The sequence below is a fragment of the Saccopteryx bilineata genome, chromosome 2 (assembly GCF_036850765.1).
Source record: "Saccopteryx bilineata isolate mSacBil1 chromosome 2, mSacBil1_pri_phased_curated, whole genome shotgun sequence".
Classification (NCBI taxonomy): Eukaryota; Metazoa; Chordata; class Mammalia; order Chiroptera; family Emballonuridae; genus Saccopteryx; species Saccopteryx bilineata.
The window spans coordinates 179,389,132-179,461,220 of NC_089491.1; the positions used below are offsets into that span (position 1 = coordinate 179,389,132).

The 72,089-nt window shown below is 36.1% G+C and overlaps 2 pseudogenes; one reads left to right on the top strand and one right to left on the bottom strand.

Annotated features, from left to right (window-relative positions):
• The first annotated feature begins 6,346 nt into the window (after window positions 1-6,346).
• LOC136322387 (small ribosomal subunit protein mS31 pseudogene) lies at window positions 6,347-10,316 on the top strand (annotated as a pseudogene).
• Window positions 10,317-14,021: 3,705 nt separating this feature from the next.
• On the bottom strand, window positions 14,022-39,369 carry LOC136322388 (programmed cell death protein 2-like; annotated as a pseudogene).
• Between the last annotated feature and the right edge of the window lie 32,720 nt (window positions 39,370-72,089).

A 72,089-nucleotide genomic window follows, 5' to 3' on the forward strand; every position in this document is an offset into this window, starting at 1 on the left:
AATAGATGAGAACTTCCCAAGCCTGTGGACAGAACTAAAGCCTCAAGTTCAAGAAGCAAACAGAACTCTGAGTTTTCTTAACCCCAACAAACCTACTCCAAGGCATATCATAATGAAATTGACACAAACCAACAGCAAAGAAAAAATTCTCAAGGCAGCCAGGGAAAAGAAGAATACAACATATAAAGGAAGGCCCATTAGATTAATATCAGATTTCTCAGCAGAAACTCTACAAGCTAGAAGAGAGTGGACCCCAATATTTAAAGTCCTGAAAGAGAGGAACTTTCAGCCATGAATACTATACCCATCAAAGCTATCCTTCAAATATGAAGAAGAAATAACAACATTCACAGATACAGAAAAGATGAGGGAATTTATCATCAGAAAACCCACACTCCAGGAATTACTAAAGGGGGTTCTCGAATCAGATACAAAGAATAAAAAAAAAACAGAGCCACAAGAAAAAGCTCCAAGAAGAACACAATAAAACCAAATTTAAACTGTGACAACAACAAAAAGAAAGGGGGGGAGAAGATGGAGATTAACAGTAGCAAAGGATGATGGAGTGCAAAAGTACTCACAAAATAGTTTGCTACAATGAACAGGGTAGGAACCCTTTTCATTACTCAAAGGTAACCACCATTGAAAAAACCACCACAGAAGCACATGATTTAAAAAAGATAGCAACAGAGGAAAGATGTATGGAATACAACCAAATAAAAACAAAAGATAGAAAAACGAAAGAGAAAGATCAAACAAGACACAAAACTAACAGAAAGCAAGATATAAAATGGCAATAGGGAACTCACAAGTATCAATAATTACACTAAATGTAAACGAATTAAACTCACCAATAAAAAGGCACAGAGTAGCAGAATAGATTAAAAAAGAAAATCCAACTGTATGCTGCCTATAGGAAACTCATCTAAGTAACAAGGATAAAAACAAATTCAAAGTGAAAGGCTGGAAAACAATACTCCAAGCAAATAACATCCAAAAAAAAGCAGGCGTAGCAATACTCATATCTGATAATGCTGACTACAAGAAAACAAAAGTACTCAGAGACAAAAATGGCCATTGCATAATGACTAAGGGGACACTGAATCAAGAAGATAACAATTCTTAATATATATGCACCAAACCAAGGAGCACCAAAATATATAAGACAGTTACTTATTGACCTTAAAACAAAAACTGACAAAAATACAATCATATTTGGAGACCTCAATACACCGCTGACGGCTCTAGATCAGTCATCCAAACAGAGAATCAACAAAGACATAGTGGCCTTAAACAAAACACTAGAGCACCTGGATATGATAGACATCTACAGGACATTTTATCCCAAAGTGACTGAGTATACATTTTTCTCCAGTGTACATGAATCATTCTCAAGAATTGACCATATGTTGGGCCACAAAAACAACATCAGCAAATTCAGAAAAATCAAAATTGTACCAAGCATATTTTCTGATCATAAAGCCTTGAAACTAGAATTCAACTGCAAAAAAGAGGGAAAAAAATCCCACAAAAATGTGAAAACTAAACAACATACTTTTAAAAAATGAATGAGTCAAAGAAGAAATAAGTGCAGAGATCAAAAGATATATACAGACTAATGAAAATGACAATACGACATATCAGAATCTATGGGATGCAGCAAAAGCAGTGATAAGAGGGAAGTTCATATCACTTCAGGCCTATATGAACAAACAATAGAGAGCCCAAGTGAACCACTTAACTTCACACCTTAAGGAACTAGAAAAAGAAAAAATATAAAACCCAAAACCAGCCGAAGAAAGGAGATAATAAAAATCAGAGCAGAAATAAATGAATTAGAGAACAGAAAAACTATAGAAAAAATTAATAGAACAAGGAGCTGGTTCTTTGAAAAGATCAACAAAATTGACAAACCCTTGGCAAGACTTACCAAGGAAAAAAGAGAAAGAACTCATATAAACAAAATCCAAAATGAAAGAGGAGAAATCACCACAGACACTGTAGATATACAAAGAATTATTGTAGAATACTATGAAAAACTTTATGCCACTAAATTCAACAACCTAGAAGAAATGGATAAATTCCTAGAACAATACAAACTTCCTAGACTGAGTCAAGAAGAAGCAGAAAACCTAAACAGGCCTATTACTAGAGAAGAAATAGAAAAACCATTAAAAACCTCCCCAAAAATAAAAGTCCAGGCCCTGACGGCTATACCAGCGAATTTTATCAAACCTTCAAAGAAGACTTGGTTCCTATTCTACTCAAAGTCTTCCAAAAAATTCAAGAAGAAGCAATACTTCCAAACACATTTGATGAGGCCAACATAACCCTCATACCAAAACCAGGCAAGGATGGCACAAAAAAAGAAAACTACACACCAATATCTCTAATGAATACAGATGCTAAAATACTAAACAAAATACTAGCAAATCGAATACAACAGCATATTAAAAAAATAATACATCATGATCAAGTGGGATTCATCCCAGAATCTCAAGGATGGTTCAACATACGTAAAACGGTTAACATAATACACCATATCAACAAAACAAAGAACAAAAACCACATGATCTTATCAATAGATGCAGAAAAGGCTTTCGATAAAATACAACACAATTTTATGTTTAAGACTCTCAACAAAATGGGTATAGAAGGAAAATATCTCAACATGATAAAGGCCATATATGACAAACCATCAGCTAACATCATATTAAATGGCACTAAACTGAAGGCTTTCCCCCTTAAATCAGGAACAAGACAGGGTTGTCCACTCTCTCCACTCTTATTTAATGTGGTACTAGAGGTTCTAGCCAGAGCAATCAGACAAGACAAAGAAATAAAAGGCATCCATATCGGAAAAGAAGAAGTAAAGGTATCACTTTTTGCAGATGATATGATCCTATACATCGAAAACCCCAAAGAATCCACAAAAAGACTACTAGAAACAATAAGCCAATACAGTAAGGTCGCAGGATACAAAATTAACATACAGAAGTCAATAGCCTTTCTATATGCCAACAATGAAACAATTGAGAATGAACTCAAAAGAATAATGCCCTTCACAATTGCAACAACAACAATAAAAATACTTAGGAATAAACATAACAAAGAATGTAAAGGACTTATATAATGAAAACTGTAAACCATTGTTAAGGGAAATCAAAAAAGATATAATGAGATGGAAGAATATACCCTGTTCTTGGCTAGGAAGAATAAAAATAATCAACATGGCTATATTACCCAAAGCAATATACAAATTTAATGCAATTGCCATCAAACTTCTAATGACATTTTTTAAAGAAATAGAGCAAAAAATCATCAGATTTATATGGAACTATAAAAAACTCCGAATAGCCAAAGCAATCCTAAAGAAAAAGAATGAAGCTGGGGGCATTACAATACCTGACTTCAAACTCTATTATAGGGCCACGACAATCAAAACAGCATGGTGTTGGCAGAAAAATAGACACTCAGACCAATGGAACAGAATAGAAAGTCCAGAAATAAAACCACATATATATAGTCAAATAATTTTTGATAAAGGGGCCAACAACACACAATGGAGAAAAGAAAGCCTCTTCAATAAATAGTGCTGGGAAAGCTGGAAAGCCACATGCAAAAGAATGCAACTGGACTACAGTTTGTTCCCCTGTACTAAAATTAACTCAAAATGGATCAAAGATCTAAACATAAGACCTGAAACAATAAAGTACATAGAAGAAGACATAGGTACTCAACTCATGGACCTGTGTTTTAAAGAGCATTTTATGAATTTGACTCCACAGGCAAGAGAAGTGAAGGCAAAAATTAATGAATGGGACTACATCAGACTAAGAAGTTTTTGCACAGCAAGAGAAACTGATAACAAAATAAACAGACAGCCAACTAAATGGGAAATGATATTTTCAAACAACAGCTCAGATAAGGGCCTAATATCCAAAATATACAAAGAACTCATAAAACTCAACAACAAACAAACAAACAATCCAATAAAAAAATGGGAAGAGGATATGAACAGACACTTCTCCCAGGAAGAAATACTAATGGCCAACAGATATATGAAAAGATGCTCATCTTCTTTAGCTATTAGAGAAATGCAAATCAAAATGGCAATGAGATACCACCTCACACCTGTTCGATTAGCTATTATTAGCAAGACAGGTAATAGCAAATGTTGGAGAGGCTGTGGAGAAAAAGGAACCCTCATCCACTGTTGGTGGGAATGTAAAGTAGTACAACTATTATGGAAGAAAGTATGGTTGTTCCTCAAAAAACTAAAAATAGAACTACCTTATGACCCAGCAATCCCTCTACTGGGTATATACCCCAAAAACTCAGAAACATTGATACGTAAAGACACATGCAGCCCCATGTTCATTGCAGCATTGTTCACAGTGGCCAGGACATGGAAACAATCAAAAAGCTCATCAATAGATGACTGGATAAAGAAGATGTGTCACATATACACTATGGAATACTACTCAGCCATAAGAAATGATGACATCGGAACATTTATAGCAAAATGGTGGGATCTTGATAACATGATACGAAGCGAAATAAGTAAATCAGAAAAAACCAGGAACTGCATTATTCCATACGTAGGTGGAACATAAAAGTGAAATTAAGAGACATTGATAAGAGTGTGGTGGTTACGGAGGGGGGAGGGGGGAAAGGGAGAGGGAAAAGGGGAGGGGGACAGGCACAAAGAAAACTAGATAGAAGGTGACAGAGATCAATCTGACTTTGGGTGATGGGTATGCAACATAATTGAACGACAAGATAACCTGGACTTGTTATCTTTGAATATATGTATCCTGATTTATTGATGTCACCCCATTAAAAAAATAAAATTATTTTAAAAAAATAGAAGACTGGATAAAGAAGATGTGGCACATATACACTATGGAATACTACTCAGCCATAAGAAATGATGACATTGGATCATTTACAACAAAATAGTGGGATCTTGATAATATTATATGAAGTGAAATAAGTAAATCAGAAAAAACCAAGAACTGCATTATTCCATACGTAGATGGGACATAAAAATGAGACTAAGAGACATTGATAAGAGTGTGGTGGTTACGGAAGGGGGGGGAGGGAAGAGGAAAAGGGGGAGGGGAGGGGAGGGACACAAAAAAAACTAGATAGAAGGTGATGGAGGACAATCTGACTTTGGGTGATGGGTATGCAACATAGTTGATTGACAAGATATCCTGGACATGTTTTCTTTGAATATATGTACCCTGATTTATTGATGTCACCCTAGTAAAATTAATAAAAAAATTAAAAAAAGAAAAAGAATTTGACAATATTTAATATTAAGTACAACATCCAAGTGACATAATTTTATATTTAGTGGTATTTCAATTAGGCATCAATCTGCATATAACAAAGTTGGAAAGACCACTGTGTTAATTGTAGTTGCCTGTACTTAATTAGAATTAAACATATTTTATTTCTTTATACCTCTGTCAATGATCAAAATTTCTAAAATTAATTTGTATTTTCTCATAATTTCAAAAGTAAACATTACTAAAATTTAAATATCACAATTATAATAATAATAAAATTTGCTCTGATTAAGTTACTTAGACCAATCCCATCTCTAAATCCTCTAATACTAGGATGAGAGATTGGCTTTTTTAGGGCCCTGTCTGAATTTTGATGATATGACATTGGAAAAACTAGAGAGAACAGGAAGCTCAGTCACCATTAGATTTGGCATATTCTGTTCTTCAGAGATTTGTGTTCTAGTTTAGGGCTTGACAAACTCTTCTGTAAAGGTCTGGATGGTAAATATTTGAAGATTGACAGTTCTCTGTCACATATCTGTCTTTGTTTCTATGACACTCAAAGTGTAAAAGCCATCCTTAGCTCATGGGCAACACAAAAACAGGTCACAGACAGGATTTGGCTTGAGGATCATGGTTTGCTGATTTTATTGTAGATCACATATATAGTGAACAGCAAAGGAAAACATCTAAGTGACGTTCTTCTTAAGAGTTCATATTCCAGGACAGCTAACTAAACTCTCTGTAGTCTATATATCTTCTGTGCCTTGATGACCATAAGAAAGAGGGATAGAAATTGCTAAGTAGTTATTACTCACCTCCCAACCCTTCCGTCCCAGAATATCTGCAAAACAAACAGCTGAAAACTCAGCGGCTTATAACAATAATTACTTATTTTCACAGACCTAAGTTGATCAATTGCTGACCTAGGCCATGCTGAGCTTAGCAACTTTACTGACTTATACATGTGAGGGATAACTGGGAACAACAGAGCTAGGCTGGCCTCAGCTAGGGTAGTCGGCTCCGCTCTCATCCTCCTCTTTGGACCCATGGGCTTGCCTGAGCTTGTTTATCAGCAGCAACATAAAGATACAAGAGAGAATGCCAAAATATGCAAGTGCTTTTCAAACTTTCGGTCAAGGGTTTGTTTAATCACAGCAGAATCTGAAGTGGAACAAATAGCTGAAGGTCCAGGAAGCAGGTAGGGTTAAAGGAAGATGCAATGCAAGATATTTTCAATACCATTAATAGCTTGAATTCATTCAGATCCACTGTTACCCTCTTTTATATCTAGTATCCATTCTACAATGTTGGGCCCATAATTTTTGTCATAACAAGATGTCCTCACCCCTTTCTCATTTTAAGATGTGGCTGGTCATAATCTCCTGGAGATTTAAGAAGATTAGTGGTAAAATAAACTAAAATTTATACTGTTGTAGCTAGCTTTATCGAAGTTAAGTGTCCTTTGGACCAATTAATGTGGCTAGCGGTTTAGGTACTATAATTAGCAGCCCTCCTATTTGAACTAAGTTTTAGAGTACCCTTTGCAGAAGGTAGGGGTATTGTTTAACAATAGGAAAATATATTCAATAAAAAAATAGCTACATGAGTTGATTATGTATATACCAGAAGCTGTTTAGTGACCTATATGCACATGAGACCATTCCACATCAGTCATCCAATAAAGTAGCTATTACTGATTTCTGCTTAACATATAAAGAAACTAAAGTATATGAGGTAATTTGCATGCCCAAGTATGTGGCAGTGTGTGGCAGAATCATAATTCAAACTTGGAGCTCTCTAATTTCAAAAAATAGGCTCTTAACTATAATAGCTATACTGCCTCCTGTCCTTGAAGTCATATTTGTTTTCCTTTATTTTTACCTCTGCATTTTCTTAGAAATTATCTTGCTTTATCCTCAGTTTCTTTATATATATGTTTTTAATGCCTGCCCATCTACCTGCTCCCCTCCAGTGTCTAGGAATCTACTAGTGTTTTAGCTTTTTGTGACAGCTGGATTTATTTTTTAGCATATATTTACTCCCCAATGATATTGGGTTTGACTGTCTGATGTGCTTTGGCTGGCAGAATATTGGTGGACATGTTAGTGGACACAAACAGTACCTCCATATTTAACTAGACTTTAGTGCTGTAAACTTAACATTTTATCCTTTGTCCTATAATCAGATGCATGAAACATGTCTACATGGGAGCAAAGAAACCCAGCTGACTTCAACCTGGATTAGAAGAACCACAGTTAACCTGAAGATTTATGAGAATAAATGCTGTTTTAAGTCATTGAGTTTCAAAGTGGTTTATTATGTGGCTCAGACCTTTGGCTTCTTAGTTGATTTAAGGCTTCTAATAAGCTAGAGCTGTTCCATAAACAGCAAAGTATTATTACAAGATAAAAAAAAAAAAGGTGTGAAAGTTCTCTGAATGGTGGCTAGCATGGTGGTCTCAATAAATATTTACTTTGCCTTTTTTGGGTAGTAACAACTTTGTCATTATTGTAGGAAACTGCAGAATGGTAAGCAACCATTATCAGAGAGTAAACTGTTGATAACACTTACTTTAATTGTGGGTAGGATTAAGGAAGGAGCAGAAGAAGGCACCCCAATTGGGGTAAAAAATACAGGGATAAAGATTGTGGAAGGGTGGGGATAGCAGTCAGTTGTGATTACAGTATGCCTGGAATAGGTTTGTTTAGGAGTTGGTAATAAATGTTAGAAATGTACAGTGAGAAAATATTGTCAAAGGCATTGAAAGAATGACAGAGAAGTTTACACCACATGGGACAGTGGAAAGCTTTTACAGAATCATTTTGAAAATAATGATCTGTCTTATGATGAGATGGTTAAAATCTTTAGTTTGAAAACATGTTTTAACTGGCTACCCTATGATGGTTGTGTATCAAATAGTGCTTGTTAATTCTATTCATATAAATGGAGAATTAGGCATTGTGAGGGTTAAAAAAATGGAATACGACATTGTCCCTTCTATAATACGAGTTATACATTTATTTCAGCTGTAATACGAGTTATACATTAATAACATAATAAATGTAAAAGAACTAAGAGAATCTAGGTGATGGAGATGACATGCAATTCTGGTTCGAATTTCAGTTTGTTTCTGGGTAATGTTTCCAGGAGTCTTGGCAATTGCTGGGAAAACAGCTGAGTTAGGCTTGCTCGTTTGTACTTTGCTTGATTAGTGCATGAGCACTGGAAAGTGCTACATGTGTAGTGTATAGTCTATGTAAGGCTACAGGTGCTGGTCCTCAGGGTTAATGGCGGATTGCCTGCTCACCACTGTGAGGGGCCATTTGCTGTTCACTTGCCTCGAGAAGCGGTTCCCCCTGCCTGTTTGCTTGTCCACTGTTATAAGCCTCTATTAAATGGGAACAGCCCAAGGCTTTCTGGCTCTGCGGTTTCTTTACTGTCTGCCTGAATCCCATGTGAACCTGCCTGGCCTCGGCCAGTGGCATTATAGTGATTCTGCCTTCTCTCCTCGTACTTCGTTTGTGCCCAGGAGGCCCAGAGGCAGAGGCAGCTGCAATTGTGCTCCTCCTCGGTGCTATGCAGGAAGGTCAGGACAAAAATAACATCCAAAGATATTTTGGCACTAACAACATGTAGCAAGAAAGATGGGCAGTTCATTCCAACCCATGAGATTTCCAAGGAGACAGAAAGCGAGACAGAGCAAAGAATACAAGAAAAGACTTGCTAAATATCATTGAGAATAGAAGTTGAATTAAGCACAGTAAATGTACCTACCAACCACAAACAGAAGACCACTGCCCAACAGAAGACCACTTAAAAGTTTGGAGGCTACAAATGGCAGGCTGCAAAAAGTCACAGGAAGTGCCCCAAAGAAGGGAAGTGAGTTACTGAGTCCTGAGTTGGTGGCTGCGGCATCTGCTATCGCAGATTCCCTGCCTTTTCACAAGCTAGCAGACAGCTGCCAGGCAGCTGCAGCAGTGTGAGGAAGACTCAAGACACAGGAAGATGGAGAAGGACCTAAGTCATATCAGATATAAAAACGGCCAGATGTACCACAGCTGGAGTTAGTACAAGACCAGGTCATCAGCTTCAGTTTGATGGAGGCTCTGACAGGATGTCCGCCAGGTGAAGACTGTTGATCTTAGAAAAAGTTTTAGGAAAAATATATCCAAGGGGAAGAAACTTAATATATATATTTTTTATATTAAGGCAGCTACTGAAAAGGTACCTGACATAGAAACAGCACCTTCACTTTGAGGTGTGGAATTTGCTAAGCAGTTAGCTGCAGTAAATGAACAGCCTTTCAGAAGGGTTTTGGAGAGATGATCCAGTGAATGACAGAGAGGAAACTATGGGAGTTCCCAGGTAACAACGAAGCAGGTTTTGATAATGTGCTTTAGAATTTCATGAACATATACTTCTGGATAAATCTCTGGAGGATTTTCTAAAACAAGGACTGTGGGGAAAAGGGCTGTTAGGCTTGCTCAGTGGTTCAGGGCTGCAGGCACTTGGCCTGAGTGGCACGTGGGCGAGCGGCAGCGCCCCTGTGTGTGTAGTCTATGAAAGGCTGCGTGCTTTCCTTCTAGCAGCGATTCTCCCAGATCGCTCTCCTGCCACCCTGAGATGTGGTGTTCTCTGCTCCCTTACCTTTCACTGCAAAAAGCAGATTTTCTTCTGTTTATTGACTCTTTCCCTTTTGTTGTTTATTCTCTCTCCTGTCTTTGCGAGCCTCCAATAAACGGGTATGGCCCGATGCTTTCCAGCTCCGCATTTCCTCTACCAGCTGCCTGAATTCAGTGAGAACCTACCTGTCTGGCCTCGGCCACTAGTATTAGAAGGACGGACCAGTTTGCTACTTTATGGCAAAAACCCATATCTGAGTGTTAAAAAGTGGAACACAATGAGTGGTTTAAAAATTATTTTAATGACAAAAAGGACATTCTAAAAAACGTGACATACAGTTCAATTGAAGTACATGGGAATTTTTATTTCAAGCTGTTGGAGATTGTATTATAACTAAATAAAATAAATTTATTATGAACAAAAGAATATAGGTGATTCAGAGAGTAATTACTATTAGGAGGATGGAGGCAGTTTTATATGAGGTTGCAAATGGACTTACTAGTAACTTGCTCATAATGGGAGAATAGAGGGCAGAATTTAAAAATGATGTCAAAGCTTTTAGTCTAGGATACTGAAATAATGGTGTCAGCACTGACAGAAATAAAAATCTGGAAATTATGGTAATATTAACTTTGCATCAATTTCATAATTGAAATAGGTTTTGATAAGCCAACCAAATATTTTTGATTCAGTTCTAAATTCTGTAACATACTTTACAACATAACACATTTGTTTTTTAAGAGTTAACCTCATTGAACTCAGGATGTTTAACTCAAATGGTGTTTAAATGAGTAATGAATGAGGAAATATATCCCCATTTGTTTCTTCTTGCATGTAAATGTTCTGGAAAATATGAACAAGCACTTACCTTTGCTAAAAATGTATTATCTTACAAGCCATCTGTGGTACCTTACCTTTTGGAAAGTTTTGAAGGTGGTGTCGAAATAAAAATTTAATGTCACTTTGAAAAATTTAACTATAACTTGAAAAGTTTGATAATAATCGCAACATATATAAAAACATAGACATATGAGAAGTGAAATTTTTATTGTACTGCAACAGAACTTTAGCAAACACAAGGTTTGGTCTAAGGAAAGAAAAACCCAAGCCAATTCCATGAAGTCTTGGAAAATATGTACAAAGACATTGCCAGTAACATTACATTCCAATCAGTAACACATGCTTTTCTTGAGGTTAAAATTACTATTTTAAATAAGTCAGCAAAGACAGTAAAATTTCAGCAGATGCTATTATTTTTTAAGTTTTTTATAAATGCTGTAAGTCAAACTACCTCCACTCCCCGCCCCATGATTGTCTCTGGCCTAGAAGCTCTAAAATGCTATTTTTGTAGACAGGATAAGGCACTTTCATCTCTCAGGACCTGTTTTCTCCTCTGAGCAATGAGAGGTTAAAACCTGACTTCCTCTCTCTCTCCTTCTTCCCAACCTCTCTTTCTCTTTCCCTCTTTTCTTCCTTCCTTGAACTTTTATTGACAGCCTTCTTTGCATACTAAATTAGACTCATATGTTTTACCCAGAATACTATAATTCTTAACATATTTCTCTACCTCCAGTATTATTGTCCCCAAAGTCATTCTCAAAAAAAAAAAGTATGAGTAATAAATCTAAAATTCCAATGTGACTGTGTCCTTTCTTGGTCAACTACAGATCGTTCTACCTGATATTCCTTCCACTGACCTTTCCATAGCTTCATTTCAGGCCTCATCTCTGTAGTCTCTGAATTCAGCATTCTCTGCATGTAGTGAGAGTTCTCTCTGATTTTGTGTATAAGCAAGCTCCTATTCATTCTTCAAACTCTTATCAAATGTCTTTCTTCTGAACTACCTTCAGAAAGAGTAATTCTTGTCTCTAGTCACTATGCTTGGCATTTGCCACTATGAAGTACTTATTCCATTGTATCACACTTATTTTTATCATGTTGTCTCTTACAGTCCTGAGCACAGTGCCTTGCATATAATGGGTGGTCAATAAATATGTGTTGAGTTGTGAGTATTTTAGTAATTTTTATTTGGAATTGAAGTACATGAGTGCCCTCAATTCTTAATATCTTTTAGATAAATCCAGTAATCACTGAAAGTTAGAGGAGCAGGAAAATGTGATTTTAATATTTCTTAATCTAAAAAATTTATATCTGAGATATTAACAACTCAATAAAGACATAAAATTTGTGATCACTTTAAGGTATGGAGAAATGCCTGAACTTCTTCTAGGTGTTAAGAAGGCATTGAACAATTGTTCCTACTATGGATTCCTAAGCTATTTCTGTTGCCCAAAATCAACACATCTGTTTCCTGCCCTGGAGAAAAATTCTTTGCTCACCTGTAGCTTAACTTTATGTTATGTCTTCTGACATGTACTTGGAACGCCTGTGTGACACATTTTCCTATAAATCTTGCTACAGTGTTCTTTGAGCCAACTTGACCACTTTGCCTTATAAAAACACTATAAATTCCAGGATCTAATTGGCACAAGGATTACTTTTCCAGAGATGAAGCCAGATGTAGAGCAGGTCCCCTGTTATGTTCTCATAGCTAGACTTCTTCTTCTTTATTTTCTAACAGAGTCTCTTTAAACAATATTAGGAAATTGAGTGAAAAAATATTTTCAAAGGGTAGTTGAGCTAAAATTTTAATAAATACATAGAAAATGTCATCTTTACTCTTTTACAACCTCTGACTAGTTTTTTTCAGCACCTACAAAAATTTTACAAAAAGTTGACTTTTAAAATGTAGATTAATGCCTTTGCTTACTTGACATAATTGTATTAACTTCATAATGTAAAACTTTAAATCTTATATAGTTGTTAAAAGAATCTTTTAGAAAAAAACATTGTAAACATTTGCCTTTTAGCCTGGTGGGAAATTACTTGTTAGTAACTTTTACATGGATAGTTTTAATAAAGTGATACAAATTTAAGTGACTCTATAGTAGACAAAGTAGGTAATGGGTGACAAGGAAAGTAAGTCCACTGTAGATAAAACTTATTTTAACCAAATTAGAAGTGAAAAGAGAGACACTAAATAAAGGGATACAGAATGGGGGCATCAGGATCAACTGAAATACTTTTTCTTCTTAATTATTTATTTGTCAGAAGATACTGAAGAGCAACCAAAAGAAGGTAGAATTTGGTGGGAATTCAACCCTTGAAATTTGGATGAAATCCATGCTCCTATATGCATTAGGGTCCGTTTATGGTATGCTAGTTAGAACTATTAAGAAAACCACAGTCTTACTAGCTTGTGGTATCAAAGAGAGGGTTTGAGACTTATGGAGTGGCAGGGGATTGAGGAGAAGATTCTGAAAAGGATGAGCCCACAAATGGGGAACCCCACATCATCATTGAAACTGCCACTGAATTACAAAGGCACTGAGGAGACTCCAGGAGCTACATAGCTGGAAATATTGAACAGTGGTTTTAGCTGCTGCTAAATTAGATTGGCTAAATACCAAATGTTTTGGAAGAATCACAACTTTTATAAAGTTCTGGTGACAATTCAAAATGCTAAACACCTTTGAAAAGTTTGACAGTTTTTTATTTTTAATTATGTTAAACATCCAACTGACATACGACTCAGCCATTTCACTCATAGGTATTTGCCAAAACAAAATGAAACGTATATTCACATGATGACTTAGATGTAAATGTTCATGGCAGTTTTATTATTTAATTCCTTCAACTTAATTAGGCACCTACCCCATTTGTATTGAAGAAATATACTTATAATTTAAGAAGATAATTTCAGTTAGCCTTCCTTTATAATTAGCCACTTCACATCGAGCATGTATCTTTCCATATTTATTAGTGTGCACACATATATGTACAAATAATCGTTAAAATATATGACCATACTATAAATACCATATGCAATGGTACCTTTAGGTCAGTTCAGAGCTGTCCTCACTTGGTGTACAGATACTTCTGTTTGACAAAACTGCTCAGGCTCCCACTTGTCAGATAACACCAAGATGAATGTAATTCCCTGTTACTGGACACTTATGTTTTACTAATATTTAGACACTGGAAACAATGCATAAAATAGCATCTTTGTACGTATCTCTCTCTGATATAACTATTTTCTTAGGATAAAGTCTTAAACGCAGAATCACCAGGTCTAAGAGCATTTTTAAGGGTGTAAGGCATTGCCTGCAGGGTGTATCTGTTATACCTAGTTTCTAAACAAATGCCTTGGTTCAGCCCGTGCCCGCCCAGTCTGCAGCCATCAGCACAAGAGAGGATGACCAGGACACTTCACTCAACACCCCTGCCCAGTTTGTCGCCTTTAGGTAGTTGAGCAGCTGAGAATATAACCTGGAATTCAGATATTCTCTTAGCGCTACAGGGGCAATCTGGAATATCCTATTCTTGAGGGATACCTTTGCCAGAGATCCCGATGGGGGCAATTCCTCTGCTATATCTAATACTCTGTTCTTGTTCCATGGCTATTTTAGTTTTAAACTTCTAGAAAATTTTTTCTCTCCTGGATTCATGTTTTGCCATGGAATCCAGTTCTCTCTCAGGGACCTCACCTACATCCCTTATAATCTCTGAATCATCTTGTTTTATTGAAACTGTTAGAGCAGGTTAAGGTTAGTTCAGACCCCAGGCACAGAAGAAAATATTGGGCCCCATTAAAAAAAAGAGAGAGACAGAGAAAATAAAAATACATGGTAAACATATTTTAAAATAAATAAAAAATTTTATGTACCATTACTGTTAAAAATTACACATATGAAACCAAACTTGGTGCCATTAGAAAAAAGTGTAAAGTTGGAGTTTTGCGGGCCCTTTAGAAGTCGGGCCCAGAGCGCGTGCCCAGTGCGCCTGCTGTTTAATCTTTCTCTGCTATTACTGGAACAAGCCGGAGTTCAAGTTGCTCATTGCCACAGAGTCACCAAAGTAGGGTTTAAGTGGTATAAAAGTGTCTTTTTATTTGTATCGCTAGCAACCTGAGAAGGCAGGGGACTCACATCCAAGGAAACCCACCTTAATGCTCCTGGTGCTGTTTTTATGGGCTTCAGGAGCTGTTGTTAGTAAGGGTACGAGGGGCAAAGTCCATGCAGTTAGTCATGTAGGCAAGGAGACAGTGAGGTGCTGTCCTGGAGCTAATGGACCATCTGTCTTTGCATTCCTCCTGTGACAGAGTAGTTCAAACTGGCTGTCTCCTTTCTCAACCTTCGGGCTCCTTCCAGATGCTTGCTTCCAAGGACACTTCCCAGGCCCTCCTGCAAAGATACACTTCTTGCAGTATTACAAAGGGGAAGGCCAGGAAGCTATTAAGAGAGGAGAGCATGCAAATTAACTATTTCCTAACCTTTACATAATCTTACTTTGATTACAACTAAAAGCTACTATTACCGAAGACAAATTTCTAATTTTTGGGTTGCCTTATCAAACTTCGAGTGCAATCTCATCTTCTGTTTCTATTATGATTTCAGAGTCTGGAAAATGACAGTTGTGGTCTGAAACTGTATTGTCCAAATTATCTGCTGATGTTTAAGCTTGCTTATGTTCCAATCTCCAGTCCAGGGTCTGGCACTCATTCCTTCAGTAGTGTTCCTAGTGACATCCAGAGCATGTTTTAAAACCTAAACAGCTTGCAAACCCTGCAGAGATGAGCCCCAGACTTGAGCTAGAGGCACAGGCATTCTCCCTATCTCTGGGAGGGGAGCCTTAGAAAAAGGCTCATAGGAGTAAAAATCATTTTTCCTGGGTAGCTGATTTCTAAAAACTTGCTGGGAAACTGCGCACTGTGCAGCAGCCGTGCCCAGCACCACCTTCTCAAAGCCCAGCTCTGCAGCCTGCAGCTTCTGTGGTGCCCAGCATGTACTCTGAAGATGTACCACCCTGCTAGAAGGCAAAATTCAGGCATCTTTATTTTTTTTTTATTTTTTTGTATTTTTCTGAAGTGGGAAGCAGGGAGGCAGATAGACAGACTCCCACATGCACCCAACCAGGATCCACCAGGCAAGCCCACTAGGGGGCAATGCTCTGCCCACCAGGGGCGTTGCTCTGATGCAACCAGAGCCATTCTAGAACCTGAGGCAGAGGCCATGGAGCCGTCCTTAGTGCTCAGGCCAACTCTGCTCCAGTGGAACCTTGGCTGCAGGAGGGGAAGAGAGAGACAGAGAGGAAGGAGAGGGAGGGGTGGAGAAGCAGATGGGCACTTCTCCTGTGTGCCCTGGCTGGGAATTGAACCCTGGACTTCCACATACTGGGTCAACGCTTTACCACTGAGCCAACCGGCCAGGACCTGACATCTTTATTTTTATTAGCCACAAACTGGAAACAAGCCAAATGTTAAATTTGAAAAGGATTAAACAAATTGTGGCACATCCAAACAATGGAACAAAACTTAGCTATAAAAAAGAGCAATTATTAATATATTCAATAACATGGATACATCTCAATGAGTGAAAGATGCAAGAAATAAAACAGTGTATACTCTGTCATTGCATTTATATAAAATTATATAAATTGCAAATAAATCTGTGGTGATAAGAAGTAAATCAGCAGTTGTCTGGTGAGGGACAGCAGGTGCGGGTCTGAGGTTAGGGGCTACCTAGGATAAGAAAAAACTTGAGAAGTGATAGACATGCATGTTATATCGTGTGGCAATATTATTGTGGGTGAATCCATATGCCAAATCTTGTCAACCTCTACTCTAATTCTGTGCAGTTCATTGTTCTTCAGTTATTAAAACCTTTTGTTTTAATATTTTTATTTTCTTTGTTAAAACTCATGCTACCTGCTTTTTCTTTTTTTGTATTTTTTCAAAGTGAGAAGCAGGGAGGCAGTCAGATAGACTGCGGCATGTGCCTGACCGGGATCCACCTGGCATGCCGACCAGGGGGCAATACTCTGCCCATCTGGGGTGCTGCTCCATTGCTGCCAGAGCTATTCTAGCACCTGAGGCAGAGACCATAGAGCCATCCTCAGCACCTGAGCCCACTTTGCTCCAATGGAACCTTGGCTGCCAGAGGGGAAGAGAGAGACAGAGAGGAAGGAGAGGGGGAAGGGTGGAGAAACAGTTGGGCACTTCTCCTGTGTGCCCTGACCGGGAATCAAACCTGGGACTTCCACATGCTGGGCCGACGCTCTGCTGCTCAGCCAACCTGCCAGGGTGCTACCTGCTTTTTTTAGTCTTTCCTCACAGCAATATTTAATTTTCCATGGGAACTCAAAAGTCAACACTGGTGATTGGTCATCTTGTACTTTATCAGACCCTACCTTGAACTATGGAGACATAAGGAGATTGTTTCCCTGTTTCTATTACTCTGAAGACAGATATACTGATTTTATAAAATTTATTCATCAAATGTTTTATTTTCCAGAAGCTGAAAGTGTGAACAGTGACATATAAAATGAATGTAGTAGATAATTTAATTGGCATTATTAATTATCTTATTGTTAACCTCCATATATTTTCTACCAATATTAAGATGCCTATTTTAATTAAATTAAAGAGAAAATAATCAGTCCAGCCTAACCCCACCTCCCAGCTTATTAATCCAGGAGTTTAGCTATGAACATAGAGGCATTAGAAAATCTGGAGCCCTGAGACATTTATAGGTAATGTCACTTGTTCTCAGCCAAACTCCTTTAATAATTGCACTGCCTTGGGTACCCTAATAGAGATTTTGCACCTTTCATTTTCAATCAAGAGAATATTAAAACTTAAATTCTGGCCATATTATATCTTGAAGTTTACTATATCTTAAAGTTTATAGACTCTCGAAGTGTGAGGATTGATAAGAACTAACAAATATAAAATATAAAGCAAAAAAAAAACAACACAGAGAAACTTAGACAAGTTGTAGAATAAAAAAAGAGAGTGAAAATCAGAGAATCATACATGGACCTTTTGCAATGTAAATATCTTTAAATAAATTCTTATTTTATCAAAAATCGAAATCCATTCCATATGAGCAGTCTTGATTTTGAGTGTCAGTTCTCAAAGAGTACAGACTCTAGGATATAGTTATACAAAGAATAATTTGGTCAGAAGAGTTTTCACACACTCACCAAAAGGGATTCTAGCTTCAGCCTTACACATAATGGACAGGCCACCTAACCTGCACATGGCAAATCCAACAGTCTAAGGCCTCTACAACTCCTTCCTTGTGTGCAGCTGAATAAAGAGTTCACACTACCTCATGCTCTTAAAAGATGTGTTTCTAGCATTAGAATTTTTAAAGGTTTCTTTCAACAATGGGTTCATTCCCATCTATTTACTTTTCGTCAACACTAATGGTATGGAAAATGTATTTATTTTGCAAGTAGTGTGTGTGTGTGTTTGTTTTTCTTCTTTTTGCCTAGAATAAACCAGCTTTCATTGTGATCTAGTAAACACTGTATTTCAATATTAGTTAACTTTATTTTTATTAGAGAGAGAGGAAGAAGATAAAGAGAAACATCAATTTGTTGCTCCATTTATTTATGCATTCATTGCTTGATTCTTCTATGTCCCTGACCTGGCATCAAACCCACAATCTTTTCATGTGGGGATGACACTCTAACCAACTTGGCTACCTGGCCAGGGCAGTATTATCTAACTTTAAAATATTAATTTTCACGACATTAATTTTGAGAGAGGTATATTACACTCATTTTTAGAAGAAAAATTGTAAAAAATATATATACGCTTTCCTTAAAGAGACTATTAGAGTTAATCGAAAAACTCAAGAATACTTAAGTGATCCAATGATTAATAACAGTGTCTTGAAAAAAGAGAAATGGTTTCACAGATAAATTTAATGGAGCAAAAATTTTACCAACTTACAAAAATTCTGCATAAGAATTTGGTCAGCAATGTCTTCAGATAGTTCTTATGTTTAATATGATGATATCTGCTTAGTTGCTTAAAAAGTTTGATATAATTTATACAACTTAATCCTAAAAAGTTCTTTATAAAATGTAGAGTGAGAAACATTACAAATAACTTTTTATAGTCAGAAAAATAAAGCTTAGAAATGCCTGGTGAAGCCAACAACATATTTATTTAGTATCAAAGAAAGCTTCAGGTCTATAACTTTCAAACCATCAGATTTCAGTTTTCCAAGCATCTTTTGCTTTTACTTTAAAGAATAACATTGACATATATTGTCAATATGTAAGGATGAAGTACTTGGAAGCAATTATTATTGTAACCTCTATCCATACACTGCTTATATCTAAAGATCTTGAAATGATTGACAAATTTACTTTTTTCTTTCAATCTCTGAAAGTAGTTTAAATGAAGAAACAACCCTCATTTTAAAGTGTTGACATTCAAAGTCTAGGAAAGTGATTTGTAATTTTGCTCCAATCTAAAATTTGGCCTGGGAATATCTCTGGGGGTCCTGAGGCTTGAGATGGCCAAGTCCCCGCAGCTTCTAGCATTGGGAGCACAGTGCTGGGGCCATTAGGTAGTGCGCTCTGTTGCTAAGAATCTCCATTTACAACACATGGTGGTCCACACAGTCTCTTCAACAATCAGCTAGTATAGCTTGGCTTTCTAATTTAGTGAAATCTAAACAAGTATTTTTAATATGTCTATTTTTAAATTAGCACTTTCTCTTTTAGCTGGAATTCAGATATACACACACTTGCTTAAGACTTCTTTTACCTTAGTAAAACTAGGTATAGTGCCTACTAACATCTAAAGAAATCTATATAAAATTTTTAAAATATCCAACAATAGAAAATGAAGAGAGTATTATATTAATCTGGGATGAGAGACATGTTAGAATTAAACATTAAGAAAGAAGTTAATATGTCATTATTTCAAAATATTTAGGTACTTTTTTTCCTTTGGAGTAGTTTTTATATTTCTAGGGTTTGAGCAAGTACAAAGGAGAAAGTTATGTATATATGTGATTTTTCTATTACATTTTTTTTTCTTTTGTATTTTTCTGAAGCTGGAAACGGGGAGAGACAGTCAGACAGACTCCCGCATGCGCCCGACCGGGATCCACCCAGCATGCCCACTAGGGGGGCGACGTTCTGCCCACCAGGGGGCGATGCTCTGCCCCTCCGGGGCGTCGCTCTGTCGAGACCAGAGCCACTCTAGCGCCTGGGGCAGAGGCCAAGGAGCCATCCCCAGCGCCCGGGCCATCTTTGCTCCAATGGAGCCTCCACTGCAGGAGGGGAAGAGAGAGACAGAGAGGAAGGGGGGTGGGGTGGAGAAGCAAATGGGCGCTTCTCCTATGTGCCCTGGCCGGGAATCGAACCCGGGTCCCCCGCGCACCAGGCCGACACTCTACCGCTGAGCCAACCAGCCAGGGCCTCTATTACATTTTAAAAAATGATATCACTAATTTAGAACATCTCATTTAGTGGGAAAATGGGTAGCTAGTTGCAGAGGGTAGCTGGCATTGTTTGGCCTTATTTGATATTGCAGACACAACCGTGTGTGCTTAGATTGACTAAAATTGAGAAAGTTTAAAATGAAAGAACACAGAAAAAGCAGTGTACTTTTAATTTTTATTATAAACACATAGATTTTAATGTAAACTAAAATGATATTTCAGATTATTTTTGGAAGAAGTCCTGCCATTCCCCATCAACTTGTTATTAATTACATAATTTAAATTGTTTCTTAAGGAAGGTTGGGGAGATAAAGAAGAGTTGATTTTGCCAAAGCAGTTGTCAATTATCAAAAATATCTGTCCACTGATGCTGCACCGAAAATACCAGTTTATTCTGAGTGTATATGTATGAACATTTCTCTCTGAACTCTCATTTTCACTTGCAAGGATAAATTTCCTAATTTAGCATTTAAATTGACTAGATTAAAATGTGGTTTTCAAAACCGTGGGCGCACGCGTGCGTGCATGTGTGTGTGTGTGTGTGTGTGTGTGTGTGTGTGTCTCCCTCAGAATCATTCTCAAGCTGAACTGATGAGTAGGCATGAGATTTTTCTTCCTACTCTTATATTTTAAAACAGCTCACACAAACTAGGTAGGGGCTGCCAACTTTTGGGTTTATAATTCTTTCTTTGTGCTAATGCTGCTGGAGGGGAAATTGGCCAAGGGAAAACAATAAACCCTTTATCTTCTTCATCATTCCACATCAACTAGAAGAAAAATAAATAGAAAGAGAAGAGAGGGAGAAAAAAGAGAGAAGGAGGGAGGGAGGGAGGAAGGGAGGAAGAGAGAGAGAGAGAGAGAGAGAGATATTTCATTTAACAGCACCTGGGAAAACACCCACTGAATAGAAAATTTTTTCATTCCTCTGAAAACCTGCATGTGGTCTTTGTTTTGGTTTGCCTGAGACAGGGCTTTATTTATCTGTGCTAACTGGCCACCCCAACTGTGACAATTTAAAATTAGGTCACTATTTATAATTCAAGGTATGTGTGAAAACAAATGGAAAAGATTGTTTTAAAGGTAAAGGCATTTATTAAAGAAAAGACAGATGGCTTTGTTGAAAAAAAAAAGACATTTTTATTTATTTTTCTATGTCTTGAACTATTTTCCCTGAGGTACCTTTTGGGTCACCAGTGAAGAGGACCTGAAAGAATCCTAAACATCCCCATGGGTCTCTATTGATTCTCCAGATGTATCTTTTCAGGTATGTAGTTTGTTACTTGCAGGAAGGCTGAACATACCTTAATTATTCAATAACTCCTTAAGTTTACCCAAATTATGTGTCAAATAAATAAATTTTCTTTGATTTAATTATATGTAACTTTCATTTGACTATAAAGTCTACCAAAGATTGATTGTTCAACTTTAGGTTTTATTTTAAGATTTAAATGGCTGGCTTCTTACCTTACTTTATTGTATTGTCTATTACTCTTTACCCCATAGGATACCCATTCTCCTTAAATAATATGCATTTTTATCCTTTGTTTTCAGATGCCCCACTATTTATTTATGCCTGTGGGGATTCTTACCCTCATAATCTGAGATACAAACTTGTCTTGAAATATAAACTTCATGCATATAAATATGGTAGACTTTCCCTAAAGATCAGATTTGTACATTCAATCTACCATGGAATTTATAGCACAAAATAAATCCCCCATTTCTACTATTTTAAAATAAGAAATTATAGTCTCTTGAGTTCTAGAGTTTCTGTAAGGCCAACAGAAGGAACACTCAACTGATGTTTAGTGTCCATATGCCTCATTAAAGTGACCAGATGTTCTGCATTTGTCAAGGGTAAGAGAGAATTGTTGGGTTTTTTTCTCTCTCTATCCTGATTATTGCCTTCAAAAGGTTTATAGTGGATACATTTTGTCCTTTACTGTCTCTCCTTGCAATTCTTGGTCATGCCTTGCTCTAAGGACATAATAATTGATAACTGCAAGATTTGAACTTGGGACTTATGGAAAATAAAAAGTTTGTTGCTCCTTTGTGGTTCTCTATTTTATTGTATAAATATTTATATCAGAATTTTCATGCTGCCTATGTTATTGTATAAAGTAAATCAGTAATTTGAAACATGCAGGATTATGTTTTTTTTTTAAGGCTAAGCTCTAACATACATTTTAAATAATTTAAGTACTGAAATTAAATAATAAAATATGATCTCTTTACATGATAAATACTGTCAGGAAAAATTGTCCAACATTTGGAAATGGGAGAAAGAGATTACTGGATTTCCTTTGAATGCAGTGCTGAGTGTTTGTTGTCTACTAGACTCTTCAACAATGATCAGATTCTTAAGAAGTGTACACTTTGAGCAAATTTTTTTAAATTTTTATTTTGAAAATTAAATTAAACAGATTGACATTGATCCATAGAGTACATAGGTTTCAGGTAAACATTTCTATAACATTTGAACTGTTGATTTTGTTGTATATCCATCACCCAAAGTCAAATTATTTTCTTTTTGTCCTTCTTTATACCCTTTTCCCCCACCCTCTTCCCCAAAGCCCCTCCCCCATGTTTCCCTCCCCCCGTAACCATTTCACTTTTGTCTATGTCCATGAGTCTCAGTTTTATATCCCAATTATATGTGAAATCAAACAGTTCTTAACTTTTTCTGATTTACTTATTTCACTCAGTATAATGTTCTCAAGGTCCATCCATGTTGTTGTAAATGGTACTATGTCATCATTTCTTATGTCTGAGTAGTATTCCCTTGTATATATATATCACATTTTCTTTATCCAATCATCTATCAAGGGACACTTTGGTTGCTTCGATGTCTTGGCCACTGTGAATAATACTGTGATGAACATGCAGGTGCATGTGTCTTTATGTACCACTGTTTTCAAGTTTGGGGGGTAAATACCTAGTAGAAGGATTGCTGACTCATATGGTACTTCTATTTTAATTTTTAAGGAACCGCCATACTTTCTTCCATGATGGTAGTACTAATTTGCATTCCCACCAATAGTGAATGAGGGTTCCTTTTTCTCCACAGCCTGTCCAATGCTTGTTATTACCTGTCTTGTTGATAATAACAAATCTAACAGGTGTGAGATAGTATCTCATTGTACTATTGATTTGCATTTCTTGAAAGCTAGTGAAGATGAGCAACTTTTCATATATCTGTTGCCCGTTTGTATGCGCTCTTGGGGGAAGACACTGTTCAGGTCCTCTCTCCATTTTTTGATTGGATATTTTGTTTGTAAAGAAATAAAACAAAAAATCAGGTTTGTATTGAAACATAAAAAAATCTCAAACAGCCAAAGCAACCATGAGGAAAAAGTATAAAGCTGGAGGTATCACACTACCCGATCTCAAATTATCTATAGGCCACGTTAATCAAAACAGCATGGTATTCGCAGAAAAATAGACATACAGACCAATGGAACAGAATCGAGAGCCCAGAAATAAAATCACATACATATGGGCAAATCATCTTAGACAAAGGAGCCAAAAACACACAATGGAGAAAAGAAAGCCTCTTCAATAAACGATGCTGGGAAAATTGGAAAGCCACATGCAAGAGAATGAAACTTGACTACAGTTTGTCCCCTTGCACAAAAATCAATTCAAAATGGATCATAGACCTAAATATAAGATCTGAAACAATAAATTACATAGAAGAAAACATAGGTACTAAACTCATGAACCTTGGCTCTCAACAACAATTTATGAATTTGACCCCAAAAGCAGGAGAAGTAAAGGCAAAAATAAATGAATGAGACTATATCAAACTAAAAAGCTTCTGCAAAGCAAAAGAACCTGATAACCAAACAAATAAGCAGCCAACTAAATGGGAGATTATATTTGAAAACAACAGCTCTGATAAGGGGTTAATATCCAAAATATATAAAGAACTGACAGAGCTCAGCAACAAACAAACAACTTCCTATTGATGAAGCATTGTGATTAAGGATAATTGTAAATATTTTAGTCTCAGCATCTTATGACATTCTTAAGAATAGAGGACCCTATTAAAAGTTTTTTATATGGGTTTCATCTATTGATATTTAACATATACATTAAAACTAAGAAATAAAAATATATATTTGTTAGTTAATTCTAAATAACAATAATAAATATATTCCCTCAACATAGGCACCTCCTTATTTTTATGAAAATGATTATATTTTCCAAAATAAAATGACTAGGAAAAGTGCAGCATTATCTTACAATTTTGCCATTTTTATCTTACATTCTTTAATTTCTGGCTAAATAGAAGACAGCTGGATTCTCATGTCTGCTTCTGCTTTCAGTTCATTGCAGTCTATTCTTTGAGTATGTAAAAAAAATGTAACCCTAAGAGCTCTAGCTGGTTAGCTCAGTGGGTTAGAGCATGGTCCCACACCCCAAGGTTGTGGGTTTGATCCTTGTTCAGGGTACATATGAGAATCAACCAATGAGTGCATAAATGGGTGGAACAACAAATTGATGTTTCTCTCTCCCTTTCTCTCTTTTAGAATCAATCGATAAATAAAAAGTTAAAAATCTAACCACACACAGATATGTCCTTAGAAAGGGAGGAACATTTTAAGAACCCTTTCATATAATTTTGCATGTTTTTCTTTGCTATTACATGTTGGTTGACAAGTGGTAGTTCCTTGAAGATTAGTGGAAATGTGTAATCTGAAGCCATACCAATAAACTTCTCAAATTGTTTCTTTTAAATTTATTTATCTTGTACTTTAAATAGATCGTTTATGTATGTTTGATAATATAACATTGGGCATTGGTCATTTAGAAAATATTGGTTTGTGGATATAAGCGCATTTTCTAAATGTTGACATATTTGATACTCAATATTTTTAAAATATCAAATTAGTTCATGTTACTAATAATCTCATCAGCCATTTTTGCAAATCATGTAGTCTAAGGGAAGCGCATATCTATGTATATGCCATTAGACCCAAGGAACCCACTAACATATATATTTTATAAAGAGATCATTGCACAAATATGTAAAAAGTTTGTTAAAATATAAGCAGAAGGGTACTCATCACAGCATTATTTATACTAGAGAAATATTTAAAATAAACTAACTTCAATTTTTCTTAATAGATAATTTATTAAATAAAATATGGGAATAAAAATAATAACAGATTATTTTGCACCCATCAAAATACTGTGTGTGTGTGTATGTGTGTGTGTTTAATGTCAGGAAGAGCTATAGATGCTCTATTATGGAGTGAAAATTTTTGTTTTAATTCTGCATTATAGCATGGTCACATTTTTGGGATTTTTGTGTACACTTATTGGCATAGATAGATAAAGTTTTGAAGGAAATTTTCCAAAATGTTAATCACAAATATTTCTAGGTTGAGAGGCTTGGGGAATTTTGTTTCTCTTTGTAATATTTTGGTTGTTTAATTTTTTTAATAGAAGCATGTATAAAATTTTATGGTCAGAAGAAAAACAAAGCTATTTGCTTTTTGGGAAATGAAAGTCGGTTCTTCTTCTAAAAATAGAAAATATACATGTTTTATTTTGACAGTCAATTTTGGCAAGAGTTCAAGATGTTGCATATATACCACTAAAAGTCTTAGTGTAATCTTCCTGATCAACATTTTGGCTTAAAATTCTTAAATTTTATACTTGCTAATTTAACCAGTTTACCTCTACTAATTAACTTTATAGAAATAATCAGAGAAATACTCTAAGACTTATGTAAAACATTAATGCCAAACAATAGGAAATAATTTGAATATATTATGATGTATTCACTTGGTGGACTACCACATAAAGGATTCTATGAACCACTCTTTGATTTTGCCTGTTTGAAAGCCTGTAGTTGTAAGCTGCTGTGATTTGGGAAAGGAACAAGTTGAGAAATGAGGGTCATAAGCCATTTTTTCCTCTTTTTGGTTGGTTCTGTAGGATTTGTTGCTTCTCCATTCCTCTCTGTTTTTGATCCTACTCTGAACTCCAGTTTCTACTATTCTTGGTTGCCACCACCCTGATTTATTAGTGATCCATGATTTTAAGTGTTACTTAGAGTTACAGGTTTACATTTCTAAACCTTTCTTGTGATATTTTATTTCTAAGACTCCAAAGTACTATTTTAAAAACCATTCAAAGCAAGAAAGAATAGTTATTTGTTTTATTTTTTTATTTATTTTTAAGTTACACCTGAGATAAAATATCAAATTAGTTTCAGATGTATAACATAGTGATTAGAAATTTGTATAGCTTGTGAAGTGATCAGCCAGATATGTCTAGTACCCATTTAATACTATACATAGTTATTACAATATTGACTATATTCCCTCTGCTATACTTTACATGCCTGTTGACTATTTTTATAAGTGGAATGTGTACATCTTAATTCCCTTTCACCTTTCTCACCTATTCCCTTACCTGCCTTCTGTCTGATGACCATCAATTTGTTCTTGTATCTATGAATTTGTTTCTGTTTTGTTTGTTTATTTTGATATTTAGATTCCACATATAAGTGAAATCATATTATGTTTGTCTTTCTCTGTCTCACTTATTTCATTTAGTCTAATACTTGCTAGGTCCATCCATGTTGTTACAAATGGCTAGATTTCATTTCTTTTTATAGCTTAGTAATATTCTATTTTATTTCCATACCACATGTTCATAATCAATTTGTCTATCGAAGGACACTTAGATTGCTTCCACATCTTGGCCATTGTAAATAAGGCTACAATGAACATAATAAGGCAGGATAGAAAAAAAAGTTAGGAAAAGCTCTCAAGAAGTGGAATGAGGAAGTAAGAGGGGGTATCACAGGCTGATAAGCTAGTCCTCTTACCAGAGTCCCCACCTTCATGTATGATCAAAGGGAATATGGAAGGAAACTCCTGTATGGTATCAGAAGTCAACAACAACAACAAGAACTGGCTAAAATCAAACCAATCCAAGGTGGAGGAAAAACTGACTAGAGAAGGGCACCAAAGCTCATTATTATCATCATGATAATGAAAATTGACACGACATGTAGAAGGGGGGCCAATAGAGACAAACACTATGACACTTCCAGATGGAACCATATTAGGAACAAAATCCCCTCCCAACCAGAAATCAGAGTCAGAATTTGTAGCCATAAAGAACAGAAACAACCTACCCTTGGAAACACAGAAAATCCCAAGAACTCACTGATGGTGGCTCACAACTCACTCCCTAGTTCACCTGCAGTCAATTATGAGCAGGCAGCCAGTCCTGGGCTTAATCCCTGATCTTGTCTCCAAGAACCCATGTTCTATCCTCTTTTTATCTACCTAAATTAAACTTGCTTAGCTCTTACTGGTACTCATTCTTGAATTCTTTCTTGCATGAGTCTGAAGATCCCTGACCATGCCAGGGCAGGCCCCCTTAGGCTCAGAATGGGTCCAGTGACAACAGAAGTGCATAAATCTTCCCAAACTATTCTTATAGATTTAAAAAGAATAATTTTTTACAAACTACTCTATATTGTAAATGAGTATAGGTTTACCAGAGATACTCATAGATGACAGAGTATACATTTTCCATTCAAAGAAGAGAACAAAATAAATAGTTAATAGTTTTATGTATTTTTAAAAGAATGGTATAAATATAATTTTTCCTCTTATTTTTGTAAAACTATTGAAAATTATTTAAAATCTATTAAGTACACTTAAGACATTTTTTGACTAGTCTTTCTTTATATTCAATCTAAGTTTCTGAGCATTCAAAAGCAGTTATAATACAATTTAAAAATCACAAAACTGATGATCCTGCAGACCTGAGTTCTCAGAGCTGAAAGCTGGAAAAATAGCTCATGAGTAAAACTAAATTGCTGATATAGAAGATCTCTGAGTCCTCTAATTCTATAGTAAAATAAAAATTTCTGTTGTCTGAAGGATTACTTTTTTGTTTTTAAATAAAGTTCTGTAATCCCAGGTTGATTGAAATGAAATAATGTGTTTTTTAATATTTGATTGTGTTTTTTTAAATAAGCAAAGGTTGTATATTGAGTTTTTAATTAAAAAAATGTCATTGTATTGTAGAATGCTTTTTGAAGCCAAACTCAAATGTATTTTCAAAGCCAAACCCAGTACTGAAGATTAGTATTATTATTACATCCACAGAAGTCATAGTTTTTTACTTGGCTATATCAATACAGAAGAGAAAAACAAAAGACATAAAATTTAAAAAACCAAGTAGAAAATAATTTTTTATCTTAATCATAATAACCTTTCATCTCAAAGTTAAATAATTTTTCATTTTAATTATGAAGTGATTTTTACTGTTCAAAAATATTTATATATCTGTTATAAAAAGACAATTTTACTATATTTGGACAATACCAGGTTTATTTTTTATGTATTCCCATTTTGTTACTATGTTTAACAATTAACTAAATAAAATTTAAATAGATCTCTCACTAAAAGCAAACATGAAAAGCAGCAGCAGCAACAACAACAATGAAATAGTGTCTCTCACTAAAAGAACTAGTAAAATATTAGTGCAATTTCTTGGCATCTATGATAATGTTTTTTGTGGGTAAGTCATATGCACTTAGAGAGGATTTTAAGTGATATAAATTTGGGGGGAAATTCATAAGACTTGGTGTTTTGGTTCATGTGCATTTACCCACTCTAGTTTTATTTAGGTTAAGTTTCAAATGAATCCAAAATTCCTAAATAAGCATGATATAGCTACCAATAGATGGATGGTTTAGAATGTAAACTATTATTAGCCCTAATAACAAAAGCAAACATTATACATTTCTAAGTACTCATTGCACATAAAATGCCTAATGACATTTTCAATTGTTGAAAGAGCTGCTTTTATGGTATATGAATTTGAACATACTGAGATAAAAGGTTGGTTTTATAAAATTTTAACATTAGTAAAAGGAAAAAATTTTAATTCCATTGAAAAAATATGACCACTTATTATGGATAAATGAAAAAGTATCATTTTATGTGTTCAATCATACATGTCTTTTTGTGCCTAAAAAAAAAAAATCTAAATATTATTGAGGAAATGATTTTTCTAAAAAGTGCTTTGTTTTATATTAATGCATGTACATTGGAGCACTTTTTTTCCTCCAATACATTTGGTTTTATATTTTTAATAGCAAACATTTTGCTTCCCAGCCATATCTCTTATAATGTCATTCTAAAGAAAAGTTCATGCAACCTATGTACAGAGTATGATGAAGGGGAGTTTTCATAATAGACTTGTTATATTTACATAGCACTTTATATTTACAAGTTACATATAGTGTTTCATTGCTCATCAAAACAACTTGATTGTACAAATATTATCTGCAGTGATCAAATGATAACACCATGGTCCAGAGAGATTAACAGCTGCTAATTAAATGGGGAATTTGGAAAAAGCACCCAGTTTTCCTGACCTCTTATTGAATGTTCTTTTCTCTATACCACTCCAAGGGAGGCAATCATTAACTCAAATACAGGGGGTCTGTGGGTTACAACAGTCTTGAGTTTACAATATTCCTGACCATAAAATCTTAAAAAAAAATTGAGACATGAGTATTTTGGCTGATGTCATTAGCATTGTACTTACGGACTATGTGGGCAAACTAGTTTGGCTGCCTGTGGCAGAAGATGATGCAGTAACGTGGCATACAAGTGAGGAAGAAGGTGTCCTTCAGTACGCTACCTAACCATTTTGGACTGTTAAAAGTGCAAGTGTTCCTTTGTGTTAGATCAGGGTGTGTTTAGACTTACACCAATATTCGGGTTATATCACTGTTGTAGGAACAGAACTGTAACCCGAGGACTCCCTGTACTAGAGGTTATCATGCTGACATGAATTCTTGATCATAATTGATCTAAATTATTCTGAGCTACAACTGTTTGAATTAAAATTTAACAAATTTTATTTAACAATTTCATTTTATGCTGACTACAGAGACCTGCCTTGGAGGGCCTGGATAGGGAATCTATTGCTCAGAAAAGAAAGTAAAGCTTTTATTGAATTGAATTAAATGATTCATTTATTTTTTTTCTTCTGTAAATATCTTTTCATTGATTGTTATTTTAAAAAATCCCTTAGGAAATTCTTTATAATTGAATAAGGTTGATTTTGTGATAAAACTAAGTTCTGCTATTTCCCTTTTCCCTCTCTTAGAGTCCTTGAGACTTTTTTTCTCTTCACATCTACTTTTACTTATTTTATATATCCCCTGGAGGTTGTTCCTCATTCTTACCACCCTTTCATCTTTTTTCTGCTCACCTAAGATAGGTTTATGGCAAAGATACATTTCAACCTTATGGTAGGGTATTTAAAAGTAAAAAATTAAAAAAAAAACAGATGCATTTAATATTCTTTCAGTATTGATCCTGCCTTTATAAGCATATATTGAGCTAAAAAAATTTTATTTTAGCCAAATTTTTAATCAGTTCCTCGTGCTCTTGAGCAAAACCTTTTGAGATTTTATTAAATATAAGGGTTTGTCTTAAGTGTTGGGATTTAAAGATAATTTAAGATCCAGTCCTCCATCCTGAGAAACCTTGAGTTGAGTAAAATCTTCTAGTTTAGCTTATTGGCATGTTTATGTTTGGCCTATGTCAAGACTTTTACCAGAATATTTAATAGAATTTTTAGATATGACTCTGTGACTGACACTTCACACAATGTAATTTCACTGATTATATTAAATTGCAAGGGAAAAAATGGGTTAAATAGATGACTAGGCCTTCGTGGGCAATAAGAGCCACCTTAAAGAAGAAGAATGAATTTCTTACACAGATTTAGTATCCTCAAACATGGAAGAATTCGAGTTTGAATGACTATAATTAACTGTGTATTAAAGAAAAATTACAACTTATTTTCTGAAATTCCATCTATCTTGTTTAATTTCTATTTTTTTAAAACTGGTTTTAATTACCAAGCTACTATCACTACAAATACATCTCTTCTTAGTTCAGAGGGATATTTTGAAGAGCTTTATATAAAGCATTTCAGACACATATCAATACTAAGGTTTTTTCACAATCATTTTTTTTAGATTAGCTGATTAAAAATAAAACTTTGTCTAGCTGTGAAGTAGGATTTTTCTCCCAAGATTTCCAAATGGTTACTGAAAACAGTGAAACCCTATATTTTATTGGCAAAGAGCTATAAGGATTTGAACGTTTAATCAAGAATTGCTAAATGCTTCAGTTTATAAATTGTTTATAAGTTTACTAGGGCTCCCCACCCAAATCTGTTCCATTTGAATGTAAGGGCTGGTTCTTTGCTTACAGTATCCTAGACAGTACAGGCTTCTATGGCTCACATTTGACTGAAGCCAGTGATGAGCTGAGACTGATCTGATCATGTATAGAAATGTTTAAACATTGTCGGCATGGATCCACTCAAAATTACTGGGTTTTCACTTTAAATGGAGCCTGGAAATGTGTTTTAAATGACATTCTGTCTCCTCTTCTGCTTGTCTCTTAAAACTTTGCCTGTCTCTTGTAGCCAATGCAACACGTAAGCCTCTCCTGGAGGACAGGCAGACAAGCGCAGTGTTTGGTTCACAGCCAGCTTTGTTCCAACACAGCTGTACGAGTGCCACATTCATGAAGCTAAGGCTCATTTTCTGGCCATACTGCAGGAATCCAAGTTTTCTTTCCGGATAGCTGTGCAGCTCCAGCTCCACCAGCAGGCTGCAGTCTTTACCTACCCAACAAAAGACACATCTGCTTGACCATGGAGTATGAGCATAGCATTTCTAACAACAATACCAAGAATCACTCGACTAGAGATATGTAAGAAAAGGGCAATCATGTTAGGTCGATAGTGGCATGGAATTGTTTTACTTGGCAACTCATCCTAAGAAATAATATATCCTATCTTTAATGTTAGGAGAATACATTTTTTGATTTAATCATCAGTTTCATTTCAATCAACTATTGAAACATCATTTGCTAAGAACCATTCACTGTGTTCATTTCTGTGCTAGTTGCTGGGGTGATATGGAAACATAAGAGACATGTTTCATTTCCATAGGCCATAGACTCATAAAAATGTGAGACAAATGAGGAAGGCATGCCTAAGGATAACAAAGAAGTCAGAGTAAAGATCATTGCTCTGGGGAGAGAAAACATAGAAGCAGGGAAGGCTCCTCAGAGGAAAGGCATTTGTGCTGAACATGTGCTGTTTTTGATTCATTTATTTGTTCTTGTTTCTTACTGTCTCCTAAAGTGAAGGAATTTACCTTGCTCAGTTTAACATTCATAGTTTTAACTTCACATGAATGATCTCTTTTAATTACCACAACAACTTTCTAGTGTGTGCGTGTTATTCCTTTTTACATATGAGAAAGCCAACCCTTAGAGATTAAGTGACTTATTCAAGGTCACATAGCTGGTAATTGCAGAAACTGGAACTAAACATACTCTGTTGGCACTGATTCTCCTGCTTTTTTCACAAACATGAGCTTCTATTTAATGGTATTTTGACTTTGTAGCCATAATATTTTGTGACTTCAAGTCAACTCATAACTCATAATCCAACTTCATTTTGGTTGTCCCAAATTTTAAAAGAATTTTCTCTTGTTTTTGATTGCAAATATTAAAAGAACAAAGAAAATTATACAAGTAATGTTTATTGTGTAATTTTTTTTTTTTTTTCCGAAGCCAGAAACAGGGAGGCAGTCAGACAGACTCCCGCATGCACCTGACCGGGATCCACCCGGCATGCCCACCAGGGGGCGATGCTCTGCCCATCTTGGGGCTTCGCTCTGCTGCAATCAGAGCCACTCCAGCGCCTGAAGCAGAGGCCACAGAGCCATCCTCAGTGCCTGGGCAAATCCTGCTCCAATGGAGCCCTGGCTGCGGGAGGGGAAGAGAGAGACAGAGAGGAAGGAGAGGGGGAGGGGTGGAGAAGCAGATGGGCGCTACTCCTGTGTGCCCTGGCCGGGTATCGAACCCAGGACTCCTGCACGCCAGGCTGACGCTCTACCACTGAGCCAACTGGCCAGGGCTTATTGTGTAATTATTAAACACCAGGCACAGTATTGTACTCGAGTGGTTTAGTTCACAAAATATATACACATATATAATGTACTCAAGTGGTTTAGCTCATGAAATATATATATATTATATATTATATACTATATATAATATATAAATATATAATGCAGGTACTTAATTATCATTTTATAGATAAGCAAACTGAATTTAGGAGTACCTTGCCCAAAGTTGCATACAGAGCATGTAGAAGAGCTTGGATTTAGTCCTAGAAGTCTGATTACAGAGCTCAGAAACTTCAACAGTATGTTCTAAAATCTTGTAAGACACAACTTTAGCCCATTGTGTGATAATATAAGAATTAATAAAATAGATAATCCAAACTATCTGAAAATGCTTTCTATACTTTTAAAAATACAAGATTATTCTAGATACAGTATTGAGAAATCTTTAATTTGCTTTCTCCTCATTCACTACTTTCTATTTGTTTAAAAACATAAGATGTAACAGTTTCAAATTTATGCATAACACATTTGCAAATCACTTTTAGACATCAAAACAAGTGTATACAGGGTGTGTTGGATGCTCTCACATCTATCCCTTCTGTTCAAATTGTCTGATAAGTGATTTCCCAAGAATATAGTAATAATATCTTTTTCTATCACCTTCTAGATTTGGCTCACCTTTTGGATTTGGCCAACAACTAGAAGAATCTACTTCTTTAACATTTTAAATTTGTTGTATTTTTCTTTGAAGGGCTTCTGAATTTTTCTTTGCAGATCATGTGGGAAAAAGGGGAGGAAAGTTGGGAAAAAGAAGAAAAGTAAGAGAGGATATAAATTCCAGGAGCCTGAGAATCAGGGTGCCTTTTTTTAATTCATGACTGCAATTTGGTTCAATGGAGTACAATTGGGAAGTGTGGTCATTTGGTAGATAGAGGAACATTATGGTTGGTGTTTTATTTTACACAATATTAGAAATCAGTGATTTGCCCTGGTTGGCTTGCTCAATGGTAGAGTGTCAACATGGCGTGTGGATGTCCTGGGTTTGAGTCTCAGTCACGGCACACAGGAGAAATGCTTCTCCACCCCTGCCTTTCTCACTTCTCTCTCTCTTTTTCTCTCTCTCTTTTCCCCTTCTGCAGCCATGGCTCAATTGAAGTGAGTTGGCCCTGGGTGCTAAGGATGTCTCCATGGCCTCTGCCTCAGGCACTAAGAAGAACTTGGTTACTAAGCAATGGAGCAACACCCCAAGTGGGCAAAAGCATCACCCCTAGTGGGCTTGCTGGGGGGATCCTGGCTGAGGCACATGCAAAAGTCTGTCTCTGCCTTTCTTCCTCTCACAGAATAAAAAAAAATCATGATAAAAATAATTTGTGGATAAGTCAGCCATTTAGTGCAGCCAATTACTCAGTTGTTTCTCTTTCTTCATGTAATGAAGGTCAGGGATCTAACTACATCTGAAAACCTAAGGAAGTATCATTCATCCCAGTTGGAAAAACAGATTTCATAGCAATTATAGTATGTGGATTAAGTAGAAATCAAAGGATATCGGAAATTCCAAAAAGTTCATGCACCTCTTAAGTTGAGTTTGTCAGGCTAAGGGTGAGTGAACTATTCCATGAATCAGCACCAAAGAACAAATTTTAAACCTAAACCTAAGAAGAAAGAAGACTATCAAAAGTAGTAATGACAAATATTCTGTTAAAAAATAAAAGTTCTGAGGAAAAAAGAAAAAAAAATACCAAGGTATCAATCTAACACTTAAAAACTTTGTGTTTAAATTAGTTTTATGCATTCAATTTTTTTAATGTTATTGACTTTCTATTGCCCTTTTTTAAGTGTTAGAACAGAAAAAAAACTTAAAATACCAACTTAGTGAGGTTAAATCATCATTAAGTCATAGAATTTTAAAGTGAAAAAAAGAAAATTTAGCTATCATTTAGCCCATTTAAATGACAACTTACAATGAAAGAGCATCAGAATTACCTAGAATTATACATGCATACACGTATATAGATGGATAAATTAAACTGTGTATAGATGGATAAATTAAATTGTACAAATGTGATGTGTTTATATATGTATATGTATGTGTGTTGTTGAGCTTCATTTCTGGAGACTCAGTTCTAATTCAGTAGTTCTGGAGACTAGCAAAGCAAGGTTTCCAATGACCAGCCAGATTTGGAAATCACTTATGTCATAATTTCCATAACTTCTCAGATGAGGCAACTGAAAGAAAGCTTATGTAGATTGACAAACCTACCTATTGTCACACAGCCAAGACATAGTAGTTAGGGATAAAACCCAGGCTTCCTGGTTCTTGACTTTTTCCATTAACCCAGGATTCTCCTTCATGATGTTTCATGAGAAATGGCTAATCCCATTTGTCACTTCACTTAGAGCTTTCTGCAGTTTTTGTATAATAAGGAATTATTTATGCTGCTGATTCACTACTTACCCTTTAAAAGTAACCTGATATTGTGTTTGTAGATAAAAATAAAGCAGTTAACACTTGGTCCCTTTGATTGGAAATGATTTTTGTATGTTTTCTCATTTTCCTTTGTTAAGATTTATCTTTTAATTTATGTTTCTTTTTTCTTTCCACTTCAAAGTTAAACTAAATCTAGAGACAAGTAAATTGTTTATTAAACTCACTTAACAATTTCAGAAGTCTGGCAATGAATTGTTTATTGAGAGGGTTGTGTTCTTTTTTCCTTTCTTTCTCTCTTTCTCTCCCCCCTCTTATAATCCCCACAGGAAATGGCAGCTGTGAAGAGCTGAAGTGTAATATACTGACTTGTTTGCCTAGTACAAGTGTGACTGCCCTCTATTGGATAAAATTATATCTACTTTAATATGTTAGATTGTCTTGCCCTCTAGTGGCTTAGGCAGAGTAGAATAATGAGGATACTAAAAGACTGCATGAAGGATCAGGTAATTATTTTTTTACTTTAAATAACAAAATTCGATCAAAAGTCTGATGTAATAATAACTACAATTTAAGAAGCAAAAAATAACCTTGACTGTACCTCAAATTTTATTTATAGATAAGTAAAATTAATAGAATCATTAAGTTAAATGAATGTGTTTATAAGGTATGCAAATTTATGGTTACTTTTTATACACAACTTAATTTATCAATTCTTTAATTGTAAACTCTTTTTCTTTTGTTATTTATATAAAGCAAGGAAGAGAAACATCAATTCATTGTTCCACATAGTTATGCATCCATCGATTGCTTCTAATACCTGCCTTGACCAGGGATCAAACCAGTGATGTGGGGATCTAAGAGCTTGTGGCTTGGGAATCCAACTGGAGACCTCGGCATTCGGGGTCAATATTTTATCCACTGCACCACCACCAGTCAGGCTAAATATAAACTTCTAATAGGATATTTTTTGAAAATGAAATTTCTTAAACTAAAATAAATTTCCTTAATGATGATTCTGTAAACTGAAGAAGCAACATAAAAACGAGATTTTAAATTTAAAAAATTCTCATTTTAAGGAAAAATATTTGTGATCTATATATAAAATTAAGTTGCCTATATTGAATTTACTACCCTTTAAACTTAAGGTAAAAATAAAATTCATAATCAATCACTCAATTGATTCATTCAAAATTAATTAAGCATAACAATTTTTTCTAGCTCTCAGGTAAATAAAAAATAAATAGCCTTAATCTTTAGTAACCTACAATAATCAGATGTTAAAGATTCTGGTAAGGTTAAGTCTTGTTTCTAAAGATTAATTTTTGTTTCATCTGTTTCATCACCCTAAATTTGCCCATTTTACAGGCAAATGTTAAACAAGAAATAAAAGTGATTTTTTTCTTGTTTAATATCTTAATAATTCATCTTCAACTCTCCCAGGTAAAGTATAGCACCTGAACTATGGTGGGGGTTTTTTGTTTTTTGTTTTTGTTTTTTTAATTTTTTTACAGGGACAGAGAGAGAGTCAGATAGAGGGATAGATAGGGACAGACAGACAGGAACGGAGAGAGATGAGAAGCATCAATCATCAGTTTTTTGTTGTGACACCATAGTTGTTCATTGATTGCTTTCTCATATGTGCCATGACCCCGGGCCTTCAGCAGACTGAGTAACCCCCCGCTTGAGCCAGTGACCTTGGGTCCATGCTAGTGAGCTTTTTGCTCAAGCCAGATGAGCCCGCGCTCAAGTTGGCAACCCCAGGGTCTCGAACTTGGGTCCTTCCGCATCCTAGTCCGATGCTCTATCCACTGCGCCACCATCTGGTCAGGCCCATGGTGGGTTTTTAACAAATCCCTGTGCCTAGCACTTCTTCTAACCCTTACTTCTTCTCTTGCTTCTCCTGATGGTTAAGTAACTCAGAGAACCTAGCATCAAAACTTCCAATATGGTAAATCTGGGCCCTGGCCAGTTGGCTCAGTGGTAGAGCATTGGCCCAGCATTTGGAAGCCTGGGGTTCAATTCTTAGCCACAGCACATAGGAGAGCGCCCATCTGCTTCCCCACCATTCCCTCTCTCCTTTCTCTCTGTCTCTCTGTTCCCCTCGCACAGACAAGACTTCATTGGAACTAAGTTGGTTCTGGCACTGAGGATGCTCCATGGCCTCTGCCTCAGGAGGTAGAATGGCTCCAGTTGCAATGGAGCAATGGGCCAGATGGGCAGAGCATCACTGCATAGTGGTCTTGTCCAGGTGGATCCGGTAGAGTGCATGTGGGAGTCTGTTTCTCTGCCTTCCCACTTCTCACTTAAAATAAACTACAAAAAAAAAAAAAAGGTAAATCAGGCATCTATTGCCTTAAAATAAAGTCAATGATTGTTTTATGCATTAATAAATATATATTATATCTCTATACACATTTATCCACACATACATGGATAAAGGATAGATATTCTATAGGAGATAAGATAGCTATTTTTAACTAAATAAGATTACCATGTAAGTATTTATATTCTTTCATTAAAAAAAAAGATTAGGTCTTCTTATTCCATACCAACACGTCTTCCTTTTTCTTTCTTTTTTTTTTTTAAATTTTGCTAGAGAGAAGAGGGAAGGTGGAGACAGACTCTTGCATGCGCCCTAACTGGGATCCATCCAGCAAGCCCACTAGGGGGCAATACTCTACACATCTGGGGCCCTTGTTCCACTGCAGCCATAGCCATTTTTTTAGCACCTGAGGTGAAGGCCATGGATACATCCTCAGCGCCCAGGGCCAAATCGCTTTAATCAAGCCATGGCTGCATGAAAGGAGGAGGAGGAGAGAGAGAGAAGTAGAGGGTAAGAGGTGGAGAGGCAGACAATCGCTTCTCCTGTGTGCCCTGACTGGGAATTGAACCTGGGACATCCATACTCTGGGCCAACGCTCTACCACTCTGCCAACTAGCCAGGGTCCCAGGCTGTTTTTATTTTTATTAGATTTTTAAATTTATTTCGTTAACATGGATTCAAGTGTTCCACTCAATATAATACCCTCTACCCCCAACAATGTGCCCCTGTTGCTCTCCCTTTGTTCCTCCCCCATCTCTCTCCCCTCCTTCCCTCTGGGATTTGCTGTCCAGTTATCTGAATCTATCAGTTATGTATATATAATTTGATTACCCTTCACCTTCTGTGATCGCAATCCGCATTGCCCTTCCCTCTGACAGCTGTCCCTCTGCACCCTGTGCCCCACCTCTGCCTCTGTTCAGTTCCTCAGTTCACCTTGTTCCTTAGGTTCCACATATAAGTGAGATCATATGATATTTGTCTTTTCTGCCTGGCTTATTTCACTTAGTATAATAATCTTCAAGTCCATTCATTCCATCACAAAATGTAAGATTTTTTTCTTTTTTACGGCAAGGTTATGTATATGTACCACCACTTTTATATTTATTTGTCCAGTGATGGATACTTGGGCTGTTTCCAGATCTTGGCTATTGTAAAAAATGCTGCAATGGTGGTGCATATCTTCTTTTGAATCAGTGTTGTGGGATTCTTAGGATATATTCCTACTAGTGGGATAGCTGGGTCAAAAGGCAGTTTCACTTTTAATTTTTGAGGAAATGCCATACTGTTGTCCACAGTGGCTGCACAAGTCTGTATTCCCACCAGCAGTGCAGGAGGGTTCTCTTTTCTCCACACCTTTGCAAGTACTTACTGTATGTTGATTTGTTAATGAGCGCCATTCTGACAGGTATAAAGTGATATCTCATTGTGCTTTTAATTTGCATTTCTCTGATGATTAGTGATTTTGAACATTTTTGGTGTACCTATTGGTCATTTGTATGTCCTCTTTTTTTTTTTTTTTTCTGAAGCTGGAAACGGGGAGAGAAAGTCAGACAGACTCCCGCATGCGCCCGACCAGGATCCACCCGGCACGCCCACCAGGGGCGATGCTCTGCCCACCAGGGGGCGATGTTCTGCCCCTCCGGGGGGTCGCTCTGCCGCGACCAGAGCCACTCTAGCGCCTGGGGCAGAGGCCAAGGAGCCATCCCCAGCGCCCGGGCCATCTCTGCTCCAATGGAGCCTTGGCTGCGGGAGGGGAAGAAAGAGACAGAGAGGAAGGAGGGGGGGAGTGGAAAAGCAAATGGGCGCTTCTCCTATGTGCCCTGGCCGGGAATCGAACCCAGGTCCCCCGCACGCCAGGCCGACGCTCTACCGCTGAGCCAACCGGCCAGGGCCTGTATGTCCTCTTTAAAGAAGTGTCTACTCAGTTTCTGAGCCCATTTTTAAATTGGATTCTTTACCTCTCTGGTGTTGAGTTTAGAAATTCTTTTTAAATTTTGGTTTTTGACCCCTTTTCAAATGCATTGGCAAATATGCTCTCCTATTGGGTAGGTCATCTTTTTGTTAATGGTTTCTTTTGCTGTGCAAAATCTTTTTAGTCTGATATAGTCTTATTTGTTTATTTTGTCCTGTATTGCACTTTCCTAAGGAGATATATTGGCAAAAATAATTGTTATGATAGATATTAGAGAGTTTACTCCTATGTTTTCTTCCAATATTTCTATGGTTTTGCAACTTACATTTAAGTCTTTTATCCATTTTGAGTTTGTTTTTGTAAATGGCATAAGTATGTGGTCTATTTTCATATTTTTGCATGTAATTGTCCAATTTTCCCAACACCATTTATTAAAAAAATTGTCTTTATTCTATTGTATACTCTTACCTCCTTTGTCAAATATTAATTGACCATAAAGCCTTGGGTTTATTTCTGTGTTCTCTGTTCTGTTCCATTGATCTGTATGACAGTTTTTATGCCAACATTACAATGGCCTTGTACTATAACTTGATATCAGGAAGTGTGATACCTCCCACTTTGTTCTTCATTTTCAAGATTGCTGAGGCTATTCAGCTTTTTCGGTTACATATAAATTTTTGGAATATTTGTCCTGGATCTATGATGTATGCCTTTGGTATTTTAATAAGAAATGCATTGAGTCTATAGATTGCTTTTAGTAATATGGACATTTTTAATGATGTTAATTCTTCCTATCCATGAACACAGTATATGTTTTGACTTCTTTGTATCTTCCTTAATTTATTTTTTCAATGTCTTATAATTTTATGAGTACAGGTCTTTTACCTCTTTGGTTAAATTTATTCATAGGTACTTTATTTTTTTGTTGTTGTTGCAATAGTGAAAGGGATTGCTTCCTTAATTTCTTTTTTTGACAGTTTATTCTTGGTATATAAAAATGCCACTGATTTCTTAATATTAATTTTATATCTTATCACCATGCCAAACTTATTTATCAGGTCAAGTAGTCTTTTGACAGAGATATTAGTGTTTTCTATGTACAGTATCATGTCATCAGCAAATAATGTCAACTAATAAAAATTTTACTCCTTCTTTTACAATTTGGATGCCTTTTATTTTTTCTTCTTGTCGGATTGCTATGGCTAGGACTTCCAGGACTATGTTGAATAAGAGTGGTGAAAGGGAGCACCCCTGCCTTGTTCCTGATCTTAAGGGGATTGCTTTTAATTTTTGCCCATTGAGTAAGATGTTGGCTGTAGGTTTGTCATTTATGGCCTTTATTTTCTTGAGGTATGTTCCCTGTATTCCCACTTTGCTCGAAGTTTTGATCATAAATCAGTGCTGGATTTTATCAAATGCTTTTTCTGCATCCATTGATATGATCATGTGATTTTTATCCTTCCTTTTGTTTATATGATGAATCACACTTATTGACTTACAAATATTTTATCAGCCTTGCCTCTCTGGAATAAATCCCACTTGATCATGATGCATAATATTTTTAATGTATTACTGAATCTGATTTGCTAATACATTGTTGAGAATTTTAGCATCTATGTCCATCAGGGATATTAGCCTATAGTTTTCTTTCTTTGAAGTCTTTACCTGGTTTGGGAATGAGGATGATGCTCGCCTCATAAAATGAGCTTGAAAGTCTTCCCTCCTCTTGAATTTTTTGGAATAGCTTGAGAATGATACAGGTCAGTTCTTTGAATATTTTTAAAAATTTGCCTGTGAAACCACCTCGTCCAGGACCTTTCTTTGTTGGGAGTTTTTTAATAAGTGTTTCAATTTCATTTGTTGTAATTGGTCTGCTTAGGTCATCTGTTTTTTCCAGGTGCACTTTTGGAAGATTTTATGTTCTTAGAAATGTATCCATTTTGCATAGGTTTTTCACTTTTTTGGCATATGGATCTTCATAGTATTATTTTACAATTCTTTGTATTTCTATGATGTCAGTTTTTACTTCTGCAGTTTCATTTCTAATTTTGATTACTTGGGTTCTTGTCTTTTTTTCATGATGAGTTTTGTTAAAGATTCATCAATCTTGTTTACCTTTTCAAAGAACCAGCTCTTGGTTTTGCTGATCTTTTCTATATTTGGCCTCTAATGTCATTTATTTCCACTCTGATCTTTATTATTTTTTTCTTCTACTTTCTCTGGGCTTTATTTGTTGTTCTTTTTCTTGTTCTTTTAAGTACAGGATTAAGTTATTTGAGTTTTTTTTCACTTCCTAAAGTATGCCTGTATGCTACTAACTTCCCTCTCAGGACTGCTTTCACTGTGCCCCATAAATTTGGGGTTGTTATTATTGTTCATTTTCATTTGTTTAAAGGAAATTTTTTATTTATTCCTTGATATCATTGTTAGCCCATTTGTTATTTAATAATATGCTGTTTAGCCTCCAAATGTTTGAATGTTTTTCAATTTTTCTATTGTAGCTAATTTTTAGTTTTATGCCATTGTAATCAGAGAAGACACTTTATATAATTTCAATCTTCTTAAATTTATTGAGACTTGTTTTGTATCCTAACATGTGGTCTATCTTAGAAAATGTATCATGAGCACTTGAAAAGAATGTATATTCTGCTGCTTTGGGGTAAAATGTTCTCAATATATCAATTAAATCCAATTGATCTAGTGTGTCATTTACAGATGCTGTTTCTTTGTTAGTTTTGTGTCTGGAGGATCTACCCATTGATGTTAGTGGGGTATTGAGATCCCCTACTATTATAGTATTGCTGTTGATCTCACCTGTTATGTCCATCAAAATCTGCTTTATATATTTAAGTGCACTTATACTGGGTGCATATATATGTTATATTCTTCCTGTTGGATTATTCCCTTTATCATTCTGTCATAGCCTTTGTTTTGAGGGTTTTGTTTTCGTTTTTTATTTTGTGATAGAGATAGTGAGAGAGACAGAGAGAAAGACAGATAGGGACAGACAGACAGGATGAAAGAGAGATGAGAAGCATCAGTATTTTCTTGCAGCTCCTTAGTTATTGATTGATTGCTTTCTCATATGTGCTTTGACTGCAGGGCTATAGCAGAGCAAATGACCCCTTGCTCAAGCCTTGGGCTCAAGCCAGCAACCTTGGGCTTTAATTCAGTGAACATGGGGTCATGTTTATGATCCCATGCTCAAACCACATAAGCCCATCTTCAAGCCAGCAACCTTGGGGAATTGAACCTGGGTTTTCTGCATCCTAGTTTGATGCTCTATTCACTGCACCACTGCCTGGTCAGGCTAGCCTTTATTTTAAAGGCTATTTTATCAGATATAAGTATTACTACTCCAGCTTTTTGTTTTCATTTCATTTACATAAAATATTTTCTTTCACCCCTTCATTTTTAGTCTATGTGTATCTTTTGTTCTGATATGGGTCTCTTTAGACAGCATATATACAACTCTTATTTTCTTATCCATGCAGCTACTGTATGTCTTTTGATTGGAGCATTTAATCCATTTACATGTAAGGTTTTTATTGACACATACTTATTTATTGCCATTTTATTCTTTAAGCCTACAATCCTCTTTCTCTCAATTTCTTTTTTCCTTTGCTCTTTTTATAGCAGACCCTTTAACATTTCTTACAGTGCTAATTTAGTTGTAATGAATTCTTTGAGTTTTTTTGTGTCTGGGAAGCTGTTTATTTCTCCTTCAATTTTAAATGATATCCTTGCTGGATAAAGTAGTCTAGGTTGTATGTTCTTGTTTTGTATAACTTTGAATATTTCTTGCCAATTCGTTCTGGCCTGAAGTGTTTCTGTTGAGAAGTCAGCTGTCATCCTTATGGGAGATCCTCTGTAGGTAATTAACTACTTCTCTCTTGCAGCTTTTAGTATTCTTTCTTTGCCTCTTAACTTTGGCATTTTAATTATGATGTGTCTTGGTTTAGGTCTCCTTGGGTTCATCTTTAATGGGATTCTTTGCACTTCTGGAACTTGTGTGACTTTTGCCTTCATCAGTTAGGGAAATTTTCAGCTATGATTTTTTTCAAACAGGTTTTCTATGCCTTGTTCATTCTCTTCTTCAGGAACCCCTTTGATGCTGATGTTTTTCTCATCATATTATCACAGAGGTCTCTTAGAGTTTCCTTGTCTTTATGAGCCTCTTTTTTTCTTTTTTGCTGCCCTGCTTCTGTGCTTTCATTTATCTTGTCCTCTAAATCACTGATTCAACTTTCCACTTCATCCAAGCTTGTTGATCCCTTCTAGTGCAGTCTTCATTTCTGATATTGTATTTGTCATTTCTGATTGATTCTTTTTTATTATTTCAATTTCCTTTTTGATGTCTGCTATCTCTTTAAGTTCTAATTGTGATAATCTATTGTTACTCTAAGAGCCTTGATTATTCTAATAACCATTATTTTAAACTCTGTGCCTGGTAGTTTGGTTACTACCATTTCATTTAGTTCTTTTTCTGGGGATTTCTCTTTTTGATTCATTTGGATTGTATTTCTTTGTCTACCCATTTTGACTGTGCATTAGGTAGCTCTACTCTGACTTTGAAATTTGTTGTGGTGTCTTTATGAGGAAGATGGGCTTGGTAGTACTGACCTCCAGGACACCTGAATTCTTTGCTCCAGGAATGCTTCTTGAGGGTAGTATTTACCTCCCTATATTGGTGAGTGGTGAATGCAGTTAGTCCTTTCATAGGTGTCATTTTCCCTTTAGGCTGGCTGGATCTAAGAAACAATTTTAATTATGTGTATTAGACACTGTACAGTGTCTATCCTTTTGGGCATATTTATTCTCCACAGTGTCTGGTGCCTGCTGGACTCTTTCTTTGGGCAGGTTAGCTGAGTCTAACATTGGTGTGGTCTGCCACCCACTACTGGCTGTGTTAGTTCTCAGTCTGGTTGGTGTTGGCTGTTGTTTGTAACCTGTTGTGGGCTACCTGTCTGGAGCTATTGCTCTGCGCTGTTTGTGTCTGTGTTTTCTGTGCCTGGGTAGTGTAGGAGAGGCCAACCTGTGTATAAGGATCAGCTTCCTGCTGCTTAGAATTGACAGCAGCTTCTTAAAAATGCCAAGCTCTGTAAGATTTGTCTCCACTTTTCATCTGGTCCACCTTCTCTTGCATCTGCATGGACTTTTCACAGAGCCTTCTGTAGAAAGACTGTAATGTGGGTTCAGACTGGCCTCACCTCATCAACACCTCTACAGGTTGCAAGCTTGGTGATTTAAGGCCGCTGAGGTTGGGAATAAAATGTTAGTAGGACCCCCTACTTCAGGGGTCTCTTGATCAGGAGCTCAGTATGGGGAAGATGGCCCTACTCCAGAGCCTAATTTTTCAGGCACTGCTGGATACTCCAATTCTACTTCTCCCCAGAAGTTGAGCAACAAGTTCAAATTGAGTGGAGCTGACAATCCCCTCTGCAGAAGCTCTTCCAGGTGGGGAGCCCCTGGTCTCAGGGAAGAAGACTGAGAAAGTCTTCTCCTAGGGCTGACTATTTCCCTCCCCCAGAAAATGGCTAAGCCCTTTGACCAGACAATAGGCTCAAGGGGACCCACACCTTGAATGTCTGTGCTCCAAGCCTCTCTCCCTTCCCCCTGTGGAATGTAGCCCAATGGAGCAAGGTATATTGGACCTGGCCTGCCAGTGGTGAAGCTTCACCCTGTGGGATTCATTGTGCAAGTGCTGACCAGAGAAAGGAGAGTTCACCTCAGCTAGTCCCGGAGTCCATTGAGCCTGCCCTTCAAACATGCCTCCAGCAACAATCCTCAACCAAGGCTCTCCATAGGTAGCCACTGAATGTGTCATTCTTGGGTCTCCCTGAGGGAACCTGGCACAGACCAGGTTCACACTGCCTATGACTGGCCTTCAGCAACCTTCTTGGAGCTACAAGCAATCCAGAGTTTATGGCTGCCTCTGCTGGGCCTGGGTGCCCATAGAAATTCTAAGGCACAGACCTTAGTTAGCTTTTTCCCACACTGGCCCTGGGAGAAGGTCAGCCAAAGGCCAAGGTTATATCTCCTGCAGTCTCAGTCTGCTCACTGCTTTTTGGGCTCAGCTGCTGAAATAAAAACCCCTGACAGAATCTAGTCTGGGGAAAAGCAGGGATTAGGCAGTGTGGTGGGTGTGGCTCCTTATCCTTATCCCCAGATGTCAGTTTGTCCGGACTCTTTTTGCAGACCTTGGTAGGGTGTAGCCATCTGGAGTCTAGTGGGTGTGGCCTCTGACACCCAGAGATGAGCTCTGCCCACAGTCTGGACAGTTTCTACTGAATATCCCATAGGGTGGAAGCATTAGTCATAGTCTTAGAAGGGTGTGAGGAAAAGGTCCAGTCTCAATGCCAGAGAACTAAGTCACTGAGGCACCCCTGCTTCCTGGCTTGTCAGATATTCCAATCTCCATAGGGTTGGGCAGAAGAGATTCCTGAGGGCAAGACAGTTGATTTCCCCCAGGCTGATGTTACATGGAGAGGCCTGCTCCACCCCAGAAAGATGGTGACTGCAGTATTGGAGAATGACTTAACTTAGGGTTTATGGTGGATGTTCCCTACACTGTCTCTCCCTTGGCCACTAACTTCACACTCTTCTCATGCAACTCTAGTCCTCTCAGCCCTCCCTCTGCCAAAACCCTGGGTAAATGACTATGAATAAGATTTCCTGTGTGAGCCCTTTAATATAAATCCTGCATCTCTGAGAGCTCCTGTTTCTCACAGACAGAAACTTCACCTCTTTTCACCACCAGATGCTGTATGGGCACCTCTTCTTGGCTCCGGGGCTCTACACTGGAGCTCCAGTCCTGATGCTGAGCACACACACCTCTCAGGGTGACTCTCTGCAGTGAGAGTCCCTCCAGACTCTCAGCCACCACTCATTCCTGGGAGCAAGGCAGCCCTTTCCTTATCTCCATTCTTCCTACTAGTCTTGATGTGGCTTCTTCTGTGAATTTTTGGTTATAAACTCCTCTTCATTTAGTCCAAAGTTGATTTTTCAAAATGATTGTTCTTAAAATAAGTGTAATCCAATTTGGCCTTAAGAGGATGCAGTTGAAACATCCACCTACTCTGTTGCCATCTTGTTATTCCTGTAGGCCAGAGGTCCCCAAACTATGGCCCATGGGCCACATGTGGCCACCTGAGCCATTTATATGGCCCCTGCTGCACTTCCAGAAGGGGTACCTCTTTCATTGGTGGTCAGTCAGAGGAGCACATTGACCATCTCATTAGCCAAAAGCAGGCCCATAGTTCCTATAGAAGTACTGGTCAGTTTGTTGATTTAAATTTACTTGTTCTTTATTTTAAATACTGTCTTTGTTCCCATTTTGTTTTTTTACTTTAAAATAAGATATGTGCAGTGTGCACAGGGATTTGTTTATAGTTTTTTTTAAGTCCGGCCCTCCAACGGTCTGAGGGACAGTGAACTGGCCCCCTGTGTAAAAGTTTGGGGACCCCTGCTGTAGGTACATCTATTTTTTCCCCTAGTATTAATTTTTTTCCAAGATAATATTTTCCCATTTTAAAAGCTGGTTTGGGCACCAAGCCTAAACTTTCCAATTAAGCCAAAGAGCTTGTCATTCACTATTGGTAACAATGGGAATGACAATCAATCAGGTATGGTCCTTCTGGTTGTGCAATGCTGGTTTTATCCTACTTGATTGCTGCATCTGTTCTGAGATGCTGGTGCTTGTTAAACATATTAATGAGGGACCTGAAGATGGCAGCGGAGTTGGCACATGTACAGACTCACAGCTCACACCACCAAACTGAATTACAAATTAATTTAGGATCAATCAGCATAAAAAAACAACTCTGGACTACAAGAACAGCTCTCTAAAAGAAAGGAACAAAGAAAAAGTCACACCAAGCCTGAAAGGGAGCACCAAGGAGCAGTGAGTCTCTCCTGCTAACAGGAACAGAGAGAGGGTGAGGCTGATAGCACAGAAGGACTCTCACTCCAAGGAAAAGAGCAGAAAATATTGCTCACAGCCACTTACTTGGGGACCTGGAAACGAGGTATGATGAAAGGGTTGGCTTGTCTTCCAAAAAGAAAGGGGGGAGAGAGAGAAAGATGATGATGGGCAGAAGAATGCATGGGATAATATCAGAAGCTGACTCATCCAGTACTGGAGGCAGCCATAGATGGGGGAGGGGTTGATCCTTCCACATAACACAAGAATAAAGTGGTTCCTGGTCACCCTTATCCAGAAATCTCACCAGCTTCAATCAGCACAATAAGACATAGCTGAAAACAAGAAGTGGGGAGGAGGGGCAGTAACTCAGGTCTCCATGTAGATCTGAGATACACCTCCTCCTACTGAAGCTGAGAAAACACCCTGCTCCCAGAGAGAGTAACTGGCAGATCAGGCCTCAGAGTCTCAAGTTACACCCATCACATTCCTGGATACAGTTTCAAGTAAGCCCCCTGCTGAGACCAGTAAACAAGACTACCACCTGTTAAGAAAACATAGAAGAAATAAAAAAAATCAAGACTTCTAAGCAGCTCTACTAGAAAAGCCAAATCCGAAAGTGGATTGCAAATAACAACTGATGCCAACCCAAGAAGACCTAGAAATAACACCACTGAAAACTGGAGGCAGACAACACCAAGCCTAGACTCAAGAAGCTCTACAAACAACACACCCAAACACACAGACATAATGTGAAGACAGAGAAGTGCAATCCAAATGAAACCACAAAAGAAACCTCCAGGAAATGAACTTAGTGATATGAAAATAACCAAACTTCTGGATGCACAGTTTAAAATAATGATTGTAAGGATGCTTAGGGATCTTAAAACAATAATGGATGGTCATTACAAACATCTAACTAAAGAAATAGCAAGTATAAAAAAGGACATTGAAATATTAAAAAAGAATCAGTTGGAGATGACAAATACAATATCATAAATGAAGACCACAATGGAAGGAATTAAAAACAGGATAGATGAAGCTGAGAATAAAATCAGTGAGTTGGAGGACAAGTAGAATGAAGGCATGGAAGCAGAGCAGAAAAAAGAAAAGAGACTCAAAAAGTCTGAAGAAAATCTTAGAGAGCTCTGTGACAACATGAAGAGAAATAACAGCTGCATCATAGGGGTTCCTGAAGGACAGAAAAAACAAAGGATAGAGGTAGTGTTCAATCATATCATAGCTGAAAACTTTCCAAAATTAATGCAGGAAAAACTGTCACAAGTTCAAGAAGCACAGAGAAGTTCATTAAAGAGAAACTCGAAGAAATCTACACCAGGACACATCATAATTAAAATAGCAAAGCTAAGTGATAAAAAAAAAATATTAAAAGCTGCAAGAGAAAAAAAAGCTATCACCTACAAAGGAGCCACCATAAGGATGATATTCAACTTCTCAACAGAAACACTTAAGGCCAGAAGGGAATGACAAAAAATATTCAAAGTAACACAAAATAAGAACCTACTACCAAGGTTACTTTATCCAGCAAGGTTACCGTTTAAAATTGAAGGAGAAATAAAAAGCTTCCCAGACAAAAAAAAACAAAAAACAAAACAAAAAAAAAACTCAAGGAATTAATTACAACCAAAGCAATACTGCAGTAAATGCAAAGGGGCCTGTTGTAAACAGATCAAAGTGGGAAAAGAATATAGCAAAAGAAGAATAGAGCTTTAAAGAATAAAATGGCAATAAACAAACACATATCAATAATAACCTTAAAAGTAAATGGATTAAATGATCCAATCTAAAGGCATAGGGTACCTGCATGAATAAGAAAACAGGACCCGTACATATGCTGTCTAAAAGAGACACACCTAAAAAAAAGATGCACATAGACTGAAGATAAAAGGATGGAAAAAAAAATATTTCATGCAAATAAAAATGAAAAAAAACTGAAGTAGTAATACTTATATCAGACAAAACGGTCTTTAAAACAAAGGCTATAGTAAGAGATAAAGAAGGCCACTACATAATGATAAAAGGAGCGATCCAACAGAAAGATATAACCATTAAAAATATCTATGCACCTAATATAGAAGCACCTAAATATATAAAGCACACTTTTGTGGATATAAAGAGCGAGATCAACAGCAATACTATAATAGTAGGGGATTTTAAAACCCCAATAACATCACTAGATAGATCCTCAAGAAAGAAAATTAACAAAGAAACAGCAGACTTAAAGGACACACTAGATCAACTCAATTTAATAGATATCTTCAGAACCTGTCACCCTAAAGCAGCAGAATATACATTCTTTTCAAGTGCTTATGATACATTCTCTAGGATAGACCACATGTTAGGGCACAAAAGTGGTCTCAACAAATTTAAGAAGATTGAAATCATATCAAGCACTTTCTCTAATCGCAATGGCATGAAACTGGAAATGAACAACAGAAAAGTTCAAAAATTCTCAAACACATGGAAACTTAATAGTAGGTTGTAAAATAACAAATAGATTAAGAATGAGATCAAAGAAGAAATAAAAAAATCCTAGAAACGAATGATATTGAGCGTACAACAACTCAAAATTTATGGGACACAGCAAAAGCAATACTGAGAAGGAAGTTCATAGCACTACAGGTATACTTTAAGAAGCTAGAAAAAGCTCAAATAAACAACTTAACTCTGCATCTAAAAGAACAAGAAAAAGAACAGCAAGTAAAGCCCAGATGTAGTAGAAGTAAGAAATTAATAAAGATCAGAGCATAAATGACATAGAAGCTATAAAAACAATACAGAGGATCAATGAAACCAGGAGCTGGTTTTTTGAAAAGATAAACAAGATCGATGAACCTTTAACTAGACTCACCAAGAAAAAAAAGAGAGAGAACTCAAATAAATAAAATTAGAAGTGAGAGTGGAGAAATAACAACTGACACAACGGAAATACAAAGGATTGTAAGAAAATACTATGAAGAACTGTATGCCAAAAAACTAGACAACCTACATGAAATGGACAAATTTCTTGAAACATACAATCTTCCAAAAATCAGTCTGGAAGAATCAGAAAACCTAAATAGACTGATTACAACAAATGAGATTGAAACAGTTATCAAAATACTTTCAACAAAGAAAAGTCCTGGGCCTGATGTCTTCACAAGTGAATTCTATCAAATATTCAAAGACGAACTAACTCCTATCCTTCTCAAGCTATTACTAAATAGTCTAGAGGAAGGAAGACTTCCAAGCTCCTTTTATGAGGCGAGCATAATTTTGATTCCAAAACCAGGCAAAGACAACACAAAGAAAGAAAATTATAGACCAATATTCCTGATAAATATAGATGCTAAAATCCTCAACAAAATATTAGCAAACCGGATCCAGCAATATATGAAAAAAATCATACATCATGATCAAGTGGAATTTATTCTGGGGAGGCAAGGCTGGTACAATATTTGCAAATCAATCAATGTTATTCATCTCATAAACAGAAGAAAGGAGAACAACCACATGATAATTTCAATAGATGCAGAAAAAGCATTTGATAAAATCCAGCACCCATTCATGATCAAAACTCTCAGCAAAGTGGGAATACAGGGAACATACCTCAACATGATAAAGGCCATCTATGACAAACGCACAGCCAACATCATACTCAATGAGCAAAAATTAAAAGCAATCCCTTTAATATCAAGAACAAGGCAGGGGTGCCCCCTTTCACCACTTTTATTCAACATTGTCCTGGAAGTCCTAGCCACAGCAATCAGACAACAAGAAGAAATAAAAGGCATCCAAATTGAAAAAGAAGAAGTAAAACTATCATTATTTGCAGATGATATGATATTGTATATAGAAAACCCTAAAGTCTCAGTCAAAAAACTACTGGACCTGATAAATGAATTCAGCAAGGTGGCAGGATATAAAATTAATACTCAGAAATCAGAAGAATTTTTATACACCAACAATGAACAGTTATAAAAAGAAATTAAGAAGACAATCTCCTTCACTATTTCAACCTAAAAAATAAAGTATCTGGGAGTAAATTTTTTTTTTCTTTTTTTGTATTTTTGTATTTTTCTGAAGCTGGAAACGGGGATAGACAGTCAGACAGACTCCTGCATGCGCCCGACCGGGATCCACCCAGCACGCCCACCAGGGGCGAGCTCTGCCCACCAGGGGGCGATGCTCTGCCCCTCTGGGGCGTCGCTCTGCTGCACCCAGAGCCACTCTAGCACCTGGGGCAGAGGCCAAGGAGCCATCCCCAGCGCCCGGGCCATCTTTGCTCCAATGGAGCCTCTGCTGCAGGAGGGGAAGAGAGAGAAAGAGAGGAAGGGGGGTGGAGAACAAATGAACACTTCTCCTATGTGCCCTGGCCGGGAATAAAACCCAGGTCCCCTGCACGCCAGGCCGACGCTCTACCGCTGAGCCAACCGGCCAGGGCCTCTGGGAGTAAATTTAACCAAGAACATTAAAGACTTGTACTTGAAAAATTATACAACATTGATAAAAGAAATCAAGGAAGATACAAACACGTGGAAGCATATACCGTGCTCATGGTTAGGAGGAATAAACATCATTAAAATGTCTACTTTACCCAAAGCAATTTATAAATTCAATGCAATACCAATTAAAATACCAATGACATACTTCAAAGATATAGAACACATATTCCAAAAATTTATATGGAACCAAAAAATAACACGAATAGCTTCTGCAATCTTGATAAAAAAGAATAAAGCTTCCCAATATGAAGTTATACTACAAGGTCATTGTGCTCAAAACAGCCTGGTACTGGCATAAGAACAGGCACATAGATCAATGGAACAGAACAGAGTACCCAGAAATAAACCCACAGCTCTATAAACAACTGATATTTGACAAAGGAGGTAAGAGCATACAATGGAGTAAAGACAGCCTCTTTAACAAATGGTGTTGGGAAAATTGGACATCTACCTGCAAAAAAAAAAAAAGAAACTAGACCATGAACTTACACCATTCACAGAAATAAACTCAAAATGGATAAAAGACTTAAATGTAATCCATGAAACCATGAGCATCTTCGAAGAAAACATAGGTGGTAAGCTCTCCAACATCTCTCGCAGCAATATATTTATAGATTTATCTCCATGAGCAAGTGAAGTAAAAGACAAGATAAACAAATGGGACTATATCAAACTAAAAAGCTCTTGCACACCTAAAAACAATAAGGACAGAATAAAAAGACAAACTACACAATGGATAAAAATATTTGACAAAACCTCTCTGATAAGGGGTTAATAACCAAAATTTATAAAGAACTTGTAAAACTCAACCCCAGGAAGACAAACAATCCAATCAAGAAATGGGCACAAAAATAAATAAACACTTCTCCAAAGAGGACATACAGACATACATATGAAAATATGCTCAACATCACTAATCATTAGAGAAATGCAAATTAAAGCCACAATGAGATATCACCTCACACCAGTCAGAATGGTGCTTATCAACAAAACAACACAGAATAAGTGCTAGCGAGGATGTGGAGAAAAGGGAACCCTCCTGCACTGCTGGTGGGAATGCAGACTGGGACAGCCACTGTGGAAAACAGTATGTAGATTCCTCAAAAAATTAAAAATGGTACTGCTTTTTGACCCAGTTATCCCACTTTTAGGAATATACCCCAAGAACACCATAGCACTGTTTCAGAAGGAGAAATGCACCTCCATGTTTATGGCAGCATTGTTCACAATAGCAAAGATCTGGAAACAACCCAACTGTCCATCAGTGTACAATTGGGTTAAAAAGCTTTGGTACATATATACTATGGAATACTACTTAGCCATAAGAAATGATGACATCAGATCATTAACAAAAACATGGATGGACCTTGGTAACATTATACAGAGTAAAATAAGTAAATCAGAAAAACTAAGAACTATATGAATCCATACATAGGTGGGACATAAAAATGAGACTCAGAAACATGGACAAGAATGTGGTGGTAATGGAGGGGAAGGAAGGAGAGGGTGAGCTGGGGAAAGAAGAGGGACACAAAGAAAACCAGATAGAAGGTGACGGAATACAATTTGACATTGGGTGAGGGGTATGCAACATAATCAAATGTCAAAATAATCTGGAGATGTTTTCTCTGAACATATGTACCCTGATTTATCAATGTCACCCCATTAAAATTAATTTAAAAATATCTTAATGATCACTATAAGTCAACTGGAAGTTTTCATCTGTCCATATCAGTGCTTGTCATGTGCTGTCCCTTTTTCTAGAATCATTAACCTTACTCTCCTGTAATACTGAATTCCCAGCCATATTAGACCTAGTCATGTACATATTTGTTATTTTTGGTGACCTCTCAAGAACTTCAGGATAGAGTTGATACTCACTTTATTTCTGTACTTTGTGAAAACCTTGTTAAGTTGCTTACTATTGTCTAGGCTGGTCCTGAGCACTTGAAAACTTTAGCTATGAACATTGTTTATTAATTAAAAAAATAATTGTTAAACTTATCTTGTACTTAAAATTTTTATCTTTCATTCTTTTTAGGGATCATTTTTTATCTTATTTTTATTAATTTTAATGCAGTGACATTGATAAATCAGGGTACATATGTTCCGAGAAAACATCTCCAGATTATTTTGACATTTGATTATGCTGCATACCCTTCACTCAAAGTCAAATTGTCCTCTGTTATCTTTTATCTGGTTTTCTTTGTGCCCCTCCCCTCCCTTCACCCCCTCCCTCTCCTTCCTTGCCCCCTCCCCACCCCTCCACCCCACTCCCTGTTACCATAACATTCTTGTCCATGTCTCTGAGTCTCATTTTTATGTCCCATCTATGCATGGGTTCATATAGTTCTGAGTTATTTCTGATTTACTTAATTCACTCCATATAATGTTATCAAGGTCCACCCATGTTATTGTAAATGATCCAATGCCATCATTTCTTATGGGTGAGTAGTATTCCATAGTATATATGTACCAAAGCTTTTTAATACACTTGTCCTCTGACGGACACTTGGGCTGTTTCCAGATCTTTGCTACTGTGAACATGCTGCTATAAACATGGGAGTGCATTTCTCCTTCTGGAACCGTTCTATGGTGTCCTTGGGGTATATTCCTAAAAGTGGGATGGCTGGGTCAAAAGGCAGTTCAAATTTCAATTTTTTGAGGAATCTACATACTGTTTTCCACAGAGGCTACACCAGTCTGCATTCCCACTAGCAGTGATTGGATTGTTTGTCTTTCTGGTGTTGAGATTTAAAAGTTCTTTATAAATTTTGGTTATTAACCCTTTATCAGATGTACTTTCAAATATGTTCTCCCATTGTGTAGTTTGTCTTTTTATTCTGTTCTTATTGTCTTTGGCTTTGCAAAAGCTTTTTAGTTTGATATAGTCCCATTTGTTTATCCTGTCTTTTATTTCCCTTGTCCTTGGAGATAAATCAGCAAATATATTGTTGTGAGAGATGTCGGAGAGCTTACTGCCTATGTTTTCTTCTAAGATGCTTATGGTTTCACGCCTTACATTTAAGTCTTTTATCCATTTTGAGTTTATTTTTGTGAATGGTGTAAGTTGGTGGTCTAGTTTTATTTTTTTGCAGGTTGCTGTCCAATTTTCCTAACACCATTTGTTAAAGAGGCTGTCTTTACTCAATTGTATGCCCTTATCTCCTTTGTCAAATATCAGTTGTCCATAGAGCTGTGGGTCTATTTCTGGGTTCTTTGTTCTGTTCCATTGATCTATGTGCCTGTTCTTATGCCAGTACCAGCCTGTTTTGAGTACAATGGCCTTGTAGTATAGCTTGATAACAGGAAGTGTGATACCTCCCCCCTTTATTCTTCTTTTTTAAGATTGCTGAGGCTATTCATATTCTCTTTTGGTTCCATATAAATTTTTGGAATATGTAATCTATGTCTTTAAAGTATGTCATTAGTATTTTAACTGGTATTGCATTGAATTTATAAATGACTTTGAGTAATATATAGACATTTTAATGATGTTTATTCTTTCTAACCATGAGCATGGTTGTGTTTTTTTTTAAATTTTAATTTCTATTTATTCTCTTTAGAGAGGAGAAGGAGAGAGAGAGAAGGGGGGGAGGAGCTGGAAGCATCAAATCCCATATGTGCCTTGACCAGGCAATCCCAGGGTTTTGAACTGGTGACCTCAGCATTTCCAGGTTGACGCTTTATCCACTGCGCCACCACAGGTCAGGCTCTAATCATGAGCATGGTATATGCTTCCACTTGTTTGTATCTTCCTTGATTTCTCTTATCAATGTTTTATAATTTTCCGAGTACCAATCTTTAGTCTCCTTGGTTAAATGTACTTTGAGGTACTTTATTTTTTTGGTTGTAATAGTGAAGGGGATTGTTTCCTTAATTTCTCTTTCTGACTGTTCATTGTTGGTGTATAAAAATGCCTGTGATTTCCGAGTATTAACTTTATATCCTGTCACCTTGCTGAATTCATTTATCAGTTCCAGTAGTTTTTTGACTGAGACTTTAGGGTTTTCTATATACAGTATCATATCATCTGCAAATAATGATAGTTTTACTTCTTCTTTTCCAACTTGAATGTCTTTCATTTTTTCTTGTCTGATTGCTGTGGCTAGGACTTCCAGGAGTATGTTGAATAAGAGTGGTGAAAGGGGGCACCCCTGACTTGTTCCTGATCTTAAGGGGATTGCTTAAGATGAGAGAGATGAGAATCATCAATCATCAGTTTTTTGTTGTGACACCTTATTTGTTCATTCATTGATTTCTCATATGTGCCTTGACCAGGGGCCTTCAGCAGTCCAAGTAACTCCTTGCTAGAGCCAGTGGCCTTGGGTCCAAACTGGTGAGCTTTTTGCTCAAGCCAGATGAGCCCGCGCTCAAGCTGGCAACCTCAGGGTCTCGAACCTGGGTCCTTCCACATTCCAGTTCGATGCTCTATCTACTGCGCCACTGCCTGGTCAGGCCCCTATGTCTTCTGATTGGATCATTTAATCCATTTACTTTTAAGGTTATTATTGATATGTAGTTGTTTATTGCCATTTTATTCTTTAAAGCTGTATTCCTTTTTTGCTATATTCTTTTCCCACTTTGATCTGTTTACGCCACGCCCCTTAACATTTCCTGCAACATTGCTTTGGTTGTAATGAATTCCTTGAGTTTTCTTTTTGGTCTGGGAAGCTTTTTATTTCTCCTTCAATTTTAAATGATAGCCTTCCTGGATAAAGTAGTCTTGGTGGTAGGTTCTTGTTCTGCATTACTTTGAATATTTCTTGCCATTCCCTTCTGGCTTCAAGTGTTTCTGTTGAGAAGTCTGATGTCATCTTTATGGGGGCTCCTTTGTAGGTGATAGCCTTTTTTTCTCTTGCAGCTTTTAATATTTTTTCTTTATCACTTGATATTTTAATTATTTTGTGTCTTGGTTTAGGTTTCTTTGGTTTATTTTTAGTGGAGTTCTCTGTGCTTCTTGAATTTGTGAGAGTTTCTTTTGCATTAATTAAGGAAAGTTTTCAGCTATGATATGATTGAACAAAGCCTCTATCCCTTGTTCTTTCTCTTCTTCTTCAGGAACCCCTATGATGCGGATGTTATTTCTCTTTATGTTGTGACAGAGCTCTCTAAGAGTTTCCTCAGACTTTTTAAGTCCCTTTTCTTTTTTCTTCTCTGCTTTCATGCCTTCATTCCAGTTGTCCTCCAACTCGCTTCTTCGATCCTCAGCTGTATCCATCCTGTTTTTAATTCCTTCCATTATGGTCTTAATTTCTGATATTGTATTTGTCATCTCCAACTGATTCTTTTTTAATATTTCAGTATCCTTTTTTATACTTGCTATTTCTTTATTTAGGTGTTCATGATGACCATCCATTGTTGTTCTAAGATCCCTAAGCATCCTTACAATCATTATTTTAAACTCTGCATCTGGAAGTTTGATTATTTTCATATCACTCAGTTTATCTCCTGAAGGTTTCTCTTGTGGTTTCATTTGGATTGCACTTCTTTGTCTTCTCATTTTGTCTTGGTGTTTGGGTGTTTTCTTTGTAGAGCTGGTTGAGTCTAGGCTTGGTGTTGACTGCCTCCAGTTTTTACTTGTGTTGTTTCTAGGTCTTCTTGGGTTGGCATCAGCTATTATTTGTAATCCACTTTAGGATTTGGGCCGCTTTGAAGTCTTGATTTGTTTGTTTTCTTAACAGGTGACTGTCTTGTTTGCTGATCTCAGCAGGGGGCTCATTTGAAACTGTATCCAGGAATGTGGTGGGTGTGACCTGAGGCTCTGAAGTCTTCTTCTGCCAGTTAATCCCTCTGGGGGCGGGTTGCTTTCTCAGCTTCAGTAGGGGGAGGTGTATTTCAGATCTCCATGGAGACCTGAGTTACTGCCCCTCCTCCCACTTCTTGTTTTCAACTGTGTCTTGTTGCGCTTATTGGAGCTGGAGAGATGTCTGTATCTCTGTGAACTGAAAGTACTTTTGTATTTTGCTTTGTGGAAGGATCAGCCCCTCCCCCAATTATGGCCGCCTCCAGCACTGAATGAGTCAGCTTTTCATGTCATCACCTATATTCCTCTCCCCCTCACTATCCGTCTCTCTCTCTCTCCTTTCTTTTTGGAAGACAAGCGGGCCCTTTCAACACACCTCATTCCCTGATCACCAGGCAAGTGGCTGTGAGCAGTATTTACTGTTCTTTTCCTTGTAGTGAGAGCCCAGCCTCACCCCACCCCCTCTGTTCCTGTAAGCAGGGGAGATTCAGGCGCTTCCTACCCGGTTGGTTGTGGCTTCTTCTTTGTTCCTTGGTTTTTGAAAGCTGTTCTTGTAGTCCAGATTTGGTTTTTCATGCTGATTGTTCATAAATTAGTTTATAATCCAGTTTGGTGGTGTGAGCGGGGAGTCTGTGCATCTGCCTACTCCACTGCCATCTTCAGGTCCCCCTTCGCCGGAGCAGGAGGAAGGGCCTCTTATTTCTGCTGAAGAAAAACAGTTCACATCTTGTTCCCTTGCCTGTTAAGGCAACCGGGTGACTCTGGCCGGCCATGGTCTGCCAAGCCCCGGGAGCTGGCACGGGTCGAGCATCTGCCAGGCTGGGTCCTCTGGGTCCCTCCTGTGTGATCACGGCTCGCACTTACATCCCTCCGCGGCAGTGAAGACCGGGCCTCTCTCTGCGCCACGGCGCCTGCTGCAAGTGCTGGCCCAGGAGCCGAGCGGTCGAGCCGCAGCATGAACTCCCAAGGGAGCCGGTCGCCGGCCCAGCCGGTCAGCTCCCAGGGAGGCTGTTCACTCTGGGGATCACTTTTAAATCAGATGTTACCAGTTCTGAATAGGTCCTTTTGTATTTTATCTTTTATATAATCTATCTTTCTATACATTCTAGAAAGTTTCTTAAATATGTCATCTTTTAATGATTTAAATAATCTTTCAATTTGTTTTTAAATTCCTAATTCACATATTGTTTTTTTTTCATAGCACATCATTCTTATTTTACAGATACTGTATTTTCTTTTTCTTTTTTTAATAAATTTTTATTAATGTTAATGGGATGACATTAATAATTCAGGGTACATATATTCAAAGAAAACATGTCTAGGTTATCTTGTCATTAAATTATGTTGCATACCCCTCACCCAGAGTCAGATTGTCCTCCGTCACCCTCTGTCTAGTTTTCTCTGTGCCCCTCCCCCTCCCCCTAACTCTCTCCCTCCCTCCCTCCTGCATCCTCCCTCCCCCCACCCCTGGTAACCACCACTCTCTTGTCCATGTCTCTTAGTTTCGTTTTTATGTTCCACCAATGTATGGAATCATGTAGTTCTTGTTTTTTTCTGATTTACTTATTTCACTCCGTATAATGTTATCAAGATCCCACCATTTTGCTGTAAATGTTCTGATGTCATCATTTCTTATGGCTGAGTAGTATTCCATAGTGTATATGTGCCACATCTTCTTTATCCAGTCGCCTATTGACAGGCTTTCTGGTTGTTTCCATGTCTTGGCCACTGTGAACAGTGCTGCAATGAACATGGGGCTACATGTGTCTTTACGTATCAATGATTCTGAGGTTTTGGGGTATATACCCAGTAGAGGGATTGCTGGGTCATAAGGTAGTTCTATTTGCAGTTTTTTGAGGAACCACCATACTTTCTTTCATAATGGTTGTACTACTTTACATTCCCACCAACAGTGTATGAGGGTTCCTTTTTCTCCACAGCCTCTCCAACATTTGCTATTACCCGTCTTGTTGATAATAGCTCATCTAACAGGGGTGAGGTGGTATCTCATTGTAGTTTTGATTTGCATTTCTCTAATAACTAATGAAGCTGAGCATCTTTTCATATATCTGTTGGCCATTTGTATTTCTTCCTGGGAGAAGTGTCTGTTCATGTCCTCTTCCCATTTTTTTATTGGATTGTTTGTTTGTTTGTTGTTGAGTTTTATGAGTTCTTTGTAAATTTTGGATATTAGGCCCTTATCTGAGCTGTTGTTTGAAAATATCAGTTCCCATTTAGTTGGCTGTCTGTTTATTTTGATATCAGTTTCTCTTGCTGAGCAAAAACTTTTTATTCTGATGTAGTCCCATTCATTTATCTTTGCCTTCACTTCTCTTGCCATTGGAGTCAAATTCATAAAATGTTCTTTAAAACCCAGGTCCATGAGTTTAGTACCTATGTCTTCTTCTATGTACTTTATTATTTCAGATCTTATATTTAGGTCTTTGATCCATTTTGAATTAATTTTAGTACACGGGGACAGGCTGTAGTCGAGTTTCATTCTTTTGCATGTGGCTTTCCAGTTTTCCCAACACCATTTGTTGAAGAGGCTTTCTTTTCTCCATTTTGTGTTGTTGGCCCCTTTATCAAAGATTTTTTGACCATAAATATGTGGTTTTATTTCTGGGCTTTCTATTCTGTTCCATTGGTCTGAGTGTCTATTTTTCTGCCAATACCATACAGTTTTGATTATTGTGGCCCTATAATAGAGTTTGAAGTCAGGTATTGTGATACCCCCAGCTTCATTCTTTTTCCTTAGGATTGCTTTGGCTATTCGGGGTTTTTTATAGTTCCATATAAATCTGATGATTTTTTGTTCCATTTCTTTAAAAAATGTTTTAGGAATTTTGATGGGAATTGCATTAAATTTCTATAACACTTTGGGTAATATGGCCATTTTAATTATATTTATTCTTCCTATCCAAGAACAAGGAATATTTTTCCATCTCATTGTGTCTTTTTCTATTTCTCTTAGCAATGCCTTGTAGTTTTTGTTATATAGGTCCTTTACATTCTTTGTTTTGTTTATTCCTAGGTATTTTATTTTTTTTGTTGCAATCGTGAAGGGGATTATTTTTTTGAGTTCTTTTTCTAATATTTCATTTGTTGGCATATAGAAAGGCTATGGACTTCTGTATGTTAATTTTGTATCCTGCAACCTTACTGTATTGGGTTATTGTTTCTAGTAATCTTTTTGTGGAGTCCTTTGGGTTTTCGATGAATAGGATCATATCATCAGCAAACAGTGATACCTTTACTTTTTCTTTTCCAATATGGATGCCTTTTATTTCTTTGTCTTGCCTGATTGCTCTGGCCAGAACTTCTAGCACCACGTTAAATAAGAGTGGAGAGAGTGGACAACCCTGTCGTGTTCCTGATTTAAGGTGGAAAGTTCGCAGTTTTACGCCATTTAATATGATGTTGGCTGATGGTTTCAGATACTGTATTTTCTTTAGTCTCCTGGGGAAAAAAAGTATTTGATTATAAACAGTTTTTTTATCAGCATGATACACAAAGTATATGTTACTATTGGTTTTTCTTTATCATGTTGCAGATATTCTCCAAACTATGTTGAATACTGCTTTTATTTTGCTCACATTTAAAAAGAAATAAATACAAAGCCTTGTATGTGTTAAGTTCAGCACACTTCATAATAGAGTGAGTCAGGGGTGGGGGAGTAGCGACTAAACTAGGAGGCCTCCAAATGCCAGAATAAGGGGAGCTTTGTCAGGGTCGGGAAACTTTTTGGCTGAGAGAGCCATAAATGCTACATATTTTAAAATGAAATTTTGTGAGAGCCATACAACGACCCATGTACGTTATGCATTATCCAATAAAAATTTGGTGTTGTCCTGGAGGACAGCTGTGATTGGCTCCAGCCACCCACAACCATGAACATAAGCGGTAGGAAATGAATGGATTTTAATACATGAGAATGTTTTACATTTTTAATGTTATTTTTTTTTTATTAAAGATTTGTCTGCGAGCCAGATGCAGCCATCAAAACAGCTTCATCTGGCTTGCGAGCCATAGGTTCCCGACCCCTGCTTTACACGTTTTCATTCCAAGAATTGTGTTAGTTATCCAGAGACAGATGATGCAATTTTTAAGAGAAAAATCCTGTGATTTTTGTTCAGAGGTTAGTGCCTGGTAAGAGGAGGACTGTATGCGATGATAAGAGATTTCTACTTTCTGCTGACCTTGAGGTCTGAGTGTTATAGCCACTCAAGTGTCTCCTTGAGCAGGTTAAATCTCTCCTTGACTTTGTCTCCTGCAGTTTCCTTTCCCATTATTCCAGTCTGTAATTTAGTGTCATATTTGGTTCATCTTTTTCCCTTTTGTCTTTTTCCAAAATATATGATTCTTACCCATTGACTATGTCATTACCATTATCTTCATTGTTGTGGACTTTATACCTCTTTTTTTATCTTTACTATAAATTTAAGTAGGAATGAAAAAAAGATATATGCTTGTGATCAGTCCACTGTTTTGAAACAGAAGTCCTAAGAAGGACAAGGGAAGACCAAGTCTCTGTGATAAGAAAATAGTGACACTGAGTAGTACAGCAGTGCTATTTTAGTCCCTTTCATGTTCCTAAAGCTTACTTATTGTATTAAATGTACAATCTTTATTTGAATACAATGATAAAATCTTAAAGTGCCCTCGAGGTCATTTTGTCAAACTTCAATTTGGAGGTTGGAATTCCTTTTATACCATTTTACTCAATCTTTTTTCAGAATATAACTAATCATCCTCATTGAGTATTTAATAAAGTACGAATCATTGGAAAATTTGCTTTCTTAGAAAATCCTTCAAATTTTGGAATAAATCTAGCTTCTCTTTTAGTTTTACCCACTGATTCTAATTTTTCTATTAAAAACATGCAGTTCAGGGGACTCTGTGAAAACTTGAAATTGTATATAAATATAATTTTATATGTGCATAGAACAATTTTCTGTGAAGTGGTTCTATAGGTTTCGTGATACATATTCCCAACTTAACCTATAAACAAACAAAAGGCTAAAACTCACTGTTCTCAAAACAGTACAAAGCTGTCTTTCTGTAATTTCTGGCAGTTCTCCAAATATCCAAGGTAACTATAATCCATTTAAAAAATACTTATACAATGAAAGGCCTCAAAGTCATTAAATAGCATGATACTGTGGCTATTTGAATAAGATTCATATTTTAAAGAGCTCAATCTAAATTTTTAAAATCTGTTTATGTCCATTATCCATTAATAAAAAGGGTCAGTTAGTAAAACAGTAGTAAGTTCAGTATACTTTATGATGGGAACTAGGGGTTCATTGGCTTTTGGAAGAAGTGGAATGATCAAAATTTTGTTTATGCTGTAGTCACTACACTTGTAAGCTATTCTGTAACAAAGGATTGGAATAAATCAGTGGGATTTTTGCTTTCACTAACAAATACATCAGCACTATTTATAAAAACCATTGTAAAATCTTGAGCAATTTTTAGAAAACATACTATTTTGTATAAAATTATTATGACTTTGTAGAAAGTATCACAATTATCAGGACTTTATGAGAAAGTTCATTTTTTTGCACGTAGTTTTTATTTGTTAAATTATTTAAAAAACAAATGAGTATTTTATGCCTAACCAGGTGGTGCCACAGTGGATAGAGCATTGGACTGGTATGAGGAGGACCCAGGTTCAAAAACCTGAGGTTGCCGGCTTGAACATGGGCTCTCAGCTTGAGCGTGGGGCTGCTGGCTCGAGTGTGGGATCATAGATGTGACCCCACAGTTGCTGGCTTGAGCCCAAAGGTTACTGGCTTGAGCAAGGGGTCACTTGCTCTGCTGTAGCCCCCTGGTCAAGGTACATATGAGAAAGTAATCAATGAACAAATAAGGTGCTGCAACAAAGAATTGTTCTCATCTCTCTCCCTTCTTGTCTGTCTGTCCTTATCTATCTGTTCCTCTCTCTTACTCTCTGAAAAAAAAAATTAAAAATAAATGAGTACTTTAATATAAATTAGGAAAAAATAGATAACAGTTACATAAAATATTATTACCCAGTGTATCAATGTTAAGATTTTGGTATATATGCTTTCACAATAAAATATATCCTTTGTCCTCTTTAATGATCAAAACATTATGAATGTCCTTTCAGAGACTGAATGTAGACCTAACTTTTTATTTTAAATTATAACATAGTATTCCATTGTTTAGATGCCTTATGCTTAACTTAATCTGTCTAAATAGACATTCTGTTTCCATTCTTTCCTTTCATAAACAACAGTATAATATAAACCTTAGTATATATATTGTGGTTATATATATTGCCAAAATTCCCTTGAGACAAATTTATACCATTATTTATGTAAGTTAAAATACATAATTCCCCTTTTGGAGCACTTAGGCTAAACCAGGGCATCAATCATATTTTTTAAAACAACATTCTAGTTTGAAGTACAGTTATTAATGAGCAAAAAATACTTTTAAAAAGGGTAGTAAAATCAGAGAAATTCAAGTTTAGATAAATTGACAATGAATTATTTCCTGAAAATTACATTATTATTCAATTATTTTAATTATAATGTATTTTAGAAATTATTCCAAAAACTTTTCACATATAAAACCAGAAAATGGAGCCAGTGAAGTAATATACAATAGAGTTTTTAAACTTGTACTGTACACAAAAGAATATTATTCTTCATTGTATTTTAAATATGGTAATCAACTTTTAGTATATTAAAAACTGAAAGAAAAATTTTGATTATCCATATTATTTTTTTAAGACTCAATTGTTCTTAAATGAGGTTTATGGACTTTTTAGGTCAAAGTTTAAAAATAAAAGGCAATTATGTACCTGGAAAGTCCTGAAATTAACTTGATTTGGATTAATGTTTCCAGGATACTGTAATGTTAAGTCCATTGTTTTCTATTTTTACACCCTTATTTAGGAATGAGATTTGTAATATAAATTGTATAATTTGATATTCAGTGTTTTAAAATATATTCCACTTCCAAATATATAAATAACTGAGATCATTATACATAACGCTTTAACAGAGAAACCCTTATGATGCCACTATGACAATCCATTTTGCACCCATCTGAGCTGTCTATATCACAGCACCCCACTCTTTCTGCAGAGAGAAAGGAAGCATGACCCAAAGAACAAGGCTGAAAGAGCAAGGCAAGGACCTCAGAAATTGTTACTGGGCACCTGAAAGCCCAAAACCACACCTGGGGAAAAACTTGCAGTCTAAGAGCCCTGTGACTTTTCGGAGGAAAAGTCTGTAGTGGGCTAGACCCCTGAGCACGAACCGCCCGCCTGCTGACATGAGGCTCAGGCCCAGACATTTCACTGCTGAGTCCGCAGCTTCTTAGTGGAAGGTTGCGGCTGGTGTCCTGAACTGTGCATTCTTGATCAGTATTTTAGCAGATCACTCCCAGCTTGGACTTGTTTGTTTAGTTCCTGGGTTTAAACCTAAGCTAAGTAGCACATATATCGCACTGCCTACGCTCAAACTCAAATGTTTTACAAAGTACATTAAGAGTGTAACATTTGTCTTCACAGGAGATTGTGCTTCTAAGAACCCATCCAGGCCTCTCCGGCCCCTTCTGGCTGCCTTATATTGGTCCAAGTTTCCTAAGCGTCCTCCATCCACTCTGTTATCTACTTTCTCTTTGAAAAAAAAAATTGCTGACATCTACCTTCTGCTGTCACATATTCTCATTTTCCTTGTCTTACTGGATTTATATTTCTTTAAAAACATACTTCCTTTCATATCGGTGGGGTTATAGAAACAGCAGAGATATAAACTAAGCCTCATCTCAGCCAACACTCCATAAAGTTCATTTTCCTAAAATTACTTATCAGATTATTTAGGCAACATTGAATAAAAAAACCTACATTTTCTACCAATATTTTCTATGAAATCAGGAAAAAGGTATGGAATTAATAGTTTTTAACATCATCTGCAGTCTTATGAAGAGAGTGGGTATTCTCTACAAACAAAAGCAGTGATTTAGAAGAAACAATAAGAACAACTCATGGTTGACTAGCATTATTTTAGACCATTCCTATTATTTAACTCATTGTTCAGAAGCAATTCCAAATATTCATGTAAAATATAATATAAATAATAAAATTTACCAATAAATCTTTTAATTGTGCTCTAAATAGTGAATATGGTTGCCAGAAAAAAATATGGTATAGTTCTTATGGTTATTAATGAGGAGATTATGAAGGATGTCATTGTGCCTGGAAAAATGATGAGAGGGAATAACATGTAAATTATTAGAGTTGATAATAATGAAAAGTTCCAAAAAAAAAGTTTTTCTGAAAGTACTGGTAATTGCCTTAATTACATGATAGTAATATGTTTTGTTATGGTTTTCTAGACACAGGTTTGTGCTTAAAATAAGTCTAAGGTTGTATTTTAAAAAGCTAATTCCTATGAGGCTATGTCATAACAGATGAGATTGTTTCTGCTGTCTTTGCCTCAATTTTGGTCATACTAATTAAAAATAATTGAAGTCTATTTCAACCAATTATAATCAAAATTATAATATATATATATAACCAAACCACATTGGTTAGTTAGATATTCTATGGGCTACATTTTACAATAATATCAGAATATTTTTAAATTGTGAATATTAAAAACCAAAGCCATATTTTCACAATTGGTATTTTTACTATGATTTAACTATTCAAGTACTATCACTATTGGAATAATGTTATTTCAACCCTCTGTCTTTGAATAACATGCCTGAAATATCTAAAGTGTAAGTGTAAATAGATGGGAAACATTATATTTTTTCTAGGAATAGTTTTAAGTTGAAAAAATATGTTTATATATTTTTTTCCAAGCAAAGGTATGAAGTTGAATATTGTCTTTTACCAGTCTGTTTTTTATTTTGCAGATAATCAGTGCCTAATCTGTGTCATCATTGAGGGAGAAAAAGAACTAAATTTTTTCTTTAAAATAGTCTTTAGCGTGAAGCAAATGACAGAATGATGTGCTGACAACTTACAACTAGATTTTTTATGCCACATCCCTGTGGGCTTTGACATCACCACTATTGTTAAACATTTATAAATCACTAAAGATGATTCCATTCTTCTTATTTAATTACAATGTTATAGATCAGAACTCTAGAAATCATATTGTATCCAGTTTTCATTCTAGCAGTTTTATTTCAGAGTATGTTATTTCATTGGTAGATATACAAATATAGCAATGTTCTATTGTATAACACCTGAGGGTTGATCTTTCTGTAACAATATTAATAAAAACTTAAGATGATCAACTATTATTTATTGAGTCTATGTTTTTATATTGTTTCACAATAATTTTATGAGGCAGGTAATTTTATTTTCACATTGTTTTGAGATAAGGAGAAATATAGTCCATCCAAGCACAGACTAGTTAGGGAGGACATTGATATTTGTTGGGTATCTTACATATAAACTAAAAAAATTATTAAATATTATATCTATACCTTTGTTTAATATTTATAAAAGTTTTAAAAGGATATTCTTATTCCTATTCTATATATAAGGAATTAAGACTCAGAGATATTAAGTTAATTACTTGAGGTTGCACAACTGAAGTGTAACAAGTTCCAAAACAGCTAAAAATATTATGACTGCATGTCAGTGTACATAAAAAAGTTATGTGAGACATAAAATATATCTTCTGTAAAACCATAATTCATATTTATGCTAATAGGTGCATGAAAACTTCTGACTTAAAAATATACAATTTTCTATGTTGACTTTACTTAAAACTATTAAGACAGTGGGTAAGCATTTTATAAATAAGTTAAACTATTATAGTTTATGATATATAAAAATATTGATCTTTAGTACCATTCACTGAGAAATGAAGTGAGCAAAACTCTTCCTTTAACTACCACTTGAATAACTTTAAAAGTTTATATTTTTTTATTGCCACATGGAAGGAAGTTTATGTTATATGTGAACTAAGAATGACAAAGCTATTGATTCAAGTTAAAAGCACTGAAATAATAACTGGAATATTGAAACTAAGACATTTAATTAGTTTCAAAATAAATGAGTCTGTATTATAGTACCATTCTTTGGATTTAGATCCTTTATTCCTAATAAAGTTTTATTAAAATATGTATATCATGTTGTAAACCCATATAGAAAATGGAAGGAGCCTGTAAATATTGGTAATGTATTAAACAAAAACATACTTGTATTTTGAATATATTGATTTTTTAACATACACAGTACAAATTTTCCAGAAAAATAATTTCATGTCTACAAGTTTTTCATTGCTTAAGCCAAGTATGTTAAAAAATCTGAAAACTAAAAATACATCTACAATATGACCCAGCAATTTCACTTCTGGGTGTTTATCCAGAGAAAATGATAACACTGATTTGAAAATAAATGCACCACTGTGTTCTTTGCATTATTATTTACAATAGACAAGTCAGAGAAGCAACCTAGGTGTCCATACATAGATGAATAGATAAAGAAGATGTGATACACACATGCACACACGCACACGAATATTACCCAGCAATAAAAAATAAAATCTTTCCATTTTAGACAACATACATGGATCTAGAGGTTATTGCACTGAGTGAAATAAATCAGACAGAAAAGGACAAATACTTTAAGGTTTCACTTCTATGTGGAATCTAAGAAAACAGTATGAAAAAACAAAACAAAAACAGACTCATAGAAATAGAGACCAAAAAAGATGGTTATCAGAGGGGAGGGGTGGGCAGATGGGTGAAAAGATATATGAGAATGTAGTCACAATACTGTGATAATAATACTAGAATTAGTGAGATGATCACATTTTAAGGTATAAAAATGTCAAATCACTATACTGTACACCTGAAACAAATATAACTAATATAAAGTATTGTATACCAAATATACTTAAATTAAAAGAAAAGAACTAAAATAATGAACTCAGTTGTTCCAAATCTGTGTAGCACATAGACATAAAAAGATGAACATGGTGCATGACCATCTCAGGAAGGTTGGAAAGGGAAGACTGACAATCAAGCTAGAAGAGATTTGCACTAGTCATCTCCATTCAAATGGTGATCAAAACGCTGATCATCAGTAGTAGAAGTTCAATAAATGTGTTGCATCTAAAATGTATAACACTTCTTGAATATTCTCTATAAGTGGCATAATATGTTTAAAACATTCCCTTTGAATTTTATTGTTTAATTCACTTTTTTTATAGATAGTAAAATGGAAGTAGAGAAAAATTTAGTAATCTGGAGCCCGGCCAAGATGAAGAAGCAAATACTCAGAGAGGTTAGTTTTTTAAAACTTACAGAGAGTCTCAATGGCAGAATCAAGATGAGAATTGCCAAAAGTAACAAAAAAGAAAAAGAGAATTTTAAATAATATCATTCTTTTAGGAATTAATTTTTAAAAAATTGACTGTAAAGCTCTCTACAGGTATGGAATCCCTTCCTATACACTTGAAGCTAGAGTGATAGCTATAGGAGACAATAGTTTTCTATTTTTTTAAAGATTTATTTTATTAATTTTAGAGACAAGAGGGAGAGAGTGAGAGAGAGACAGGAACATCAACCTGTTCCTGTATGTGCCCTCACTGGGGACGGAATGGCAACCTCTGTGTTTTGGGATGATGCACAGTTCTAACAACCGAACTGTCCCACCAGGACATAGTTTTCTAGTTATAAAGACTGTGATCATACATAAAACAAACCATGTGAAGATTGAGTGCAGATGGAAAAATTAAATATTTCTAATAATGACAATTCTTAATACCAAAGTTGTAAAAAGGCAATTTTAAGGTTAAACCAGACAGATGAATCCTGTTTGTCAGAAAAATTTAGTAAAAAGTGCAGTAACATATTCTGAAGAACAGGTTGTTCTTAGACTCAAAAATAATTGCATCAATTGTCTTTGAACAGTTAAAAAATAGCTTTAAAATTTTGTTTTATATTTTTAGAAATTTTTAACTGAACTTACTGAATAATTTGAGGTCTTGAGTTGGAATCAGAAAATGTCCCTCTGATAATGCAATATGACCCAGTTGTATAAACCATTGTATATGACCATTGTATATCAATGCCCTGTTTATTCCATCTGTTCTCCTTCTCCCAGCAACCACTTGGGACCAGTATGTGCACAAACAGTAACGTAAGCTGTGGTAAAATTAACATGATGCATATATTTACTCAATGGATTTAAAAAAAATAGTTGAAGGGATAAACTATTAAAAAAAGTTAGAAGCATAAGGCTTTATTGTTCACAGGAAAATGTTGGAGGTAATAAAACTTGAAATACTACAAATGTGAGTTATTAAAGTATAGAAATTCCTGTATATGAAGGGAATAAATGTCAGATGGTCCATATGGCATAAGGGTAAAGGAAAGTGAAATATGATTTAATTCATTAATTTGCTTAATCATTAAATAAATATTATATGAATGCTTACCATGTGTAAGTCTTGTGCTGGGCCTTGCAAGTAGAATAAAGATGAATAAAACATGTCTCTTGCCTGGGGGCACTCACAGTCAAGGTCTAGTGAACAATAATAAAAAACTAAGTATACAAAGAGAAGGATTTGTATGATCAATGTGTTGGGAATTAAAGTCTGAAAGCCATCTGTCCACAATAGCTGATTATTGATTTTTACCTTATCTTATTCCAAAAAGAATGTTTTAGGAATGAGACAGACACAATGAAACCAATATGAAATCTAGGGTGTTAAGGAAGAAGAAAAAATGACCATTACAGAGGTAGAAATAAATATGTACCTCTCTTTGCAAAGTATAAACTACAACCCAACCAAATCTGAATTAGAGATAGATAAAAAAAAATACTCAGAAAGAAAAAGATGAGTAGAACAGACTTTTTAAAAAAGAAAAAATGAAATGTATACATTTCAATACTATTTATTTTACTTGTAAAGGCTTTGAATATTAAATATCATCTCTCAGTATGTGATGATATTTATAAATGTGCTTTCAACTATTTAAGGGATAGTATGTGGCATGTAATCTATTTTCTCTCTTTGTTTATATTTTTATTATTTGCTGCTCATTATAAAATCTTCATGACATTAAAATTGAAAAGTGAAAAGAAATTAAAAGCTCAGATCACTATTATAGTCTTATAACTTCAGCAGAGATTTGAATAAAAAATTTATAGTTTGCTATCATCCTGACTCCTGAACTTACACTCAGATCAGCTACAAATTGGTACTATGTCTCAAGGCACTGAAACACCACAGAGCTCTGAAATAATTTCCTGTCAGATCAGACAACCTAGTTATTTCGTTTCCCAGGTGTCCCAGTGACCAATATGATTGGCAACAACAGGAGTGCTTTTCAGCTTACCATTTAGCTGAAAATGTACAGTGTATTTTAGAGTGATAGAGTTTTCTCTGCTCATTCCATCTGTCCTTTCTTTGTATTTGGTTCTTAGAGCAAAAGAAAGAGTGCCACCGACTGGGTGTGGGATAAGAAGAGCATATGAACATAAAATTGTAAGGTCTTACCAAAGGCTGATTCAATAATTGTGTAAGAAAAAAAATCCAAAGATTGTCTCCTTTTTACTAATAATGATTTCATATACTTAATTAAATATTAAATTATATTATATTAAATAAATGTATGCAATCAGTAAAGACTGAATGGGAATAATTTTAAAATTTTTATGTAAATATTTAAAAATAAAGGTTTCTTCATCTTTTGTCTTAGACTTTATTTGTTAAAATTTTTTTTTTGTTTTATAGCAGTTTCAGTTTCATGGCAAAATTCAGAGGAGGGTACAAAGATTTCCTATGCACAACAGCCTCAGTGTATGCCTAGCCTCCTTTATCAACATTACTCACCAGAGTGGTACATTTATTAAAGTTAAGAAACATACATTTGACAAATCACCACCAACCTAAGTTTACAGTTTACATTAGGGTTCACTCTTGGTGTCCTACATTCTATAGGTTTGGGTAAGTGTATAAAGATAGCGTATCTGTAATTATAATATGAAACAGAATATTTTCAGTGACCTAAAAATTCTTTGT